Consider the following 70,179-nt stretch of genomic DNA (forward strand, 5'->3'; position numbering starts at 1 on the left):
GAAAAACAAATGCAAAAAAGCAAAATGGTTGTCTGAGGAGGGCTCACAAATAGCTGAGAAAAGAAGAGAAGCAAAAGGCAAAGGAGAAAAGGAAAGATATAAGCATCTGAATGTAGAGTTCCAAAGAATAGCACGGAGAGATACGAAAGCCTTCCTCAGTAATCAATGCAAACAAATAGAGGAAAACAATAGAATGGGAAAGACTAGAGATCTCTTCCAGAAAATTAGAGATATACCAAGGGAACATTTCATCCAAAGATGGGCTCAATAAAGGACAGAAATGGTATGAACCTAACAGAAGCAGAAGATATTAAGAAGAGGTGGCAAGAATACACAGAAGAACTGTACAAAAAAGATATTCATGACCCAGATAATCATGATGGTGTGATCACTCACCTAGAGCCAGACGTCCTGGAATGTGAAGTCAAGTGGGCCTTAGAAAGCATCACTACGAACAAAGCTAGTGGAGGTGATGGAATTCCAGTTGAGCTATTTCAAATCCTGAAAGATGATGCTGTGAAAGTGCTGCACTCAATATGCCAGCAAATTTGGAAAACTCAGCAGTGGCCACAGGACTGGAAAAGGTCAGTTTGCATTCCAATCCCAAAGAAAGGCAATGAAAAAGAATGTGCAAACTACTACACAAGTGCTCTCATCTCACACGCTAGCAAAGTAATGCTGAAAATTCTCCAAGTGAGGCTTCAACCGTATGTGAACTGAGAACTTCCAGATGTTCAAGCTGGATTTAGAAAAGGCAGAGGAACCAGAGATCATATTGCCAACATCCATTGAATCATTGAAAAAGGATGAGAATTCCAGAAAAACATCTACTTCTGCTTTATTGACTACACCAAAGCCCTTGACTGTGTGGATCACAAACAAACTATGGAAAATTCTTAAAGAGATGGGAATATCAGACCACCTGACCTGCCTCCTGAGAAAACTGTATGCAGGTCAAGAAGCAACAGTTAGAACTGGACATGGAACAACAGACTGGTTCCAAATTGGGAAAGAAGTACATCAAGGCTGTATATTGTCACCCTACTTGTTTAACTTATATGCAGAGTATATCATGTGAAATGCTGGGCTGGATGAAACACAAGCTGGAATCAAGATTGCTGGGAGAAATATCAATAACTTCAGATATGCAGATGACACCACCCTTATGGCAGAAACTGAAGAGGAACAAAAGAGCGTCTTGACGAAGGTGAAAATGGAGAGTGAAAAAGTTGGCTTAAAACTCAACATTCAGAAAACTAAGATCATGGCATCTGGTCCTATTACTTCATGGCAAATAGGGAAATAATGGAAACAGTGAGAGACTTTATTTTGGTGGGCTCCAAAATCATTGTAGATGGTGACTGCAGCCATGAAATTAAAAGACACTTGCTCCTTGGAAGGAAAGTTATGACCAACCTAGACAGCATATTAAAAATAGTTTTGCGACCTGGTTCGAAGAATTGACTCATTGGAAAAGACCCTGATGCTGGGAAAGATTGAAGGCTGGAGGAGAAGAGGACAACAGATGAGATGGCAGGAGAGCATCACCGACTCGACGGACGTGAGTTTGAGTGAACTCCGGGAGTTGGTGATGGACAGGGAAGCCTGGCGAGCTGCAATTCATGGGGTCACAAAGAGTCGGACACTACTGAGGGACTGAACTGAAGGGCACTGAGCCTTCCTGCCTGTTACCCTCTTATCAGGAACCCCAGCCACTGGATCACAGGAGGAACACAGCAGCCACAGGGCTAAGAAAGTTAAATTTTTCAGGGAACTCTCCAGTTCCTCCCCGCACCCAGCACATCGCCCCTCCGCGGACTCAGGTCAGCAGCAGCTCACCCTGGCTTGTCAGAAGTCTCTTGGGCCAATCTGCAGCGGTGGGGCTCCACCTCTACTTGCCGCACAGCCCTTCAGGGAGGAGCCAGAGAGCAGGGACGCCCAGCGCAGCGGAGGTTTAATATTTAAAAATTAAATATTTAATATGTAAATAATAATATTATTAATTCTTTAGTATTAAGGCACTGTATTATATAGGCAGTATATAAGGTATCTTATGTAGTATATAAGGTATCTTATGTAACTGTTAAAGAACAACTAGCCAATAATGTCGGAGAAGGCAATGGCACTCCACTCCAGTACTCTTGCCTGGAAAATCCCATGGATGGAGGAGCCTGGTGGGCTGCAGCCCATGAGGTTGCGAAGAGTCAGACACGACTGAGCGACTTCACTTTCACTTTTCACTTTCCTGCATTGGAGAAGGAAATGGCAACCCACTCCGGAGTTCTTGCCTGGAGAATCCCAGGGGCGGGGGAGCCTGATGGGCTGCTGTCTATGGGGTCGTACAGAGTCGGACATGACTGAAGCGACTTAGCAGCAGCAGCAGCTAATAATGTGATGAAAACTGACAATGATTAAAACATTAAAGAATGGGCCTCGGAGCTTCCTGGGCATCGATTTCGCTAGGATTAAATGGAAAGAAACAGTTAATCGGACTTGAGATGTACTAAAGGCAAAAAACTCCAAGTAAAAGGGCACTCCAAGTTCCCATACCGGGAGTCGAACCCGGGCCGCCTGGGTGAAAACCAGGAATCCTAACCGCTAGACCATATGGGAACCACTGAAAGAACACTTCCCTCATTTGTATCTATATCATCTGCGTCAGCCTGTCGTCAGCACACCCACAGACCTGCGCACTTCTCTTTGCGCGGGCTTGTAGCATTTCGGCCTGACTGCGGCTGCGCGAGCTCGGGTCTGCCTACGCAGTGTTTGTCAGCGTATCCGGGCGTCTCTTGAAAGTATGGACTCTTTCTCCGGAAAGCGCCCTCTAGAACCCGAGCGAGAGTGGGTGACGAGGCGCTTGCATCCCTCTTGGCCCTTGGGCGCCCCCGAAGCCTAGTTTCAAACAGTAAACGAAGGAGGGCTATTGCTTGACCTTCGTTGTCAACTGACGTCTAAAACAAAAGACTTCTCTCCCCGTGGCCACCCCCCTCCCTTGGCACCCGCCTCAGGGCAAGGTTCCCAGAGAAAATCTTTTCCTAGAATGGCGAAAACAGGGTGTTCACCTTCGCTCATTTTGGCTTGAGAATCTCTGAAATGCAACTTTTGTGTTGGGGGACGGATGCCCTTTTCCCCTTCAGTCACATTGTTTCGAGTGCTTTAATTAAGTTTTTCACAGACAAAGGTAGGGTGCGCCCTCTCCAAAATTCCTCCAATCCAACCAGAAAATTTGCCCTACTGCGATTCAAGTGTATTTTTATTAAAGGCTCAAGAATTAAAACAGTGTCTGTGTTAAGACACTGGTACCTGTGTCTTAACTTACATTAAGATAAATGAAAAAAATGGAAATGCCAAAATATGGTAGGGGTATACAACACTGGGATTAATCGAAAGAAAAGGGTGACATTTCAAATCAGCGCTAAGGATGGTCCACTGTATGAACTATGGTAGAAAAGAGGAAGTTGAGTGCAGGACACTCCCCGTACTTCACTTGAATACAAAAGTTCTTGAGGAAAACACTGGAGAATTCCCTTATTATCCCATCAACCGCAATCCCAAAGCCAGAAATCATAAAATAGCTACCTGATAATTTCAACTGTTCTAAGAAACGATTTAAACACACAAGAGCTGAGAGAGCTTTCCACCTTACTCATTATGCTATTCAACTGTTCTGTGCAGTTTAATGCAATGTGTTTTATAATAAAAAGTTAAACCCACCATAAGTAAAGTTAAAACACAAAAACTGGGAAAAAAGATACATCTCATAAACAAAAAACTAACATCCCCATAAGCTCCTAGAAACTGCTAAAAATATCAACAAGCCCATAGAAAAATGAAGCCAGGACACAGAGTTTCTGGCCCCACAACAAATTAAAAGACTCATTCTTGAAAGGCAAAAGCAGTCGTTTAAAAACCTGAATGGTCTCTTGAAAGAGTTCCTTGAAAATTTAGGTCAGATCCTTTTTACTTTCTGGCTTAAAACCTGCTAAGCATTCCCCATCTACTTAGGTATGTGTGTTTTTCTATCAGTGCAGAATCATTCTGTCCTGATCTGTGTAGCTATGTATGTTTTTTTTCCATCAAAGTCAGTTTTAAGGATCTAGAGAAACTGAAGCACCTACTTCTTGTCCTTCCCTGCCACTAGCTGTGTCGTATTTCATCCAGTAATGAAAAACCACAGCTAACTGATGCATGAAGTTGTTATTGTTCAATAATATGAGCTAACCTAACAGCTTTGTGACTGCTCTACATGGATGTGAGTTTACAAGTGGTTTCACAGTAGTAACTTTGAACATTATGCAGTTTGCCTCTTCAGCCTTCCCCACCTAACAAAGTTGGAAACATGCAGACCAGAGAAGTATTAAGGAGCAGGAGTTAGTTCGGGTGGTGGGCAATCTGTGAAGGAGGAAGGGCTGATAAGGGAGCCACATCAAAGAATAGCTGTTCCCACTGCCTTGCTTCTGTGGTGACAGGTCAGGGAGCCCTGGGTTCTAGCTGCTTGAGTTTCTCCTGGAGTTCCTGGAGCTGGCTTTGACCCCAGCTGATGCGGCTCTGAAGGCTGGCCATGTCTGCAGCCAGCTGCAGACCTAGAGAAGGAGAAGAGATTGTCACTGTGGTATCTATGGTGCCACATGTCTCAAGGGGCTCTGGACACCCTCAGGCCACTCTGGCCTTCAAACTATTCCTAAAACATTCCAGGTATAACTGGCATTGACTCCTTGAGAACCTCACTGGACTCATACTCTCAAGTCCTTCAGGTCATTGCTACAATGTTACTTCCCCCTCAAATTTCCTTGGCCCTCTTACAGCACCCACCAAGAACTAAAAATTCACAGATCATAACATAGTCTCTGTCCTTATATCATTCCTTCTTTTCTCCATTATCACAGGCCCTCACTACTCTTGCCCTCTCTCCTTCTACTTGTTTTCTCTGCCCCCAAGAGTGGTCCACATTCTGGACCCACACCTATGTTGCTTCCACTTGATATCTCTCCTGTAATAGCTGTTGGGAAGTCCTCTGGGCCCTCCACACCACCCAGTCCACTGACCAGTCCTGTCTTCTGCCATACTGCCTGGTCCCACTGATCACTCCCTCCAGGTAACACTTTACCCTCCCGATGTTGCTTCTGCCCCACTCCTTAGTCTTCTTGACTGGCCTCATCCCTTCTTTTCCCCTTACTTCCTGTTCACATTCCTGGGACCTCTGCTGACCTCATCCCATTTCAACTTTAATGCTGTGGCTGTGTCAGCAACTTGGGAATTTAAACCCAGTGTTATGCAGTGAGTTCTCAAATCTCTTTCTCCAGTCCAGGCCTCTTCCAAACTCCAGATACATGTACCCAACCATCCACTCAAAATCTCCACCACACCAGGAACATACACCACACCACTCCTGACTGTACCTCAGCTGCGGCTCTGTGGCCCTCCCGCCTCACCTTTTCAGGCATTCTGACTACAGACTGGGCGCCTCCTTCCCTTACTCCTGAATTGGTCTATCAGCAAATCCTGTGGTTTCCACTAGAAAAAACATGCAGTTTTCCCCCGACTTCCCCTGTCTTCCACTGTCCACACCACCTGCACTCTTGTCCACTGGCCTCCTCTCTGCCATACCAGATGCAACATCACCTCAGAGATCTGCCCTGGTTGGTCCCCGGCACCTAGAACACTGTTCCCCAGATCACCAACAAAGCTCTTTCCTTCATCTCTTCAGAGGCCTTTCCAGGCTACCAAATATACAACAGCTCCCCTAGGCTATGCCATCCACTGTGCTCTCTCTACCTTATTTTTTCATAGCAACTTTCATTGCCTGGTATTTTAGGGCCTACTTATTTGTTTTCACGCATGTTGTTTTTCTGCCCTCAATAAAGATCCAATGAGGGTGTTATACCTTTTGTTTCCTGCTGTATCCCCAGCACCTCCTATGAACCTGAACTCGGCTAACAGCCAATAAATGCTTTTTTAAAAAACCGTAGGTGTGCAACAAGTCTGAAATGGAGAAAACCTGCAAAGCCTTTTGAAGACTAATCCCAAGCCTGGCATTAGCACTCCCTGTAGATAGAAGCTCCCTTTCAGGGTCACTCACCCTCCCGGAAGCTGGCTTGAGCTTGTCGCAGACTGTGAGGAACCAGGATTCCAAACCATTTCAAAGGGTTCTGGGGAGCTGGGGAGGAGTCTGGCTCTGGAGTCCTTGGGAGACCCTTGCGCCTGCGCAGAGCTGAAGAAACAAAGGCTGGGGGTCTTGTTATTAATACCTGGCCGTCTTCTTGGCGACAATGTTAAACTTGATCTAAGCTCAAGATCCCAGAAAATACCAACTGTTGTAAAATCCGTTTTATGTTTTGGAAAACACCTTTTTACAAGCCCCTTGTGTCTGTACACTCTTTTTTACTGACATAAAATCAGCAAATGACCCCCCTTGTTTTCCTGTGAAAAAGGTACACAGACTTTTTGCCATTTTGCCTGAACCTGCTGAAAAGCCAGACACACCCTTCAACTCCCCACTGTCTCATGAATGATTAACTGGGATTAGAAATTTGTCCCCCTGAAACTAGCTAGACACAGAAATAAACATCTGTTCAGCTGAGACTTCCTCTGACTGCAAAACAGTTCTAACGGTAAAGGACTCACCCATAACTTTCTATTCCCCCTATAAATCTAAGGCAAAAAAACCGCTCTGCTGAGATTTTCATATCTTCAGAACTGGGGCGCGCTCTATCGCAACAGCCTAAATAAAATCATCTCCTCAGACGTCCCATGCATTTTATCTTTTATATGGGAAGGGGCCCGACGGGAAGAAGAGGGGGAGCTCACCTGCCTCGCGGGATCCCACTTCTTCTGGAGTCTGGGTGCCGGCTCTCACCATCCAGAACTTCTGGAGTCCGTCCTCAGCCTCGCTACAGAACGAGAAGGGAGATTGGACCTTTGGCGGCGCCGGCCCGGCCCTCTGCCCGCCCACCCGCTGCAGCATGCAAGGCTCCTCACCCGGTGCAGACGCGGACTTGGGGCTCCATGTGGGACGCATACTGCAGGGGCCCTACTGACTTGGCACCCATTGCATAGCGCGCTTTGGAGAGCGAGAGCCAGCCCTGGGAAGAGAGAAGAGAGAGGTGAAACAAGGTAACTTCCGTGCGCTGGCCAGTCCGCCCTCCCGCCCGAAGCTCCCACCTCCTCCACCCGGGCGTTTAGCGCTTGCCGCTTCGCCTCCAGTTGCTCCAGGTCTCCGAGGAGCTGCAGGAGAAGAAAGTCCAGCTCTGCCCGCAGATCCCGAGAAGCCATCTGCTACGCAGGGTCGAGAGCCGGCTCCTGACAGGTAGCCCAATCAGTGTCCGCCGGCCTAGCAGGACAGCCAATAGGCGTGCGAGGCCCGCCCTCTCTGGGGCTTCCAGTCATGGGTGGATTGTGGCTCCCAGTCGTGGGTGGATTGTGGTTGGCTGCTTTGCGCTTTTCAGGATCAGCGCGGCCTCGGAGCTGCGACCCTGGAAGTGATAACCTTCGTCAGGCAAGCATCCGAAGGGGACCAGCCACCCGGACAGTCGGCAAGAGCTGTGGGTATCTCCGAATTACTTCTGGAAGCGGCCGCGACTTAAACGTAGGGTTGTCGGAGTGGCGATGAAACGAGGCGTCCATTTGAAAGGAGGGGCGGCTTTAATTTCAGAATGGGCGGGTAGGCGATCATCTGGTCAATCGCTGAACAGCTTTTACAGCTGCTGGAGCCTACAGTTATGATTATTTTAGGGGTTCCTCACCTTCAAATCAAACATTCGCCTCCTCGCGGTAGGTAGTGAAGCCGCGCTGTCGCCTTTATTAACTGCCGGTCTAAGTCACGTGACAGCACCTTGCCGCCCTATCCTGCCTATTGGTTGCTTCAGTGAGCACGCGCTTCAGTCTGGCCAATCGCTTTGCGACTCCCACCTGTTAGCCATTTTAACTTCGGGCATTGTAGGAATCAGCGGAATCCGATGAGGTCTGTACCGACTTTTGATTAAGGGCGGAAGTGAGGACGGCGGAAGCGAGGACTGCGTTGCGCAAGCGGTATCCAAAGTCTCCTGGACCCACGTGGAAGTTGCGCTCAGGATGGTAGGAGGGATGTTTTAAACTCCTGTTTTGGAGGTCGGGGGCTCGTGGAGGCTGGGGTTGTGGCCGGTGAGGTCGGGGCGTATGTTTCTGGAGCCTGCTTTGCTTGGTGAAAACGGGTCGTCTGAATGGGCCCGCTCTTCCCCAGCTGCGCCGCGAGGCCCGCCTTCGCCGCGAGTACCTGTACCGCAAGGCACGAGAGGAGGCTGAGCGAACGGCCCAGGAGAGGAAGGACAAGGTTCGGCGCGCGCTTGAGGGTACGTGTGTCCCCCGCTCTCCGATCTTTTCTAGAGACTTGAGTTTTAAAACCCGACAGGAAACAGGCCCCAATGCTGTAAAACGCGTTTAATTAGCATTTACTGGTGTTAGGGTGGTGAGTATCCTTTCACGTATTTACTGGTCATTTCCCTAACTGTTCGATCTTCCTCATGGTTTGCAAATGTTCCTTTCGAGATGGTATGAATTACTTGTCATATGTGTTACAGTATCCAGATTTTACAGCTTGCTTATTAATTTTATTTACAGTGTCTTTATTGTTGTTTAGTCGCTAACTTGCAGTGTCTAGGCCTTTCCAGATTTAAACATTTCACGTGATCCTATACATATTTCCGCTGCATCGTTTCTGTTCTTGCTACCTGTTTTCACTACAAGGTAATATCTGATTGTCTTTTACTGCTGTTACAAGTCCCTTGTATTTGAAAACTGTTAATTCGTGTAGAACTTAATTTTATTTGCGTTGTAAATTAGGAATTTAACTGCAATATTTTGCCCACTTTCCATTTGCCCTGCTGTTAAAGCAGTCTGTCACACATGCCTGATTGGAAATGCTTTATTTATATGGATCTTGTTGGTTCTTGTGTTGGTGGAGCTCTGTTTCCTGATAGTACATCAACTCAATACCTCTGTTTTAAATTTACTTTGATTGTCTTAGGTTTTAGACATGTAAAGTATTGTAGTATGTATATGTATATTTATGTCAAGCATAATGTAAAACAGAGCTTCTCAGTGCTAGTGGTAAAAGAATCTACCCTGCTGATGAAGAGGTGTAGGTTCAAACCCGGAGTGGGAAACGGCAACTCACTCCAGTATCCTTGCCTGGAAAATTCCAGGGACAGAGGAACCTGGCAGACTGCTGCCCATGGATCCCGTTGGGATTGAGCTCCTGCTGTAATGACCTATCTACTCATGTTAAAAAATGAAACTGATAAATATATTGAAGTTCAGAAATATTTTCCCCGACCTAGAGAACCACAGTATTTAATATTGATTAAAAATAAGCCATTTCCTTCCTCTTCTTTTTTGCCTGTATCATGCTTGTTTGTAATACTAAATCATATTGGTTGATTTTAGGTAGTATTAGGTTTTGTGTATTCTTTTGCCACGTTATGTTTTTGTTTGGCATTGTTACTAAGATACATTGAGTGTAGGTGAGGCTCCTGCAGGTGAATATTCCACAGGGTCTTCATCCAATTCACTGTTGGGGGTGGACAGCTTATTTTTAGTTTGGGTCAGCCCTGCTGCTGTGAACACTGTCTTCAGTGTGCAAGAGTTTGTCCAGGGTATGTTAGAAGTGCTGGGTTCAAAGGACATGCTCCAAAGTGGGCATGGCCACACAGCCCAGCTGTTCTGCCAAATCCAGCCTTAGTTCACAGAGGGAACCTCTGACCCAGAGCATCACAATTAATGATTTTAATGTCAGAGGATGTGAGGGTTTCTGATCCACCTTAATATAGAATGAGTAGTTTCCATTTATTTTTTTAACGTTGTTAATTTTTTTCTGACTACAAAGGGAATGCATACTTGTGGGTACATAGTTTAGAAACCTCTCAAGTCTTGACACTCAGGACCCATAGTAAATGAAATCACCTATAAACACTCTTAACAAGGTGGCATATAGCCAAAAATAATTGTTTCATTACCACCTCCACCTCTAATTACATATCAGCTCTCTGCTCAGAAACAAGTAAAGGGGTGTTTTTCCATCAAGTCTGTACAGTGTTGTAAAAACTGAAGGTTCTATGCATGTTTCTCTCAACCTCTCTGTTTTCCCCCTGCAGAGAACCGCCTGATTCCCACCGAGTTACGCAAGGAAGCTCTGGCCTTACAGGGGTCTCTGGAGTTTGAGGATGCCGGCGGTGAAGGTGACCTTCCCTGACTCTATGGGCCAGCTTCTCTTCCTGCACTTTCTGTGTCATTCCTGAGACACCTTGAAGAAAGGCTGTGAAGCTCCTGATCCTGAAACGGTCTTCCAGGCACCCTCATGGCTGTGCACAGATGACACCTCAGGGGATCTCTCACTGAGTGCTCCCAGTTCTCTTTACATGGCACAGTATTACCCCACTTTGTACTTTGTTTTGTCTGTTAATTGGCCCTCTCACTAGGAATGTAGGTTCTGCTGGGACAGAACAGTGCCATTTTTTTCATTTGTGTCCCCAGCTACCAGTACTTCACAGGTATCCAGATGTTTGATTCATTGCATTATTCAACAAATATGAAAGGAATCACAGCATAAATATTTGTTGTGAGGTAAAGGAGTCTGTTACTCTGGGCCTTAACAGAATCTGGACTTGTGCTAACATGGTAGCTACTTGTTCCATGTGATTACTGGAGCTTAAATGAACTAGAATCAAATATAAAGATTCAGTTCCTCGATCACACTTGTGCTTGTAGCCAGTTTGGCCAGGGGTCACCCTGTTGCCCAGAGCAGGTACAGAGCGTTTCCATTCTTGCTGGTATTGTCAGACAGTGTTGTTCTAGGTGGATTTGGCCACTGGGCATTAGCATTTCACTGCCTTCGGCAATATCGTGTTCTTGTGCCTCACGCTTCTCACAGGTGTGACCAACCACGTAGATGATGAGTATCGCTGGGCAGGAGTTGAAGATCCCAAGGTCATGATTACTACCTCCCGAGATCCCAGTTCCCGCCTTAAGATGTTTGCAAAGGTATGACGACAAGCGTGAGTGGGAGGTGTTCAGAGACTCGGAGCCCCATCCTAACCAGAGGGAGTTCACCTGCAGGAGCTGAAGTTGGTGTTCCCTGGTGCCCAGCGCATGAACCGTGGCCGGCATGAGGTAGGAGCTCTGGTGCGAGCCTGCAAAGCCAATGGGGTCACTGACCTGCTGGTTGTCCACGAGCATCGAGGCACACCCGGTAAGGCTGGTGGGAGGGAGCTCGGTGCTGCGAGGGTGGCTGGCTAGGAGCAGAAGGTCTCTGACGGCTTGTGTGGTCCTGCCAGTGGGGCTCATTGTCAGCCACCTGCCCTTTGGCCCAACTGCGTACTTCACACTGTGCAACGTAGTCATGAGGCATGACATCCCTGACCTGGGCACTGCATCAGAGGCCAAACCTCACCTCATCATACACGGCTTCTCCTCCCGCCTGGGTAAGCGGGTGAGTCTGTGGCCATGAGCTGGGGGCTGGGGGCTGGGAGCTGGGGGTGCGAGGCCAGGCATTTGAGGCTTTTCTTCCTGCTGCCCTAGGTCTCTGACATACTCCGCTACCTGTTCCCTGTGCCCAAAGATGACAGCCACCGGGTCATCACCTTCGCCAACCAGGACGACTACATCTCCTTCCGGTGGGTCTGTTGGCTGGGCTCAAGTGATGTCCCAACCTTTATGCCCCTGTACTGTTTGTTGTTTATCCTGTAGCTGCTCCCTGCCTCCCCTCAACCCTGCCCTGCCCTCTTTGCCCCAGGCACCATGTATACAAGAAGACCAACCACCGCAACGTGGAGCTGACCGAGGTTGGGCCGCGCTTTGAGCTGAAGTGTGAGTTTGGGGCTTTCTCCTGCAACTGGTGGGGGCAGTGCTGGATATGTAGGTGACCATATCTCACCTCCTTCCCCCAGTGTACATGATCCGCCTGGGCACGCTGGAACAAGAGGCCACTGCAGACGTAGAATGGCGCTGGCACCCTTACACCAACACCGCACACAAGAGAGTCTTCCTGAGTGCTGAGTAGCCTACTCGCTAATGAGGATGTGGACCTGGACCTGGGAGGTGGGGAGAGGTCAGATAAAATCTAATTGCTGTAGCACCCTGTTTACCTCTTAAGTGGTCAGGGCAGGTCTGTTGGGTTGAGCGTGAAAGGTGTGGGGGTCTCCTCAGGTGCGGACCTGGCAGCTCTGGGACGTCCTCAGGCCCGGTAGTGACACTGTGTGTAGGACAAGGCAGACCTGAGGCAGTGACTAGCTCCTGGGCTGTTGGGAGGGTTTGCTGCTACCCTGGGAGATCTGGTGCTGCTGTTAGTGGCCGTGAACATTCATCATCTGGGAATGGGAATAAAAATGTGAGCCCAGAAGTCTCACAGTGGAGGTTGGCCCTGGGGACCAGCTTTCAGCCAGGGCAGGCAGAAAATAAACAAGATGCAAGCCATTTATTCATTTCATTGTGGCCTCCTTTGAGTGTAATTCAAGCTCCTCAGAGAACCCAGTGCACTTGGGTTCACCAGCAGTGGGAAGCTTTATATGGTCATCTTTCTCTTTAAGAATCTCTTTAGGATCTCCCTAGATTACCGAGGATCTCTCTTAAGTTATCAAGGATGTCTGGTATATGAATTCCCCACTTTTTGATGGGCACAAACTCAACTTGTTTCCTGTTTTAACAACCACAAATTTTGCTTCAGGAACACTGAACATAACGTCTGTGCATATTTATACAAGTATATCTGATGAGTAAACTGCTGCAAGTGGAATTGTGTCTTGAAAATGATTATAGATGCTGCTGAATTGTCCTCCAAGAGGCTGTCTCTTCCAGCCACTGTCAGTAGATCTGAGTGTTTCCTGTGTTCTTGCCATAACTGGGGACTGTCAGACTTGGTCAAGCTCTGGTTGCAAAATTGTTCCTCAATTGAATGTATTTTGAAAATTATAACAGATGCTAGTGTTAGTTGCTCAGTCATGTCTGACTCTTTGTAACCCCATGGACCGTAGCCCACCTGGCTCCTCTGTCCATGGGATTCTTCAGGCAAGAATACTGGAGAGGATAGCCATGCCCTCCTCCAGGGGATCTTCCTGAGCCAAGGAGTTGAACCCGGGTGTGCTGCATTGCAGGCGGCTTCTTTACCATCTAATCCACCAGGGGAGCTCATAACAGATGTCATACGTATTCAAATATTCATTGGCTATATGTGTGTTCTCTGTGACCTGTTAGCTCTTTATAGAAACTTGTTTACCTTTTCATTGATAGATTGTTTAAAGTCTTTTAATTGTGGAGAATTCGAAAATAAGAGCAGAGAGGACTGTACAGTGAGTCCACAAAGTCCATCTCATTGACCGGTATCCTGGTGGCTCAGCAATAAAGAATCCGCCTGCCAGTGCAGGACACAGGGGAGACGCAGGAGCCACAGGTTTGATCCCTGAGTCAGGAACATCCCCTACAGAAGAAAACAGCAACCCACTCTAATACTCTTGCCTGGGAAATGTCTTGGACCAAGGAGCCTGGCCAGCTACAGTCCATGGGGTCGCAAAGGATTTAGCAACTAAACAACAACCCACTTTGTAGCTGCACCCTCTCCCGATACCTGCTCCACTTGTTTATTTTGAAGCAAATCCCAGATACATATCATTTCATCCAAAACTATTTCCATATAGCTCTAAAAAATAAGACTCAACAAAAATAATATAGCACTGTCACACTTTAAAAAATCAGTAGTTATTCCAGATTCTACTTTACATATCCAGTTAATGTTCAGTTTTCCCTGATATGGTATGTTCATTTGAACCAGGATACAACTTAGGTGCATTTCATTGCAAATGATTGACAATTCTCTTGTCCTTTTAAAAACAGCTTTATTGAGATATAATGCATGTCAACACCATTGATCTGTTTAAAGTATACAGTTAAATATTTTTTTTATTATATTCACAGGGTTGCACAGTCATCACCACAATCTAATTTTAGGCCACTTTTGTCCCTTCTGAAAGAAACTCCATACCCTTTAGCTGTCACTTCCCATTCCTTTCCAACCTTCTCCCAACTCTCAGCACCTTGTAACCACTAATCTACTTTTGGTCTCTATAGACTTGGCTACTCTGGACATTGCATAGGAACTGTGATAGAAAAGAATCTCGTATTCCATTACAAGTTATTCACTAAAGGGATGTTGCCTCCAAGCTTAAACTATACATAATGGCCCACTTCTGGGAACCTTGCTTCCAGGTAATGAGTGTTAGGCTGCAATACCTTTGTTTAGCTCCAGGAAACATCGTGACCAGGCCCAGCTGTGAGTGACTGCAGGGAGGAAGAAATTAACATATCCCCTCTGGAGGCTAACGGGAACCAGGAAGTGTTTGACTTTTCTCCCTCCCTTTTTGGTATAAAGGAGCCTGAATTCAGACTCAGGCAAGATGGTTCAAACCCATTATCTTCGTTTCCTGGCTTTGTGAATAAAGTCTCCATTCCTTGTCTCAGTGACTCATCTCTTGAGTCTGCCTGTTGTGCAGCGAGCTTAGTATGAGCTTACACTCAGTAATGGAATGGAATCATACAATTTGTAGTGTTTTGTGACTGGCTTCTGTCGACTAAAGAATAGTCACAACCTGAGAATAAAAAGTTATTTGGTGGGAATGTTTGGGACTTCAAGCCTGGGAAACAGCATCTCAGGTAGCCCTGAGAAGCTGCTCTGAAGAAGCTGGAGAGGGAGGCAGGCTATATATAGAAGTTTGCAACAAAGAGGGCAGGCAGTCTGAACATCAAAGATTATTGTAATTAAGGGAAACCAGATGTCTCAAGGAATTTAGTGCTCTTCTTTATATGGGAAGATGCAAGTTTCTGAGCTCACTGAATTCTTTCCTTTCATATGCACTTCTGCTATCTGGGACCAAATCCTGCAATCTTGCTTCTTGAGTGTTCACATCTTTAATTCCTCTTTCACTGTAAGGGGTGGCAGAAGACTGCTGCTTTTGCTCACGTCCAGCAACGCTCTCCGTCCCCCTTCACCCCACTCCAAGCTCCTTAGCAATCGCTGTGGGGGGCGAGTTAACAGTATCTACTGGATCACAGGCATCGTTTTCCCTTTTAGGAGTTCTCATTTATGTTTAGAGGCCTGAAATCACTGATGGCGGTGACATTCTTGCCCACTGATACAGCAGGAAATATTTCACATTTCTCAGTGTTGTTTTCAGAATTGATGTTGTAGTATGTATCACTAGTTCATTCCTCTTTGTCCCTAAATAGTATTCTATTATATGTGTATGTAAGGTGACCGTGGCAGAGAAAGATACATCATAGGACAAGAGAAAGGGATCTGCCTTTACCAGTGCTCTCCTTTTATAGCCAACCCTTCTTATACCCTATCAATGGGAAATTGTGCCTCGAAGGGAGGGGTCCTTAGTTCAGCTCACAGCTGGGGTCTCCTGATCATGTATTCGGAGCATTCTCATGGTCGGTAGTCATGTTTCAGTTTTCAGTTAAGTCGTTCAGTCGTGTCCGACTCTGCGACCCCACGGACTGCAGCATGCCAGGCCTCCCTGTCCATCACCATCTCCTGGAGTTTACTCACACTCATGTCCGTTGTCCTTGATGCCATCCAGTCATCTCATCCTCTGTTGTCCCCTTCTCCTCAATCTTTTCAATCTTTTCCAGCATCAGGGACTTTTCCAATGAGTCACTTCTTTGCATCAGGTGGGCAAAGTATTGGAGTTTCAGCTTCAGCATCAGTCCTTCCAATGAATATTCAGGGTTGATTTCCTTTTAGGATGGACCAGTTGGATCTCCTTGCAGTCCATGGGACTCTCAAGAGTCATCTCCGACACCACAATTCAAAAGCATCAATTCTTATGCGCTCAGCTTTCTTTATAGTCCAACTCTCACATCCATACTTGACTACTGGAAACACCATAGCTTTGACTAGACGGACCTTTGTTGGCAAAGTAATGTCTCTGCTTTTTAATATGCTGTCTAGGTTGGTCATAACTTTTCTTCTAAGGAGCAAGTGTCTTTTAGTTTCATGGCTGCAGTCACCATCTGCAGTGATTTTGGAGCCCCCGAAAATAAAGTCTGTCATTGTTTCCACTGTTTCCCTATCTGTTTGGCATGAAGTGATGGGACCAGATGCCATGATCTTAGTTTCCTGAATGTTGAGTTTAAAGCCAACTTTTTCACTCCTCTTTCACTTTAGAGGCGCTTTAGTTCTTTTTCACTTTTTGCCATAAGGGTGGTGTCATCTGCATATCTGAGGTTATTGATATTTATTCCAGCAATCTTGATTCCAGCTTGTACTTCATCCAGCCCAGGATTTCTCATGATGTACTCTGCATATAAGTTAGGTAGGGTGACAATATACAGCCTCGACATATTCCTTTTCCTATTTGGAACCAGTCTGTTGTTCCATGTCCATTTCTAACTGTTGCTTCCTGACCTGCATACAGATTTCTCAAGAGGCAGGTCAGGTGGTCTGGTATTCCCATCTCTTTAAGGATTTTACAGTTTCTTGTGATCCACACAGTCAAAGGCTTTGGCATAGCCAATAAAGCAGAAATAGATGTTTTTCTGGAACTCTCTTGCTATTTCCGTGATCCAGTGGATGTTGGCAGTTTGATCTCTGGTTCCTCTGCCTTTTCTAAAACCAGCTTGAACATCTGGAAGTTCATGGTTCACATACTGGCTTGGAGAATTTTGAGCATTACTTTCCTCGCATGTGAAATGAGTGCAGTTATGCAGTCATTTAAGGATTCTTTGGCATTGTCTTTCTTTGGGATTGGAATGAAAACTGACCTTTTCCAGTCCTGTGGCCACTGCTGAGTATTCCAAATTTGCAGGCATATTGAGTGCAGCACTTTCACAGCATCATCTTTTCAGATTTGAAATAGCTCAACTGGAATTCCATCACCTCCACTAGCTTTGTTCGTAGTGATGCTTCCTAAGGCCCGCTTGACTTTGCATTTCAGGATGTCTGGCTCTAGGTGAGTTATCATACCATCATGATTATCTGGGTTGTGACGATCTTTTCTTGCCATCTCTTAATATCTTTTGCTTCTGTTAAGTCCATACCATTTCTGTCCTTTATTGAGCCCATCTTTGCATGAAATGTTCCTTTGGTATCTCTGATTTTCTTCGAGAGATCTCTAGTCTTTCCCATTCTGTTCTTTTCCTCTATTTCTTTGCATTGATCACTGAGGAACGCTTTTTTATCTCTCCTTGTTCTTTGCAACTCTGCATTCAGATGGGTGTATCTCGCCTTTTCTCCTTTGCCTTTTGCTTCTCTTCTTTTCATAACTGTTTGTAAGGCCTCCTCAAGACAGCCATTTTTCTTTTTTGCATTTCTTTTTTGGGGGGATGGTCTTGATCCATGACTCCCGTACGATGTCCCAAACTATGTCCTCCATAGTTCTTCAGGCACTCCATCAGATCTAATCCCTTGAATCTATTTGTCACTTCCACTGTATAATTGCAAGGGATTTGATTTAGGTCATACCTGAATGATCTAGTGGTTTTCCCTACTTTCTTCAATTTAAGTCTGAATTTGGCAATAAGGAGTTCATGATCTGAGGTACAGTCAGCTCCCAGTCTTCTTTTTGCTGACTGTTTAGAGCTTCTCCATCTTTGGCTGCAAAGAATATAATCAGTCTGATTTCAGTATTGACCATCTGTTGATGTCCATGGGTAGAGTCTTGTGTTGTTGGAAGAGGGTGTTTGATGTGACCAGTGCGTTCAGTTGGCAAAACTCTATAGCCTTTGCCCTGGTTCTTTCTGTACTCCAAGGCCAAGCTTGTCTGTTAATTCTGAGTATCTCTTGACTTCCTACTTTTGCATTCCAGTCCCCTATAATGAAAAGGCAATCTTTTGGGGGTGTTAGTTCTAGAAGGTCTTGTAGGTCTTCATAGAACCATTCAGCATCAGCTTCTTCAGCATTCTGGTTGGGGCATAAATTTGGATTACTGTGATACTGAATGGTTTGTCTTGGAAATGAACAGAGATCATTCTGTCATTTTTGAGATTGCATTCAAGTACTGCATTTAGGACTCTTGTTGATTGTGAGGGCTACTCCATTTCTTCTAAGGGATTCTTGCCCACAGTAGTAGATATAGTGGTCATCTGAGTTCAGTTTACCCATTCCAGTCCATTTTATTTTGCTGATTCCTAAAATGTCGACATTAACTTGCCATCTCCTGTTTGACCACTTCCAATTTGCCTTGATTCATGGACCTAACGTTCCAGGTCCCTATGCAATATTGTTCTTTACAGCATCAGACCTTGCTTCTATCACCAATCACATCCACAACTGGGTGTTGTTTTTGCTTTGGCTCCATCCCTTCATTCTTTCTGGAGTTACTTCTACACTGATCTCCAGTAGCATATTGGGCACCTACCGACCTGGGGAGTTCATCTGTCCGGGTCCTATCTTTTTGCCTTTTCATACTGTTCATGGGTTCTCAAGGCAAGAATACTGAACTGGTTTGCCATTCCCTTCTCCAGTGGACCACATTTTGTCAGAACTCTCCACCATGATCCATCCGTCTTGCGTGGCCCTACACAGCATGGCCCGTAGTTTCTTTGAGTTAGACAAGGCTGTGGTCCTTATGATGAGATTGGTTAGTTTTTTGTGATTGTGGTTTTCAGTCTGTCTGCTCTCAAATGGAAAAGGAAAAGAGGCTTATGCAAGCTTTCTGATGGGAGAGACTGATGAGGGGGAAACTGGGTCTTGTTCTGATGGGTGGAGCCATGCTCAGTAAATCTTTAATCCAATTTTCTGTTGATGGGTGGAGCTGTGTTCCTTCCCTGTTATTTACCTGGGGCCAAACTATGGTGGAGTTCGGACTTCCTGGTGGCTCAGGTAAAGTGTCTGTCTACAATGCGGGAGACCTGGGTTCCATCCCTGAGTCAGGAAGATCCGCTGGAGAAGGAAATGGCAATCCACTCCAGTACTATTGCCTGGAAAATCCCATGGACAGAGGAGCCTGGTAGGCTGCAGTCCATGGGGTCACAAAGAGTTGGACACAACTGAGCTACTTCACTTCCAAACTATGGTGGAGGCCAGCCAGGCCCCTCCATCCATGGAATTTTCTAGGCAAGAGTACTGGAGTGGGTTGCCATTTCCTTCTCCAGAGATATTCCCGACTCAGGGATCGAACCCGGGTCTCCCGCCTTGCAGGCAGACGCTTTACCATCTGAGCCAACAGGGAATCCAATGAAGATAATGGTGACCTCCTTCAAAAGGCCCCAGGCGTGTACTGCTACAATCAGTGCCCCCAACCCTGTAGCAGGCCACCACTGACTCATACCTCCACTGGAGACTCCTGGACACTCACAGACAAGTCTGGGTCAGTCTCTTGTGGGGTCATTGCTCCTTTTTCTTGGGTCCTGGTATGCACAAGGTTCTGTTTGTGCCCTCCAAGAGTCTATTTCCAAGGCCTGTGTAAGTCCTGGCAGCTCTGTGGTGGGGTTAATGGTGACCTCCTCCAAGCGGGCTTATGCCATACCCAGGTTTGCTGTACCCAGAGCCCCTGCCCCTGCGGCAGTCCACTGCTGACCCGTACCTCCACTGGAGACACTCAAACCCTTGAACTCATGTTCAAGGTCGGAGAAGCCCCAGCAAGACAGTAGACTCTGGAGCAGCCGCTGCGTGGCGCTGGAGCGGCTGTGAGGAGATACCCACGTCCAAGGGCTGAGAAGCCCCAGCAAGATGGTAGGAGGGGCGAATTCATGCTTAGAATCAAACCCCCAAATGGCAGACTTGTAGGTGGGCCAGTAGGTAAGCCCACCCAACCAAAGGTTCTTAACAGAGTAGAGCAGTGGGAGAATTTTTTCAAATTTCTTCTTCCCTCTTGTGGCCTAGTTAAACAAGGAAGTCGGAGAGGAACTTTTCAGTAGGGATTTCAGTAGTCTCAGACTGTCTCCTCACAAGCTTTCTAGGTGAAGGTGGTGTCTCCTGTTTATGATTTCCACTTTGTAACAGCCTAGGCTGGGCTCTGCACAGTATTGTGAAAGCTTCCCTGAGCACCTTCCAGCACCCTGTCCACTTGGCTCTGTTGCTGGCCTCTGAGCTGGCAAGCAGGTGGCAGATTGGCATGTGGGTATTGGAGTGCCCAGGACCTGCAGGACAGTGCCAGTTGCTCCCACTGCTTGCCTCCAGAAGTGTGTGCAAGAGGGCAAGCCGCAGCAGTGAGTCCCATTGCAAGAACACAGCTTGCAGTTCTCTGGGAGAATGGAGAGGGGTGAGCCACGGCTGCTGGAGGAGGTCTTGGTGGTTTTCCCACCCCCCACACCCAGTGCCTGAGCTGAGTGGAGGGCAAGCCAGGAGAGTCTGGATGCTGAAGAGACATGGAGGGGTGGCCAGTGTCAGGATGGCAGTCCGCTTAACAAGAGCAGGACATAGAGTGGGACGGGGAGGAAGGTTTAGAGTTGTGGGTGAATGTGCACCCAGAAACAGTGAACCATGGTGGAAGCAGGGCAGGTGGACTGAAGTCTCAGCCACTCTGTTCACAGGCCAGATAGGCAGATAGATCCCCAGACAGGCAGACAGACACACAAACCTCTGGTAAGACAGACTTCTAGATAAAGTCCCAGGCAAAGACTACATAGCAAGACAGCCAAACAAATGGACAGATTCTTAGACAGGTGGGAAGATGACCAGCCAGACATCCAGAGACCTGTGTCCAGACAGGACACCCCTCCCACCCTGCTTCCAGCCAACAGAAAGACAGAATCCTTCAGGAATAGACAAAGTACCACAACTGGACAGAGAGACAGTGGAAAGACATCCTACTACCCAGCCACCTATCCAGCCAGATCTTTAGCTTGACAGACTTAACTCTGCCAGTAAGAAAGACCCCAGGCTATCAGAAAGGTGCTCAGGATAGACAGATGTCCCCTAAACCAGGGGGACAGATAGATATAGACACCCCATCCTGTTGGACAAACACACCTCCAGCCCCTAGTGGAACAGAGATCCCCCAACTAGCCAGAACCCATTTGCTGCATTAGCTGCCCTGCTTCCCAGTCACCACCACAGATACGCAGGGCTCACTGAGCCTCAGTGTTGCCTCTGCTCTCCAGGTTGACAGTTTCCAGTGACTACTGACATCCAATGACATTCACTACTAGCAGGTTTCAGAAAGCCCTTTTGTGATCTGCAGTGGATATTCCTCCTTCACCCTGGTGTCCACTATCCCCAAATGATTGCTACTCGTGTCCATGATTACTCAGGGGCTCAAGTGTCTCTGTGACTCCTCCAATGGACCTCCATATTTTCTCAAAGTTCAGTGATGCTTCTTTATCCCACCACCCTGAGTGCAACAACTGAGTCCTGAGACCATCCAAGAAATCTCAGTGATTACACTGACATTCACTATCGAGCCCTGGTTAGGGGTCCTCAATGAACTTGCCTGACCCTTTTGACCCCTCAATTACTTGGTAAACTAACACTCCAAGTCCCAATGGCTCCCTGGTTACTTTCAGTCTATCACTGACCTCCCAGTAACTGCCACTGACATCTACTGACAGTCTCATGAACATCGAAGGACCTCTCACTGGCCTGCAATGAACTCACTGATAACGTCAATCCTTGGTGGTCACTACTGACCTCTGAACTTTCAAAGATGACAGTGAGTCAGCAGTGACTCGATCCCTCAATAAGTGAAACATCCCTACTGACCTGCTTTTTGCCTTCTCAGTCACTTAAACCGGGATTGGCAACCTACAGCCTGCAGCCCACCAAAGAAAAAAGACTGACACATGAAATTAAAATTTAAAGTCCACAAATAGTTTGGAATACAGCCATGCTTATCCCTTTACATATGACCTATGGTTGCTTTCATCCTGCCTGTCGAAGTTGAGTGGCTGGGACAAGAACCAGAGACCTCAGTCCTTCAAGAAACAGTTTGCCTGTCTGTGACAACATTCTGATAACTCCCTAATGAATTAGGTTCACACTCCTTACCTCCAAAGTGAAGGATGGGGTAGCTCACCTACACTGAACGGCCCTTGGCAGGGGCCCCTGGCTCCTACCTACTCTCTCCAGCCTTCCCCTTTGTGGCCCTAGGGCAGCAGCTGTCCTCTGGCCTTCTCCCCATTTTCTGAAGACGACAGTATGAGAATGAAAAAAAAAAATCCTTAAAAGCGTTGAGAACATCTAGATCCCTGGAACCCACTCCCAAAACCTCAATTCTCAGTTTCCTGGAAGTTTTATACAGCTTGAGATTCTCAAATTAGGATGATCCTGGCTCCCTCGGCTCCTCCTGGCCCGACCCAGAAAAAGAAGGAACCTCAAGAAATTTTGTCTTTCTCACAGCTCAGGTGCCCGGCTGTCATTTCCCCCCGCGGCAACCTCTCCCAACCTCCCTTGGACTCCGCCGGAGCGCAGAGCGGGGTAAGGTCTCCACATAGGGTTTCCCAGTCAGGAATTTCAGCTTCATCTAGGCAGCCGTCTTTACTCACAGCTGACACGCCACCCTAGTTGGGATCCGGATACGTCCAGCTCCCTGGAGGCCGGGCGAGGGCATGTAGCCATCCGCCATGCCAGGGCGTGGACCCCGGGCCCAAGCTAGAGGCGGTGTCCATAGGACCATAGGGACTCATCCAGCCCGCGCGGAGACAACAAAATTGAAGCGCCGGCGCAGTTTTCTAGCCCAACGCGCAGCCAGGGGAACCTAGCGCCCTCAGTCCGGTAGCCTGTGGGCGGGGCTGGGGCGGGCTCTGAGTGTCATTGGCTGAGGGGCGCGCCCTGTCTGCCGCTGAGCACTCCCATTGGTCGGCGAGATCTGAGGTGGGGCCTCGGCTGCCTTCAGCGGAGTCTACCCCAGCGGAGAGAGCCGAGGTGCAGGTGGACTGCACCTCACTCCCAGGCGGCACCATGAGTCGCAGTTTGGATGCGGCGCGGAGCTTCTTGGAGCAGCTGGAAGCACTAGGCGGCAGGGATGGGGTGGTCTTCGCCGGCGAGTTCAGCGTGAGTGGGCGAGTGTGGACTGCCGAGCTCCTGCTCCTCGCCCTGGACAGTTCGGACCTCCGTCTGTTCTGTGCACCCTGCTGCACTTTGCTTCTCTCTCGGCGTCCAGGGTCGTCTTCTCACTTCGAGATCTCTCTGTTTTTCTCTCCCCAGCACCTCTCTCTGTCGCACTCTCTCTCTCCCTGCCGGTCTTCACCCTCTGCCTGCAGAGCCCCAGAGGGCGAAGTCCACTGCCGGCCCGGGCGGGACCGCACACGCCCTCGGGTCCCTGCGCCCTAGCTGCGCTCCCGGTATCGTCGGGTTGCTGAGCGGAGAAGGCGAGCGCTCACGCGATGCTCGGCCGCTCCAGGCGACCCGGTGGTCACTGTCCCCACTGTGGTCCTGGGGAGGAAGGGGCTGGGAAAAGAGGAACCAAGAGGCCCCGCTGCAGTGAGGATATGGAGGCCAGTTCTTACAGGCGATATGGCCTGAGGCTCTTTGTCCGGTCTCTGTGGCCTCTGTTTCTCCTAGGGTGAAATGTGACGAAACTGACCTGAGGATTAAAATAGCCAGTGTGGGTAAACCGCGCTTAGCACATCTTGAGCGCTTACTTTATAGGCGGCTTTGTCACTAGTTATAAATAATCCTAAACTTTACAGTGGGGTAGTGCAAGCTATACGTAAGGAGTGATAATGCAGCAGCGTCGTAGGCATCGCACTGTACAAGTACTGAGATATTTTAAATATAATAACATAGAAACGTGTTAGAATCATATATGGTGACATCTTAAATTTAGAAATGTCTGATAAATATATGTAAGTAATAAATGACTATATATTCATTAAGAACAATAGAAAGAGAACAGATTTATGAAATAATTGTATAATATAAAATATACAGTGTATATGTATAAATGTCATAAACTATAACATACATTAATTTCATAGAACAGAATAAACATGAAAATTCATTTATAAAATGAGCAGTTATTCAAGTTTCTAAGAAACAATAATAAAAGTATAAATCTTTATACAAATATAAAATAAATATTATATATAAGAACTGTGTAATAAATGCAGAATATATAATTTATGCAGTATGAAAATGTGCATAATAAATGTAAACATATAATACCCAGGTAGTACATGACATCATATTCATCCAGGTCTGGGTCCAATTTGGGACAGTGAGCAGTGTTGACGATCCCTATGCAGAAGCTGGGTGGTGAGCAGTGCCAGTTGCTGGAGACCAGCCTCCTGCAATCTCCTGCACTCACAAGAATCTTCCAAGGCCTCTCTGGGCCTTGGTTTCCTTATCTACATAGTAGAAATATCCATAGTGGTATCTACTGCAGAAATGTGTCCATGAAGACTTAAATGACCTACCTGATGGGTGTAAGAACACTTAGAATGGTGGCTTGCAGTCACGGTGGCTTGGTAGGTGCTATTTATTATTGTCATGATTATGAATGCCTGATGATGATGGCAATACTATTCACTGATCATAATAATCTAACAGTATTAAAGCACCTAATAGTATCTACATAAGTAATGTTATACATTTAATTCATATACATTGTATATTATCCTTTGTGTATCATGTTTGTTATGTTAAGTACATAATATATTACAATTATTGTTCATGATAAGATGTAAATACACACTGAGGGTATGGGGACAGATGCTCAGAGGTCTGAGTTCAACACTCACCCACTTCCTGGGTGGCACTTTCAGAAAGTCACTGACACATGTGGTGCCTCAGCTTTCTTACTGCACAACGGGGAGTCAATAATACCAACTTCGGAGGCACCTTGCAGATAGTTCAATGCCCTTACACAGGGCTTAGCATAGAGAGGGCACTCTGAATGGCTACTGTTATTGAATTAATATTGGAGAAGGGAATGGCAACCCACTCCAGTACTCTTGCCTGGAAAATCCCATGGACGGAGGGGCCTGGTAGGCTGCAGTCCATGGGGTCGCTAAGAGTCGGACACGACTGAGGGCTTTCACTTTCGCTTTTCACTTTCATGCGTTGGAGAAGAAATGACAACCCACTCCAGTGTTCTTGCCTGGAGAATCCCAGGGGCGGGGGAACCTGGCGGGCTGCCGTCTATGGGGTCGCACAGAGTCGGACACGACTCAAGCGACTTAGCAGCAGCAACACTATCTGGACGCAGCACCTTGCATAGGGCACGTGCCGCATATCCCTTTGAGAGCCTCAGTGTCCCAGGCCTCTGATCTGGCTCCTCTCTTACTCTCTCTTCCCACCCCCGGGTCTTCTTGCGGTCCTCCCACCAGGACATCCGGGCCCACTCAGCCGCCTGGAAGACGGAAAGCGTGTGCTCAACGGAGGCCGGCAGTCGCCCCGAGAACCTGAGGAAGAACCGTTACAAAGATGTGCTGCCTTGTAAGTCGGGGGTGGGGGTGGGGCCTCCGGAGGAGTCGGTGCCCCCACGCTGTGGGATCCAGGTGCTAGCCAGGGTCCCTGTGTCCTACTGGGTTCCCAGAACTCTCCCTCCGGGAGCCTTGCTCTGGCTGCATTTATCCCCAGCATCCCACCAGTGCACCCCGATGGGATCCCCCCAGGTGTGCTGTCCCCTGCTGGCTTTCATCTGGGAGGCCATCAGGGCTGTCAACCACAAAGTCCATGTTTCTCACTTCTGCTGGCAGACGATCAGACACGAGTGATCCTTTCCCTGCTCCAGGAAGAGGGATATGGCGACTACATCAATGGCAACTTCGTCAGGGTCAGGCTGGGAGTCAGGAAAGGGGCAGAGGTGGTGGAGGTGACAGCAGAACCTCGATAGTGACCTTAGCCTTTACCAGGGTGCAGACGGAAGCCAGGCCTACATCGCCACACAAGGACCCCTGCCTCACACCTTGCTAGACTTCTGGCGCCTCATCTGGGAATTTGGGGTCAAGGTCAGCTTTGGGGGAGGGGGAGGTGTGGCCAGTATTCTGGGTCCTCCCTTGGCCCTGATAACTGCACCCCCTAAACTGATTCTCCTCCCTTACCCCTATGTCTAGGTCATCCTGATGGCCTGTCAGGAGATGGAGAATGGACGGGTAGGTGTGCTCAGCCTCTGGAGTGCATGTCCTTATGCAGGAGACAGGAGAAATCTCACTAGCTCTCCCCTGATCCCATGACTCAAGGGACCGGTTCTTGGAGTGACTCCACTGTAGCTCTGCCAAGCCCACTATTACTGGCTTTAATTTTTTAAATGATCTTTTTCCTTTTATTTGTGTGGTTCATCCTTCCAATGTTGGCAGCCCTCTCCTGCTGGTCTTCCTGCCCCATAGACCATAAGACCCTATAACTGTGGCTTCCCCAGTACAAGTCTGATGTCTTTCCCCATGTTTCTCCCACTTATTCACTATGCTCTGACCACTGGGGCCTTTGTTCTGCCTCGAGTCCTATGCTTTGTCTGTTCCCTCTGCCTGGGACATTTTTCCCCTTGGGCTGCTGCATCACCACCCTCAGGTCTTGGCTCAAATGCTCCTTCCTCAATGAGATCTTCCTGGACCTCACCCCCTTTGAAACTCCCACTCTCCTTCCCTGGTCCTACTTTCATTTTCCTTCACAGTTCTTACCAACTTCTGAATGAAATATAAGATAATCTACAAATGCATTATGTATATTGTTTATTCTGTCTCCCTGAGTAGAAGCAAAGTTCCAGGAAAGCAGGGATCTTTGCTTTGCCCATAAGTATAAATTAGTTACTCAATAAATGTGTGTCATCACTGAAGGCACATGGTTTCTGCATCCTGGCTGGCTGGGATAGCTGGCTGATCATGGAGTCTACGCAATCTATAGTGATGTACATTTTTCATCTCTAATTTTGGTAGTTGTGATATCTTCTGGCTATTTGGTCTGGCTAGAATAAAGAATCAAACTTTTAACTGTTGTACTAAATCTGTCCTGCTGCCTGTTTTTGTAAATAAAAATGTATTAGAACATAGTCATGCTCATTGGTTTACATACTGTATACATGCCACAATTGTCAAGTTCAGTAGTTGCAAGTTAAGTAGACTGTATGGCTCCCAAAGTCTAAAAGATTTATTATCTGGCCATTTATAGAAAGTTACCCAATCTCTGGGCTAGAGGATTATTAGTTTTATTTTTTCAAAGAAGCTGCTTTGAATTTTATTCATTTTCTCTATTTTTAAATTTTTATTTTATTAATTTCTTTTATCTTTATCATTTCCTTTCTTCTGGTTTAGGTTTAATTTGCTTTTTTCTAGTTCTTTAAGCTTAGATAATAGATTTGTGATTTTTATCACATGTAAGTAACGCCATTCATTTTTCTCCATACACTGCTCTAGCTACATTTCATAAACTATGTTGTCTTTTTTTTCCAGTTAATTCAACATGTGTTCTAGTTGCCCTTGTGATTTCTTCTTTGACATGGTATTTGACTATAGCTGCGCTTAATTTCCAAATATTGGGGACTTTTCCATATATCTTCCTGTTATTAAATTTCAGTTCCATTGTGGTCAAAGAACAATTTTATATTATTCCAGATGTATTGAAACTTGTTTTGTGGCCATGAATATGATTTATCTTGGTAAATGTTTTGTGTGCACTTGAAAAGAATGTGTATTCTGCTTGGTTGAGTATTCTATAAATATCAGGTCAAATTGATTGTGTCTTTTTGAAAGACACTTTAATCTTTTATATCTTTATTGTATCTTCATTGGAAAAGACTCTGATGCTGGGAGGGACTAGGGGCAGGAGGAGAAGGGGACGACTGAGGATGAGATGGCTGGATGGCATCACGGACTCGATGAACGTGAGTCTGAGTGAACTCTAGGACATGGTGATGGACAGGGAGGCCTGGCGTGCTGCAATTCATGGGGTCGCAAAGAGTCAGACACGACTGAGCTACTGAGCTGAACTGAACCGAACTGAACTGATATATCTTTACTGATTTCTTTTCTCTAAATGTTCTGTCAGTTCCCAACAGGAGTGTTGAAACCTTCAACTGTTTTATAACTGTCAATTAGTACAAGCTTGTCAATAGTATTACTCAAATTGTATTATTCATATTTTTTTTGTCTCAGTTCAGTTCAGTCGCTCAGTCATGTCCGACTCTTTGTAACCCCATGAATCACAGCACACCAGGCCTTCCTGTCCATCACCAACTCCTGGAGTTTACCCAAACTCATGTCCATTGAGTCAGTGATGCCATCTAACCATCTCATCCTCTGTCGTCCCCTTCTCCTCCTGCCTTCAATCTTTCCCAGTATCAGGGTCTTTTCAAATGAGTCAGCTTCGTATCAGGTGGCCAAAATATTGGAGTTTTAGCTTCAACATCAGTCCTTCCAATGGACATTCAGGACTGATTTCCTTTAGGATGGAGTGGTTGGATCTCCTTGCAGTTCAAGGGACTCTCAAGAGTCTTCTCCAACACCACAGTTCAAAAGCATCAATTCTTCAGTGCTCAGCCTTCTTCACAGTCCATACCTGACTACTGGAAAAACCATAGCCTTGACTAGACGGACCTTTGTTGACAAAGCAATGTCTCTGTTTTTTAATATGCTGTCTAAGTTGGTCATAACTTTTCTTCCAAGAAGTAAGCATCTTTTAATTTCATGGATGCAATCACCATCTGCAGAGATTTTGGAGCCCCCCAAAATAAAGTCTGACACTGTTTCCACTGTTTCCCCATCTATTTGCCATGAAGTGATGGGACTGGATGCCATGATCTTTGTTTTCTGAATGTTGAGCTTTAAGCCAACTTTTTCTCTTTCCTCTTTCACTTTCATCAAGAGGCTCTTTAGTTCTTTTTCACTTTCTGCCATAAGGGTGGTGTCATCTGCATATCTGAGGTTATTGATATTTCTCCCAGAAATCTTGATTCCAGCTTGGGCTTCATCCAGCCCAGCATTTCTCATGATGTACTCTGCATATAAGTTAAATAAGCAGGGTGACAATATACAGCCTTGACGTACTCCTTTTCCTATTTGGAACCAGTCTGTTGTTCCATGTCCAGTTCTAACTGTTGCTTCCTGACCTGCATACAAATTTCTCAAGAGGCAGGTCAGGTGGTCTGGTATTCTCATCTCTTTCAGAATTTTCCACAGTTTATTGTGATCCACACAGTCAAAGGCTTTGGCATAGTCCATAAAGCAGAAATAGATGTTTTTCTGGAACTCTCTTGCTTTTTCCATGATCCAGCGGATGTTGGCAATTTGATCTCTGGATCCTCTGCCTTTTCTAAAACCAGCTTGAACATCAGGGATTTCACGGTTCATGTATTGCTGAAGCCTGGCTTGGAGAGTTTTGAGCATTACTTGACTAGCATGTGAGATGAGTGCAATTGTGCAGTCGTTTGAGCATTCTTGGCATTGCCTTTCTTTGGAATTGGAATGCAAACTGACCTTTTCCAGTCCTGTGGCCACTGCTGAGTTTTCCAAATTTGCTGGCATATTGAGTGCAGCACTTTCACAGCATCATCTTTCAGGATTTGAAATAGCTCAACTGGAATTCCATCACCTCCACTAGCTTTGTTCATAGTGATGCTTTCTAAGGCCCACTTGACTTCACATTCCAAGATGTCTGGCTCTAGGTGAGTGATCACACCATCATGATTATCTGGGTCATGAATATCTTTTTTGTACAGTTCTTCTGTGTATTCTTGCCACCTCTTCTTAATATCTTCTGCTTCTGTTAGTTCCATACCATTTCTGTCCTTTATCGAGCCCATCTTTGCATGAAATGTTCCCCTGGTATCTCTAATTTTCTTGAAGAGATCTCTAGTCTTTCCCATTCTGTTCTTTTCCTCTATTTCTTTGCACTGATCGCTGAAGAAAGCTTTCTTATCTCTTCTTGCTATTCTTTGGAACTCTGCATTCAGATGCTTATATCTTTCCTTTTCTCCTTTGCTTTTTGCCTCTCTTCTTTTCACAGCTATTTGTAAGGCCTCCCCAGACAGCCATTTTGCTTTTTTGCATTTCTTTTCCATGGGGATGGTCTTGATCCTTGTCTCCTGTACAATGTCACGAACCTCATTCCATAGTTCATCAGGCACTCTATCTATCAGATCTAGGCCCTTAAATCTATTTCTCACTTCCACTGTATAATCATAAGGGATTTGATTTAGGTCATACCTGAATGGTCTAGCGGTTTTCCCTACTTTCTTCAATTTCAGTCTGAATTTGGTAATAATGAGTCCATGATCTGAGCCACAGTCAGCTCCTGGTCTTGTTTTTGTTGACTCTATAGAGCTTCTCCATCTTTGGCTGCATATGATATAATCAATCTGATTTCGGTGTTGACCATCTGGTGATGTCCATGTGTAGAGTCTTCTCTTGTGTTGTTGGAAGAGGGTGTTTGCTATGTATGACCAGTGCATTTTCTTGGCAAAACTGTATTAGTCTTTGCCCTGCTTCATTCCCCATTCCAAGGCCAAATTTGCCTGTTATTCCAGGTGTTTCTTGACTTCCTACTTTTGCATTCCAGTCCCGTGTAATGAAAATAATAGTCATCATTACCTTATTAGTTTTACCTCTGTATTATGTGCTTATTGTTTAGTGAAATATGTACTTATCACAGTGTATGGTCAAATACTATTATTATACCATTTCAGGTAAAATGTGAGAACTTTACAACAGCATATTTCAATTTTCTCTTTCTATGCATCAGGCTATTGTTGCCACAGGTTTAGTTCTAAACTTAAAATATACTACACAACATACTGCTATTATTTTCATATAGATTAAAAAAAACTTTATTGAGATATAATTCATCCATCTAAAGTGTGCAGTTCAGTTGTTTTTAGTATATTCCTGAATCATACAACCATCACCACAATAAATTTTAGAATATTTTCATCACCCCATGAAGAAACCCTATATCCATTAGCAGGCATACTCCATTTCCTACCAAACTCCATCCTAAGCAACTACTAATCTATCTACTCTGTTAGATTTGCCCACTCTGGACTTTTCATATAGCTGCAATCATATGACATGTTGCCTTTGGTGAGTGGCTTCAAACACTAAGGTAGTGTTTTTCAAATTCATGCACAGTGTAGCATGTATTGGCTGAGCCACCAGGGAAGCCCATGTCAATACTTCAGTCCTTCTTGTTGCTAGATAACATTCTGTTTTATATTTCCATGGCTCGGTCAGTAAAGGATTCGCCTGCAAAGTGGGAGACCTGACTTTGATCTCTGGGTTGGGAAGATTCCCTAGAGGAGGGCATGGCAACCCACTCCAGTATTCTTGCCTGGAGAATCTGCATGGGCAGAAGAATCTGCCAGGCTGCAGTCCACGAGGCTGCAAAGAGTTGGACATAACTGCATGACTAAGCACACACAGCACAATCACTTTATAAACTTTGAGCTATTTCCACTTTTTGGTGATTATGAATATTGCTGCTATAAACATTCATGTGCAAGTTTCTGTATAGAAGTATGTTTTCATTTCTCTTCAGTATATACCTAGAAGTGGAATTTTTGGGTCATATGGTAAGCTTTATTTCTAACATTTTGAGCACCTGCCAAACTGTTTTCCAGTTTACATTCAACCAGCAATGTATGAGTCTTCCAATTTCTCTACATTCTTGTCCAAATTTGTTATTTTTGTCTTTTTCATTATAGCCATCCTGTTGGATGTGAAGTGGTATTCATCATGTCTTTCTTTTTTCAGTTGTGGTAAAATATACATAAATGTTGCCATTTTAATGATTCCAGATGTACAATTTAGAAACATTAAGTACATTCACAATGTTTCAAACCATTATCAATATCCAATTCCAGAACTTGTTCATCAGCCGAAACAGAAATTCTATCCATTTAATAATTACTTCCCCTTTACTCTTCCTGTAGGTCTTGGTAGCCTTTATTTTACTTTCTGGCTTTATTAATTTGCCTATTCTAGGTACCTCATCTCAGTGGAATCATATAATACCTGTCCTTTTGTGTCTGACTTATTTCATTTATCATGTTTGCAAGGTTCATCCATGTTGCAGAGCATATCAAAATTTCATTCTCTTTAAGGTTGAATAACATTTTGTTTTATTTTTGTATCACATTTTGTTTATCCATTCATTTGTTGATGGACATTTGGGTTGTTTCTACCTTTTGGTTATTGTGATAATGCTGCTATAAATATTAATATATAAGTATCTGTTTTGAGTCCTTGTTTTCAATTTTTTGGGGTAGTAGAATTAATTACTGGATCATGTGGCAATGTTGTATTGATTTGTTTTGTTTTCCACAGTGGCTGCACTACTTTATATTCTCACCAACAATGCACAAGGGTTCTATTTTTTCAATACACTCAACAAGATATATGTTATTTTTTGTTTTTGTTTTTTAGCCATCCTAATGGGTGGGAAGTGGTGTCTCATGGTTTTGGTTTGCATTTGCCTAATGATGTGGATTTACCAAATATCTTTTCATGTGCTCATTTTTCCATTTGTATGTCTTCTTTGGACAAGTATTTGTTTAGTTCCTTTACCATTTTTTAATTGGATTATTTGTCTTTTTATTATTGGAGAATTCTTCTGAATACAAGTCCCTTATCAGTATATGATCTACAAATATTTGTCTCATTGTGTGGGTGTCTTTTTATTTTCTTTACAGTGTCCTTTGAAGCACAAACCTTCTGTAAGTTTGAATCCTTCCAATCTATTGTTTTGATATACTTTTGGTGCTGTTTCTAACACGTCATTGTCTAACCAGAGGTCAAAAAGATTTACTCCTATGTTTTCTTCTAAGTGTTTATGCTTAGGTCTCTGATTCATTTTCATTTTGACTTAATTTTTGTATATGGTGTAAGATAGGGGATCCAAATTCATATAGATATCCAGTTGTTCCAGTACTACTTGTTAAAAGACTGCTCTCTCCACTGGATGGTCTTGGTCTTTTGTTGAAAATCAATTGACCAGCCGTACATGTAAAGGTTTATTTCTGGACTGTCAATTCTCTTCCATTGATTGTAGTACTATACCAGTACTACAATATATTGTAGGTCTGTAGTTAAGTGTTGAAATCAATAAGGGTGAGTCTTCCAAATTTGTTCTATTTTCAAGATTGTTTTGTCTATTCTTGGTCACTTGCTGTACAGAAGAGTTAACATAGCAAGCCTAAGTGCTTATGCTTAGAAAGTCCTTCCTGCAATGTTGGCTCTTAACTGGAAATCCGATTTCCAATAAGAGTGGTCGACTTTGCTAAAGTATTTATATAAGCAATGTGTCTAAGTGACAGCAGGTTTATATGATACCTGCTTTCCTTCTGAAGTTTTGGCCCATGCTAGTCAGAGGTGCCTACATACCACAGAGTCCCCCAGTAAAAATCTTGGGCACTGAATTCCTAAGGAGCTTCCCTGTGGACATTTCACATGTGTGGTCACAACTCATAGCTGGAGGAGTTAAGCACATCCTAAGTGACTCTACTGGGTGAAGACCCTTGGAAGCTGGCACCTTGTTTTCTGCAGACTTCACCCTGTGTGCCTTTTCCCTTTGCCAATTTATTCTGTATCCTTTCATTGTGATAAATTGTAGCCATGAGTACAACTCTGTACAGAGTCCTGTGAGTCCTCCTATTGAATCAACAAACCTGAGGGCAGTCTTGGGTATCCACAACACATTTATTAATGTTAACATATTAACATTAACATTTAAGATCAGCTTGCCAATATCATCAAAACGCCTAGGATTTTGATAAGGATTGCACTGAATCTATCAATTCAGGGTAGATATTGCAAATGACAGTTTTCTTTACATGAAAATATAATTGATTTTTCTGTATTGATTTTGTATTCTGAACCTTGCTGAACTCACTTTTTACCTCTAATATAGTGTATGTGTGTGTGTATTCTTCAGGGTTTTTTTATATATGATTTCTATAGAGCTTTCCCAGTGGCTAGAATCTGCGTGCAATGTAGGAGACCCAGGTTTGATTCCTGGCTCAGAAAGATGCCCTGGAGAAGGGAATGGCTACCTGCTCCAGTATTCTTGTCTGGAAAAATCTGTGGACAGAGGAGTCTGACGGGCTACGTTCCATGGGGTCACAAAGAGTCGGACACAACTGAGCGATTAACACTTTATCTAATATCACTTTTATATATAACATCATGCTGCCTGCAAGTTGAGATAGTTTTGTCTTTTCCAATCTGGGTAACTTCCCTTTGTTTCTTCTTCCTTCCCATCTTTTTTCTTTCCTGTCCTTTTCTTTCTTCCTCCCTCCCACCTCCTCTCCTTTCTTTGCTTCTTTGCTTCATTTCTTTTTTCCTAATTGCACTGGTTACAACTTCCAATACAAAATTGTTCAGAAGCAGAAAGTGCAAACATCTTTGTCTTGTTCCTGATCTTAAGCACAAACCATTCAGTCTTTCAACATTAAGTGTTAAGTTACCTGTAGGCCCTTTTTAGATACTTGTTGGTTTTGCTTTTTAATTTAAAATGAGGAATTTCTTTTCTATGTCTAGTGCTTTTCATGTTTTTATTATGTATGAAGAGGTACTGGATTTTGTTCATTTTTCGGCATCTATTGAGATGATCATGTGTTTCTGTTTTATTTTCTGTTATTATGGTATATAACATTGATTGGCTTTCATATCTTGAACCAATCTTGTGTACTGTGTATAATCTTTTGTTAATAATTCTTCTGTCTATATTCTTGAGATGTTGAATAGTTTTCTTGTGATATCTGTCTGGTTTTGATACCAGAATAATACTGGTCTTATAAAATATTCCTTTTTCAAATTTTTGGAAAAATTTGTGAAGGATTGCTATTCCTTCTTTTTTTGGTAAAATTCACTAGATTATCTTTTAAAGATGTTAAAAATGAGAAATACCTTTTGTGCTTAGCTACCTATTTACTTTTTTTCTTTATTCTTCATCCCTTTGTGTAGGTCATAATCCCACCTGATATCATGTTTCTTTTGTATAGAAAGCTTACTTTTTTTTTGTTAAAGAAGAAATCAGAATTTTATTGATTTATTTTGGCCTCACCATGCAGCATGTGGGATATTAGTTCCCATCCAGGGATCAAACCCATACCCCCTTCAGTGGAAGTGCAGAGTCTTAACCACTGGACCATTAGGGAAGTTCCTGAAAAGCTTACTTTAATATTTCTCATAGTGAAGTTTTGCTTATGATAAAGTCTTTCAGCTTTTGTCTGAATTTTTAATTTTAGCATTTTTAGGGCATAACACCATTGACCTCTGGCTTCCAAGCTTCTGACAAAATTCTTCTGTCATTCTTATTTCTCAAATTTAATGTCTTTTTGTGTATAATGGTTTTAAGATTTTTTTTCTTTATTGTGATTTTTCAGCAGTTTGATCATGATCTAACTTGGTGTTAATAATCCTTGGGTTATTCTCCTTATGGTTCATTGACCTTTCTGGCTCTGTGGGTTCATAGTTTCATGAAATTTGGAAAAATTTCCAGCTATTATTTCTTCAAAAATAGTTTCCATTCTCCCCTCTCCTCTCCTTCTGAACTCCAGGTATACATACATTGGGCCACTTGATATATTTCCACAGATATATGATTCTGTTAGTTTTTTTCCTCCACTTTTTCTCTCTCTTTTTCACTTAATAGTTTCTATTGCTATGTCTTTGCGTTCACTGATCTGGTATCTAATCTGCTATTTAAAAAAGTTATTTATTTATTTGGCTATGCCAGATCTTACCTGTGGTACTCAGGATCTTCAGCTGGGTCTAGTTCCCTGACCCAGGCCCCCTGTGTTGGGAGATAGAGTTTTAGTCACTGGACCACCAGGGACGCCCCTAATCTGTGATTAGACAGTGAGTTTTTTTCATATTCTTTTCCATTATGGTTTATCACAGGATACTGAATATAGTTCCCTGCTTATATAGTAGGACCTTGTTTATCCATTCTATATATAATAGTTTGCATTTGCTAATCCCACACTCCCGATTGTTCCCTCCACATCCCTGTTTCCCCCAGTAACTACAAGTCTGTTCTTTGTGTTTGTGAGTCTGTTTCTCTTTTGTAGATAAGTTAATTTGTGTCAGATTTTAGATTTCACATATAAGTGGTATCATATGGTATTTGTCTTCTCTTTCTGACTTAGTATAATAATCTCTATCATACTGAAAATGGCATTATTTCATTCTTTTTTTATGGATGAGTATATTGTGTGTGTGTATATATACATACATCTCCTTTACCCATTCATCTGTCAATTGACATTTAGGTTGTTTCCATGTCTTGGCTATTGTGAGTACTACTACTATGAACACAGTGTGCATGTATCTTTTCAGATAATAGTTTAGTCCAAATATATGCCCAGGAGTAGGATTTCTGGATCATATAGCCACTCTTCTTAGTTTTTAAAGAACCTCCATACTGTTTTCCATAGTGGCTGCACCAATTTACATTCCCACCAGCAATATATGGGGGTTCTCTTTTCTCCACACCCTCATCAGCATTTGTTATTTGTAGACTTTTTACTGATGGCCATTCTGACTAGTGTGAGGTGGTACCTCATTGTGATTTTAATTTGCATTTCTCTAATAATTACCAATGTTGAACATCTTTTCATTTACCTTAGATAGTGAATTTTTTATTTCATATATTTTATTTTTCCTCTCTAGAAGTTCCATTTAGGTCTTTTTTATATCTTTTTTTTTTTTCTATCACATTCATGTTTTTCCTTCTCATCTTTGAACATATTTATAAAAGCCGTCTTAAAGTCTTTGTCTGCCTTTTTCCTCATCTGTATTAGGTCTTTTTCTATTGACTGACTTATCTCCTGGGTGTAGGTCATATTTTTTGCTTCTTTGTATGTCTAGTAAATTTTTATTGGATGCTTAATATTTTAAATTTTACACTTGCTAAGTTGCTTGGGTCATGTCTTGACTCTTTATGATTCTATGGACTGTAGCCTGCCAAGCTCCTCTGTCCATGGGGATTCTCCAGGCAATACTGGAGTGGGTTGCCATTTCGTCCTCCAGGGGATCTTCCCAGGGATTAAACCCACATCGCTTATGTATCCTGCATTGCCAGGTGGGTTATTTACCATTAGTGCCACATGGGAAGCCCAAATTTTACACAAGTATTGATACATTTTAGATCTTGTTATTTTCCTTTAAAAAGGAATTTTTTAAAAAGAGTGTTGGAACTTTTTTTGGAAGGCAGTTATTTTTGGATATTTGATCATTTTAAGGTTTATTTTTAAGCTTTTTAAGGGTATGTCTAAAGAAGCCTTTATTCTAGAACTGAGTTCATTCTACTTACTAATGTGTGGTGTCTTGTTCCTTACTGAATGCCCTTTTTAATCAATCAGGTCTCCACTCTGGCTGGAGGAAGTGTAAATTATTTGTTCCATTGTGAGCTCTAGGAAATGTTCATCTTATAGTTCCATAGCTATTATGCTTTCATGGAAAGTTATTCTTTCCTAGCTTCATGGGGTTTCATATCATATGTGCCCAGATTATTATCAGCGGAAGACTCAAGGGGACCTCATGCAGACTTCTGGTGTTCTTTGCTTCTGTTTGCATAGTACTGTTCTTTCAAGAACTCTGTCTTGGCCTCCCTGAGCCAAGATTTCTGGTTTCTCAACTAGCGGGATCATCAGACCCTTCATGGTCTGCAGCCTGGTTACTGCCTCGAGGCAGTAACCTTGGGAATTCATAGGGTTTCACTCCTGTGTTTCCCTTTGTTCAGGGATCACAGTCCTGCAAATGCATGTGGACCAGTGTTTGAAAATAGTGGCTCATACATTTCTTTCCAGGGTTTTAGGTGCTTACAGTAAAATATTCTGGACTGTCTTGCTCCTGCACAGTCAGAAGCTCACATCTCCACTGAGTCTGTGTTTAATCTGATGAGATGCTGCTGCTCTCTGTGCTTCCACCAGCAAGCTGGGCTGTTCCAAGGGGTTGTACACATGTTAATATGAACTCTTGAGGCAGACTCCCCCTCTTCAGTCCCTCCCCTTTTCCCCTTGTTTTTTGCAGAAAAAGTGTGAGCGTTATTGGGCCCTACAGCAGGAACCACTGCAGATTGGGCCCTTCTGCATCACTCTGGTGAGTTGGGGCAGAGGTGGGAACAGCACTTTACGGAAATCTTGGATTTTGTCTTTCACAGAAGATTCTGAGTGGAAAGCTTTTGGGCTGGGCTTGAAAGAATGAGCAATTTCCCCACAGTCCCCATCACACTGCAGGGACCTCTCTGGTATTAGCATGCAAATAGTCAGAACTCATTATACACTGATTTTGCATTTTAACTACTATCACGGTTATCGCTGTAAATATAAATGTTCCTGGTTAGGTTCTTAAAATTCTTATTTCCCTTACCATTTCAAAAGAACTCAGAAAAATCTCTCATAGGTTATAAAAACAATTGGTACTGATAAATACAAGCAAACTTTTGTTTTAAAACAAAAGACATTTCTTTCTTTCATTGTAAATGAGCTTGTTGGAACTAGCTCATAGTTTCTCTTTATCCCTTATGTAAAATGTTTCCTTCACAGAAGTCATGGGGGATATTTAGACTAAATGAATTTTTAGAAATAGGTGTTTTTTTTTTGGCGGGGGGGGGGGGGGGCGGTGTTGGGGAGGACTGTGTTGCACGACTTGCAGGATCTCAGTTCCATGACCAGGCACTGAACCAGGCCATGGCAGTAAAAGCCCAGAATCCTAACCGCTAGGCCACCAGGGAACGACTTTTTTAAAATTTTAAATCAGAAATGCAGTTTCCTGAAAATGTGTCTTTTGGTCACAAAGAGTCAGACACGACTGAGCAACTGAACTGAACTGAACTGAACTGGCACCTGTGATCATTTTTCTCTGCCCTCTTCCCACATGCCCCATATCCACAGAAAAGGGAGATGTGGCTGAATCCAGACATCACACTGAGGATCCTGCAGGTCACCTTCCAGAAGGTACTGCAAGGGGAGGAGGAGACTTCCACATAGTGAGAGCTTCCTGTCTCTGCTTTCTTATCTGTAAAATGGGCATTAACAATAGTACCCTTCTCTTTAGTTATTATCTGTTTCATTTAAATAGAAGATGTGGAGAATAGGGCTGACATGAAGTAGTTGCTCAATATATGCTTTTCTTTCTTTTTTTATTCTTTGCCTCTCATTTTCCGTGTTTCAGGAATCCCGCTCAGTGTCCCAGCTGCAGTATATGTCCTGGCCAGACAGAGGGGTCCCCAGCAATCCTGACCATGTGCTTGCCATGGTTGAGGAAGCTCGGCACCTCCAGGGATCTGGTTCCAACCCCCTCTGTGTCCACTGCAGGTTTAATAAATGGGCTTTATGGGGATCTGGTGAGACAGAGGGGATGGTAGTTGGGGAGGGAGGCAGGGAAGAATAGTGCAGGACTTGGAGCCAGTCTTGCAGTTTCTCGAATGCCTATTTTAAGAAAACTGAGGCCACACTCGTTAAAGTTGCAACTGAAATTTTCAGTATTTATTGAACATAGACTGTCTGCTGGGGAATAAATACACAGCTGATGCTAAACAAATATCAGCAATTAAAAAGTTTTTCCTTTCAAATTATAACCTGGGATACTGGGAACCAAAAAGTGCTGCAGGGGCCCCTCCATTAATTAAGTCCTTCCCCTCCCACCCCAAATGTCCCCTTTAAAATGGGTTGCAGGAAGGCCCTGGTCGAGCTCATTCTGATTCTTACTTGTCAGTGCTGGCTGCGGGCGAACAGGTGTCCTGTGCACTGTGGATTATGTGAGACAGTTGCTTCTGACCCAGGTATGAAGAGGGCATGCGCGTGAAGTGTGCATCCCCTGCCCACAGCTCCTTCTCATGTGCCCATCTCTCTGCCCTAGATGATCCCACCTAACTTCAGCCTCTTCAGTGTGGTCCTCGAGATTCGGAAGCAGCGGCCTATGGCCATACAGACAGAGGTGTGAGCAGGGTCTCCCCATTCCAGGGACACATCCCTCTTACTCTTCCCTTCTCAATGACCTATCTTCCCCTCTACCCACTACCCCAGGAGCAGTACAGGTTCCTGTACCACACAGTGGCTCAGATGTTTCTCTCAGCGATACAGAATGCCAGCCCTCATTACCAGAACCTCAAGGAGGTACCAAGGCCCCCTTCTAACCCTCAGAGACCAGGACCCAGAGCAGAGGTCTGTGGCCACCACTATGGCAGCATCTAGCCCTTGGACTCCTTCCAGTAGCAGGGACTGACTCTGATATCTACCTTTGTCATCCTCCTTGCTTCCTTATCAGAGTGTCTCCTCTTAAGCTGCCCCCACAGAGACCACAGGGATCTCCACTAGGAGCCTGGACAGTGTCCTCTGAAGCCTCATGCCCTTCCCCTCCTGTCTTTCCTCCAGAATTGTGTCCCACTCTACGATGACGCCCTCTCCCTCTGGACTTCCCAGACCCTGAATGCCATTGCCCGCCCATCCAGCGGAGTCCTTAGGTACCTAGCCCCATCCCCGGAGTCTTCCCTTTCCAGTTTCTTCTTCTTGGTGGCTAGCCCTTTCCTCACCCTTGAAACACTGGCGCCATCCTTGTCGTTCAGTTCACCAAATGTTCACCAGCCCTTTCTTTGAACTGAGCTCTGGGAACCTTTCTGAAGATGATTCTTTAATACCAGAGATGACACTGTCTCTGCCCCTACCCCTACATTCCGGTGTCAGTACTTTCTTCATTCCCCCCAAGTCATTAATTCAGCAGATATTTCTTGATGCTGCCCAACTGTCAGGCCTCATATCTGGTGCAGCAGACTTCAGCCCTTGGTCTGAGACCAGCTCTCCATTTTGACACCTTCCCTTCCTTCCCTTTGGAGAAGGCAATGGCACCCCACTCCAGTACTCTTGCCTGTAAAATCCCATGGACGGAGGAGCCTAGTAGGCTGCAGTCCATGGGTCTCGAAAAGTCGGACACGACTGAGCCACTTCACTTTCACTTTTCACTTTCATGCATTGGAGAGGGAAATGGCAACCCACTCCAGTGTTCTTGCCTGGAGAATCCCAGGGACGGCGGAGCCTAGTGGGCTGCCGTCTACGGGGTTGCACACAGTCGGACATGACTGAAGTGACTTAGCAGCTTCCTTCCCTTTAGATGTCACTTCCTCATTCATTTATTCAATAAACAACTACACAGAAATGACCACTCCTCAATAACACCTCGTCCCATTCACCTGCCAGCTGGGCCCTTCCTTCCTTCATCCATCCAACCTGCTGGGCCCTAGGGACACAGAAACGAGACCCCCTTCTCCAGAGACCAACCGCCTCCATCTCAGTGCTCCTTCACTGCGAGCCGCCTCAGGCGGGAAGGAAGCCGGTGGTTTGCTCGCCCAGCGAGCTCCCTCCCTCCCCCGCCTAGGCGCTGCAGTTTCACTTCCTCCCCGCCCTCCCCACCCGCAGGAGCATCTCGGTGCCCGGGCCTCCGGCCCTCTCCATGGCCGACACTTACGCGGTGGTACAGAGGCGTGCGGCCCCCGTGGGCACCGGGGCAGGCGCGGGCGCGCGAGCGCGCAGCACGGAGGACACACCACTCTACAGCCAGGTGACGCCGCGCGCCTGGCGGCACCAGGGGCAATCTGAGGACGCGCGCGGCGCGCAGCCGGGCCGCGGTAAGTCTAGGAGGCCGGGGGCCGGGGCTGGGTTGGATCGTCCCCCACCTATTCCTGCAGATCCTCTCTGGCCAGGTTCTGGAGAGCCTGGAGGCCACGATGACCTCCCCTCCCCCCAGCTCGAGTCTGGCCGGGGCACGCCCTGGAGGGCTGAGGTTCGGGCTTCCCCGGCCATGCCTCTAAGACTGTTGCCTGTCCTCAGGTCACGCCCGGAAGCGTCTCGGGCCACGCTGTGGTCTCTGGCCCCGCCGCAGTCTCTGACCCGGTCACCTGGTCTGGGCAGAGGGCTCCGTCTTGGTTACGCCCCTGGCCACGCCCCTGGCCCCTGGGCCCGGACCTGCAGCCCCCAGCCAGCCTTCTTGGGCAGGGATGCCGGAATTTGAAGGGCCGTCTGAGTTGACCTGTTCGGGTGGTTTTCTGCCCACAGTTCCTGTTGACGAAAGCGTGGCTGGGCCTGGCGCCTATGAGGACGTGGCGGATGCAGCTCAGACTGGTGGGCTAGGTAAGTCAGATAAACTCGGTTGCTGGGGCCGTTTGCAATTGCGACGGGGATGGGGCGGGTATGGTGGCAGGGGACTCACATCCTCAGAGCCCTGTGGACGTGGCTGCAGCAAACCAGGAGGGCCTGGAGGCCTGAGAATGGTTTTCCACCGGTTGCCTTCCTATCCACACCTCAGCTTCTCTTATAAGCCGTATGGTGCCCTTCCTCTTCCAGGCTTTAACCTGCGCATTGGGAGGCCTAAAGGACCCCGAGATCCGCCTGCTGAATGGACCCGGGTGTGAGCGCTGCACCCCTGCCTGTCTGTTGCTCCACATGGGTGCCTGGACTGCTGAGGGTCATGCTCTGCTTTATGAAGTGTTGGGAATGGGGGTGCTGGGCTGAATAAAAATAAACGTTTCTTAGCGTGGAAGATGTGGAGCTCTGCCTTAGTGATTATAGCATTCAAGGCACTGAAACCATGTTCAAGTCCCTGTGTCCTTATCTTTTGAAGTAAAATGCTGACTCAAGAGTTAATGATTTGGAAATGTGAAGATGCAGAAACAAAGAATAGTTGTTGAGCTAGGGAACTGGTAACAATTTAGACTATAATTCTACCACATAGTAGAATCACTGAACTCCCAGTTTCCTGAAAGGGGTAAAGACCTGATACACACACACTCCTAAGTTGTTTTTATAGGAAGCAGACCCCCACAGGATAAAAACTTCTGACGACAAGAACATCGACCCTAGACTGGTTGCAAGCAGAGGCTGAAGATGCTGAAACTTCACCTTGATGCCAACCAAGGATTGTCCATGAGCTTGGTCCATGATCACCCCCTGCTCCTTGAACACTATAAAACCCCTCACTATCCCCTCTAGGGTCGGTCACATGGTATTCATGGCATTAGCCCACTGTGGCCCCCTTTTCCTGGCAACACAATAAAAGCTACTCTTTTCTACTTCACCCAAAACTGTCTCTGCATTTCTGTTTGGCACCAGTAAACAGAGGCCAAGTTAGCAACACCATGAGACTTGGGGAGGTAGTTGGGTGATGATGGCTAGTGAGGTCACACTGAGCATACTCAAGAATAAACTCAACCCTAAGGGTCTGGTAGGGGCCCCCATTGTGAAGGGGATGATGGATAGATAGGCTTCTGGAGACCACCTGAAAGACTGGTTCATTTCAGTATCTGAGACTCCCTCAGACATTCAGCTTACAACACAAAGAGATGGATGAACCCTCATCCCCCACTACCATTCAGACAGATGGAAGCCATGCGTAACAACAGCCAAGCAGACTGATTTCAGACAGACAAGTAAGGAGATCCCCAGATGGGTAAGCAGATAGAATTCCAACCTGGAGAGGCAGGCCATTCCCCTTGACAGCCAGAGCTTCAGAGGGATAGTCCATTCCCTGGGTAGACCTCCAGTCAGGGAGAGTGACACACCAACAGTCTTAACAGACCACCCCATGCAAAAGACATCACCAGACAGACAGACCCTCTCCTCCGGCGAGGTTGCTAGACAGACACCAGACAGACAGACCCTTGGCTGGACAGACTCCCAGACAGTCATAAACAGATCCCCAGCTGAACAGACACAGATGTCCTCTGAGTTAGACAGCCCTTCAGCTACACAGACCTACCATGTGGGCAGACAGACTGATAGGCCTAATCACATGGACTCCCAGATAGCCAAATGTACTTCAGTCAGACAGATACCAGCCACACAGACCTTTGACTGCACAGACACTTCACCTAGCCAGGCAGACTTCCAACTAGGCAGACAAGTGGACAGACTTTACCAGCTCACCAACTATACAGAATCCGTATTTTGGCAGACAAATCGATATATCTCCTGCTGGGAAGACAGCCAGGTGGACTCCCAGGTGATCAGCTGGTCAGATAAGCAGATAGAAAAAGCAACAGGAGTCAGATGGACCCCTCCCCACTACACAGACCATCTGCCAGTGGGACATACACTGCAAATCCTTCAGGTAGATGGACTCCCTGCTAGCCAGATGGGCTCCTAGCCCTCAGATACATAGGATCCCTTTGGTTGGATGGACCCCTAGTTGGACAGATAAGATTCTCAGCCACAGTGAGACACCATCCTCAACCAGAGAAATAGATGGATCCCAAAGCACCTGGCCAGCTATATCCCAAGTTAGATGAAGAGACCCCAGAACCAGATGAACAGGTAAACTCCCATCTGGACAGATGAAAGGATGCCAACAAGTCAGACCTCTAGCTGTTCGCACAGGCTGCTAGCCACACAAGCCCCAGCCCTTGAGCTGGACAGCAGATGCACACAGATCACCAGCTTGGCAAACAAATCTGCAGTCAGCAAGACAGTGCACTAGCCTCATAGTCAGATGTACTCACCTCAGACTGATAGACTGGTGAACCTCCAAGTAGACTCAGCTGGAAAAACAAACCCCAGACAGACCGACTGCCAGCTTGAAAAGATCCTTGGACAAACCCATAGCACAGACATGCAGACCTCCAGCCAGAAAGACAGCAGACACTGGGTGAGCCACACAAAGCTCTAGCTGGACAGACAGATGGGTTATCCAGCCAGATATCTAAAACCGTCAAACCAGACAGAACACATGGTAGAAAAAAAGATGAGTAAATTTACACCTGATGCTCCAAAACCCTGATCCTGCTCTGTGAGCCTCTTTCCTGACATGATCTTCCTTCTGGCAGTGTCTGTCCAACAATGTTAGGTTTATCTAGGTGGATGGCCAGCTATTCCTCCCTAATGCAGTATGTCCCCCAAGCTGTTGGAAGGCTACCCTGTGTCTGTGATGAGCACAGACCACCACCTTCCACCTGCCTAACCATGCCACATCCCTCACACGGTAACTATGAGAATTCAGTGAAAGATAATGTAAAGAGCCTAGCCTCTGCTCAAGAAATGTTCAACCATAATTAACTCCAGGCCCCTGCATTCACTATAGGCACTGAGACAAGTCATTTGCCCTTTGAGTGTCGGAAGGAGCATGAAATTTGCCTTCCTTCACCGCAGCAGTGCTTGTTGAGAGAGACTCAGCTTTTCAAGTGTGTATAGGCTATGCACAAGAAGCCGTTCGACCAGCAGAAACTATGAACTGCGGAGAAACGAGGGAGTCCCTAGCTTAATGGGCAACAGGAGAAAATTGGAGCTAATCTTGATTTAGATAGGCAGAAAGGAGGCCCTGAACTGCTAAAATAAAGAAGGCTAAAGGTGGTGTTTAGAGTGTAAACCAACCTCAAAGCCAGAAACATTGTCATTGTGCTCTGGAGACCAGAAGGGGATAAAAGTAGTGTCTCAGGGGAGAGGGGGCCTATGGCAGAAGGAAGAGGTGTCTTTCCACCATTTGATTGTTTCTTTAAGCTGGGCTATATCATAGTGATGAATAGCTTGGAGTCAGTCACTTACTAGTGTGATCTTGAGCAAGCTTCTTAATTCCTCAATGCTTCAGTTTTCCAGTCTATAAAATGAGGACTGTAAAATTATATTTATCATATTGCTGCTACATATATAACTGTGTGTCTCACCCTTCCTCCCTGTGTGCACTGTTTATTGAACCCATGGTAGGTAAGGCACGGACTAAGAGGCTGAAAGAAAACTCAAGGAGTTCTAGGAACTGCAAATACGTTTATTCTTCCTGACTGGCACAGCAACTGTAGCAGCAGACATGCTATATTCTCTCCTCTTGTGGTTGACCCAGTGGACACAGCCATAATGCATCTTCACCACCATAATGCAGCCAGAAGGGCTTTTTCAGGTGGATCTTACATATGCTTACAGAACAAAGTAGCCCGTGGCCAAGAGAGTACCCCACATGTTCCTCACAGTGATGCGCACACACAGTGCTGTTAGTGATCTCAGCTGTTCTGTAATCATTATTTACAAAATAATGGGGTGAGAGAGCCTGGCCATGCCATCTTGGCTACTTTGCTCCTACACTGTGAATCTAGATTTTTACAATAGACACAGAAAATTTTTTAAGAAAAAAAATTTCTTAAAAATTTTTTTGATTATCCCTAGAATCAAACAGAATTCCATATAGTTGAGATGATAATATCAAAAGCTCTACTTGAGTCATGGGAATTCCCTGGTGGTCCAGTGGTTAGAATTCCACTGCAGGGGGGCACTGATTTGATCACTAGTCAGGAAACTATAATCCTCAAAAACAAAAACAAAACCAAAAACATGTACCTAAAACAAAAATAAATGAAAGTAAATTTAATTATATATTCTCCTGCTTAACATCTAGTGGCTCTAGTCTTCAATAACTGTTGCATTCTAAATCAGTGGGCAGAAAAATCATTTATTCAATATAGGTTATTGATATAGTTAAGTAGCTGTGGGGATAGAGCAAATTAGCCAAGATGGCACGTCAGGCTCTCTCACCCCACACCCTCCCTCTCCTGTTAATAATGATTATGTAACAGCTGAGACCACTTAGAGCACTGTGCATGTGCTTGAGGAGGTACTTGGCCAAGGGCTACTTTTGTTCTGTAAGTATATTTAAGTTCTACCTGGAAAGCCCTGGAGATTGTGAGTTGTGTTGTGTCTGCTGCTACTGAAATGGGGATCTGAGCTCTTGTTCATGAAGCCAAAGTATGGACTGGAGGAACACATAAACACTCATGGTAGCAAGTGAATACGATTTATTAGAGAGGAGGAAAGTACAAAGCTCTGAGCTTTATACTCTGAGGGGGGTAAAGAGTTCCCCAAAAGGTGGGGATTACAGCAGTTTTGTATCTTTACCAGTATTAATCTCTTCCTTTTTTGGTTGGCTCCTGTTCTTAAATCATGTTATTTCTAACCAATCAGTTTAAAGGTCAAGATGCTTAACGTGTTTATTGCTTCTCTCCTCACCCTTTTTCTTGCCTCCTGGCCATTTTGCTGGATCAGATGTATGGGTTTAAGATTAATGATCATCAGTTGTTTTCCCCTCAAGCATATGGAATAGAAGCTAATTACTGCCTTTCCCTGGATCTGAGTGCTGATAATTTATCAGCCCAAAGACACATTCCAGGAATTCTAGACAAAGGATATAGTTTTATGCTAATAGAGTGAGATGTTTACTGAAAATAAGACGGAGGTCTCAGTGTTCTATACTGACTGCCTAGCAATGTCTACTTCACTGGGGCTGTTGTCCAGCCCAGAGTGAATAAACTTGTCTGCAGTTCTACAACTCTTTGAGTTTTCTTCCAGCTTCCCCACTTGTGCTTGCCTATTTTGAACTGTGGTGTTGGAGAAGACTCTTGAGAGTCCCTTGGACTGCAAGGAGATCCAGCCAGTCCATTCTGAAGGAGATCAGCCCTGGGATTTCTTTGGAAGGAATGATGCTAAAGCTGAAACTCCAGTACTTTGGCCACCTCGTGCGAAGAGTTGACTCATTGGAAAAGACTCTGATGCTGGGAGGGATTGGGGGCAGGAGGAGAAGGGGACGACCAAGGATGAGATGGCTGGATGGCATCACGGACTCGATGGACGTGAGTCTGAGTGAACTCTGGGGGTTGGTGATGGACAGGGAGGCCTGGTGTGCTGCGATTCATGGGGTCACAAAGAGTTGGACATGAGTGAGTGACTGAACTGAACTGAACTGAACCCTGGGTTCAGCGAACAGTTAGATACAGCAAGACAATTGGAGCAGAGTGAGCAGGGTGCAGTGAGCCATTTAGGAAAAACAAGATTGAGCCATATGCTTCACGGCAAGATAAATTCCAAATGCATCAAAGGTTTAAGTGTAAAATATTAACCCATAAAAATCTTAGAATAAATTATGGGAAGATTTCTTTTAAATTTTGGACTGCAGCACTCCTTGCTAGCTATGGAAATGTAAATCAGAAGCCCAGAAATACTGATAAATTTTAATGCAGATTTCAACCTCACAAAAATTACCATAAGCATAGTCAGAAATTAATGACAAACTTGAAAAAAGTTACATATGAGATCAAACGGCTGAATTTCTGAGATGTAAAACGTTTCTATGAATCAGTAAATAAAGCCCCCAGACTCAAAAATGTGCAGAGATTCCCTATTTCATGTGTAATAAAAACCATGAAAATTAGAATTATACTGAGATCACTGTCTTCACTTATGTTAGCAAAGATCAAAAAGTTTAATGAAGTATGTAGACTAAGATGTGAGAAAACAGATGTTCTCATACAAGGCCAGAAAGTGTATAAATTCATACAGCCTCTATGGAGAGCACTGTAACATTAGCTATTAAAATTTAAAATGCACATGCAATTTGAACCAGAAATTTCATTTCTAGGCGTTTATCTTACGTAGGTAGTCACAGAATTCCACAATGACTGTTACACCATGTTATTCACTGTAGTAGTAGACTAGAAGACTAGAAACATTTGTTCTCCGTGGGATCGTGGTTAAATAAACGCTGTGATGGAATTTTATGCAGCTATTTAAAAAAGGGAGTGAAAGCACCTCTATGCCCTGGTGTGTTGGAATTTCCAAATCACATTGTAAAATGGAAAAAAAAAAAAGAGCATGTGATTTAATTTATATTAAAAAGAGGAAAAATATTTTTATATGAACATGAACATGTATAGATATGTTTTTATGGCTACAGTTACTATCTGCCCAAGAAAATAAAGTCTGTCACTGTTTCCATTTTTTCCCCCCTATCTATTGGCCTTGAAGTGATGCGACCAGATGCCATGATGTTAGTGTTTTGTACGTTCCATTTCAAAGCAGCTCTTTCACTCTCCTCTTTCACCTTCATCAAGATGCTCTTTAGTTCCTCTTTGCTTTCTGCCATTAAGGTGATATTATCTGCATATCTGAGGTTGTTGGTATTTCCCCTGGGAGTCTCATTCCAGCGCGATCCAGCACAGCATTTTGCATGATGTATTCTGCATTTAAGTTCAATAAGCAGGGTGACAATATACAGCCTTGACATACTCATTTCCCAATTTTGAACCATTGTCTATTCCTATTAAGGTTGGTGCAAACATAATTGTGGTTTCCGACTGTGAATTTTAAATCATTATAACTAGGCTCAAACACATCTTTATTAGTCAAAAGAGGAACCATTACAATCAACATATTTCTGCCAATGAGAAATAAGTTTATTCCTGTAGTGTAAAAATCCATGTTTCAAGATTCAGTGAACTCTTGGAAAGCATTTTCTGCTTCCTGCTGGTTGTTGAAATGTTTTCCCTGCAAAAAGTTGTTGAGATGCTTGAAGAAGTGGTAGTCAGTTGATGAGAGGTCAGGTGAATATGGTGGATAAGGCAAAACTTTGTGGTCTAATTCATTCAACTTTTGAAGCGTTGGTTGTGTGATGTGCTATTGGACATTGTCATGGAGAAGAACTGGACCCACTCTGTTGACCAATGGTGGATGCAGGTGTTGCAGCTTTCGGTGCATCTCATTGATTTGCTGAGCTTACCTCACAGATGTAATGGTTTCATCAGGCAGGATTAAGAAAGCTGTAGTGGATCAGACCAGTAGCAGACCACCAAACAGTGACCAGGACCTTTTTTTGGTGCAAGTTTGGCTTTGGGAAGTGCTATGGAGCTTCTTCTCAGTCTAACCACTCACTGAGCTGGTGGTCACCGGTTGGTGTATACAATCCACTTTTCGTAGAATGTCACAATCCAATCGAGACATGGTTCATTGTTCAAAACGATAATTTTTTTCACCCACTTATTGAGCTTTTTCACCTTTCCAATTTGCTTCAAATGCTGAACAACCATAGAATGGTGGACATTGAGTTCTTTGGCAACTTCTTGTGTAATTGTAAGGTGATCAACTTTGATGATTTCTCTCAACCGGTCATTGTCAACTTCTAATAGCTGGCCACTATGCTCCTCACCTTCAAAAGTCTCACTTCCTTTGCAAAACTTCTCGAACCACCACTGCACTATACGTTCGTTAGCAGTTCCTAGGCTAGGTGTGTTGTTGATGTTGAGAGATATCTCTGCTGCTTTGTGACCCATGTTGAACTTCAATAAGAAAATCACTTGAATTTGCTTTTTGTCTAATATCATTTCCATAGTCCAAAATGTGTATAAAAGAAACAGCAAGAAAATACAGTGAGAAATGTGCATTAAAATGATGTATAACATAGATACATTTATATAAGAATTATAAGGATGTATTCCAATGTCAAATTGCAAATTTCAACAACTGAAAAACCAAAATTACTTTTGCACCAAACTAATAGCTTCCCAATTTTTAGTAAAATATGATGCTTTGTCTCAAATGTGCCTTAAGTCTTTCCATGTTAGTGATTGCCTCAGGTTGACACACAGCCCTCCTTTTATTGAGAAGGTTCTCAGCATTGAGAGAGCTATCCTCTGTGGGCCTCTTCCTTTCCTGAATATCTTTGCTGAGTCTGAGTGGAATATTGCTCCTCCTTCCCAAAATGTCTAATTCCTAGCTCTGGGAACCTGTGAAGTTGACATTTTTGGGAAAAGGATCTTTGCTAGTATAATTAAGTTAAGCACCCTGAGATCATCCTGGATTTAGGATTGGCTGATGTTCTTATAAAAGAAAGGAGACTTGTGACAGAGAGACAGAGAGAAGGTCATTGAAGATGGAGGCAGAGATTGAACTGATGCATCTACAAGCTGAGCGACACCAAAGAAAACCACTAGGAGCTGGCGGAGAGACCTGGAGTGGATTTTCCCATGGAGCCTCCAGAAGAAACCAGCCTTGCGAACCCCTCTGTTTAAAACCTTTGGATCCCAGACCTGTTGATTTAAACCACCAGTTTATGCTCATTTGTTATGGCAGCCACCAGAAACTCAAATACTGGGTGTACCAAGAATGTGGGACTGGACCGTTCTTTCCCCAGGCCATCCTCAGAGTTGTGTTTGCAGCAGGAAATTTTCAGAGGGGCGACGGCTCCCTCCGGAATGTTCCCTGCACTCAGTGTTCCTCAGCTGTGATTCAGCCCTTTGTGTGAGTGGCACCCGTCTCTCACACATCCCTCTCCAGTGGGATGTCATGGCAGGACATGCAAGAATGATGGGTGCCCCGTGGTCGCTGACTCAGCAATCTCGTGCCTTCTGCCAGCACCAGTGAAACAGGGACAAGCTGTGGTCCGTGTTTAAGCAGGGTGGTATCAGGTGACACCTCCTCTGCTCTCCTCTCGGTGAAGCCTCTCTCCTTTCTGAGTTCAACATCTTCTGACTTTATGTATAGTATTTGTCATTGGTTTAGATTGTGATGTCTCTGGGAAAATATAAGGCCCTATCTGTGGCCATATGTTTTATTTAAAATTTTTTTTAAGTTAATTAATTTATTTTAATTGGAGGCTAATTACTTTACAATCTTGTGGTGGTTTTTGCCATGCATTGACATGAAACAGCCATGGGTGTACATGCGTCTCCCCATCCTGAACCCCCCTCCCACCTCCCTCCCCATCCCATCCCTCAGGGTCATCCCAGTGCACCAGCCCTGAGCACCCTGTCTCATGCATGGAACCTGGACTGGTGATCTAGTTCACATATGGTAACATACATGTTTCAATGCTATTCTCTCAGGTCATCCCACCCTCACCTTCTCCCAGAGTCCAAAAGACTGTTCTTTACATCTGTGTCTCTTTTGCTGTCTTACATATAGGGTCATCATTATCATCTTTCTAAATCCCATATATATGCATTAATATACTGTATTGGTGTTTTTCTTTCTGACTTACTTCACTCTGTATAATAGGCTCCATCCTATTACTATCCTACATACTATACTATACTACATCCTGTTCTACTCTGTATAATAGTTTCATCCACCTCTTTAGAACTGATTCAAATGCATTATTTTCAATAGCTGAGTAATATTTCATTGTGTATATGTACCACAGCGTTCATCCATTTGTTGCATGTGTTACTTTTAACCCCAGTGGTGCAGAGGTGTTTTACACAGTGATGGAAACTTTGTTTTCATTTCCTAACTCTATCTTTTGGCCACATCACACAGCATGTGGGATTTCAGTTCCCTGACCGCGAATTGAACCCATGTCCCCTGCCTTGCCAGCACAGTCTTAACCACTGGACTGCCTGTGAAGTCCCAGTTTCTTAACTCTTAATTCAATGCTCTTATTGCTCACCTCCCTCTGCACTGCCCGCCACCAAAATGTGGTACTGAAAGATGCTGCTGGACATCGGGCAATGGGTAGCTGATCTCATGCAGCCAGAAGAGGTGAAGAATTTCCCTTTAGGTCTCAGGTCCTCAGTGAACTTCTCAAATCTTACACAGAAGGGAGTCTCTGAGGTCTAGGGCTGCTAAGAATCTAATGGCTTTTGGCAACTGGGCTGCCGGGCCCCATCCCACTTATTTTTCCCACCTTCTACTTTCTCTCACACACAAAGCCAGTGGTCCCAGCAAAATGCACTGCCTTCCCCAAAGCTCCCTACTCTCCTTCAGTTATAGCTTCCCTCATCCCACAGGACCCAGCTCCTATCTCATCTGCTCAGGGAAAGGATGGAACATTCTCTCACCTGCCCTACCCTTTGGCCTCTATTTCCCAGAAAACCTGGTGTTAGCTCTTGTAATATCCCTCCCTGGCTGGCATGATTCTGGGACTGCAGGGTAATTCTGTGGGTCAGGGATGCGTATTGCTCTTCTTTGCTGCCTATATGCTTGGAGCATACCCTGTACACAGCAGTGCTCAGTACATGTGGATTTCAATTCAGCAAGTGGAATTGCTCAGTCATGTCCTGCAAATTGGTCTTTTCTTAAAATTTTAATTTAATTTTTTAACACCAGAAACATTTTGCATTGGTGTATAGGCAATTAACAATGTTGTGAGTTTCAGGTGAACAGTGAATGGACTTAGCCATGTATATACATGTATCCATTCTCCCCTGAAAGCCCCTTCCATCCAGTCTGCCACATGACATTGAACAGAGTTCCATGTGCTATACAATAGATTTTTGTTGGTTATCCATTTTGAATATAGCAGTGTATATACGACCTTCCAGTCCATTCTGAAAGAGATCAGCCCTGGGATTTCTTTGGAAGGAATGATGCTAAAGCTGAAACTTCAGTACTTTGGCCACCTCATGCAAAGAGTTGACTCATTGGAAAAGACTCTAATGCTGGGAGGGATTGAGGACAGGAGGAGAAGGGGACGACAGAGGATAAGATGGCTGGATGACATCACTGACTCGATGGACGTGAGTCTGAGTGAACTCTGGGAGTTAGTGATGGACAGGGAGGCCTGGCATGCTGCGATTCATGGGGTTGCAAAGAGTCGGACATGACTGAGCGACTGAACTGAACTGAACTGATACGACCTTCCCAAAGTCTTAACTATCCCTTCCCCCACCAACAACCATGAGTTCGTTTTCTAAGTCTGTGAGTCTCCTTCTGTTTTGTAAGTTCATTTGTATAATTTCTTTTTAGATTCCACATAAAGGCATGTCATATGCTATTTCTCTTTCCCTGACTTACTTCACTAAGTATTACACTCTCCAGGTCCATCCATGTTGCTGCAAATGGCCTTATTTCACTCTTTTTTAATGACAGAGTAATATTCCACTGTATATATATACCACATCTTTCTCAGCTGGTAAAGAATCTGCCTGCGATGCAGGAGACCTGGGTTTAATCCCTGGGTTGGGAAGACCCCCTGGAGAAGGAAAAGGCTACCCACTCCAGTATTATGGCCTGTGCCGGGAGCCAGTGTGAGGAATCCCGCCCGTGACAAGGTCATGAGGAAGGAAGCTGACATACGCAAGGCGTGCTCAGACTTCAGGGACCCCTCTGGAAATTCCTAAGCATGTACCCCAACAAAAATCTGCCGGCTTTTGTGCTCTGCTTTTCCACTTTTCTGATATTCTCTGGAAAAAAGTCAATTCAGGGTTTTAGTCTTCTGCATTTGAAAGGGATGTTTCAGTTAAACCCCTCTGATAGCTCTCTAGCCTGCCTAACAGGTTCCCCAGACCTCTTACAGCTTGTGAATTGCTTACAGCCCTCCAACCGCAGGAGGCACAAAGCTTAAAAGCATCTTAAAGATACAGAGCCTTTTCTAAAGAGTTAAAAATTATATTGGTAGAGGGTTTTCACTGTTGACTCAAGGATTGCTGCCAGACCTCCTTATTCTTTATCTTTTAGGCACCTGGAAGGATGTTAATGTAAGCAGGATGTAGAAAAAGATACATAGTAGTTTTGATGTTAGCAACACTAGACTTTTGAGTTAATTGCTTCTCTTTTGCTGTAAATCACTGCACTCCCTCTACTTGTTATAAGTTGCTGTATCCTTGCTGTCTAAGAATGTAACTTTATTTAGTGCTTTCCGAGAGTGGCACCAGACCTTGGGAAGATCAACACAAATAAGTCTTGTGGTTGACAAACCCTTATCAGAAAAAAGGCTGTAAAATGTTAATTGGCCCTTTTGGTTGGAAGATGATGTAAATTACCTAAGACTTGTGTATACAATTAGGTATGCAGAGAGAAAAGCCTGGTTTTGATAAGAGTCTGGACTGCTAACGCTGCATAACTTTGTGTTACCCATTGATCTCCATGTTTTATCAAAAGTATAAAAGGCCTTCTGAACAATAAAGGACGGGACCAGATTCTCGGACCAGATTCTCAGACCAGTTTCTCGGACTGGTCTCGGCCTGGTTTCTTGAGAATCTGGCTCCCCCCGTGTCTCTCTCTCTCTCTCTTTTTCTCTCCCTTTTCTTCCCTCTGCTCTTTACTTTAATTTCAGGCTGAATTTCCATCTGGGGCGCGGAGGCTCTCCAGGTCTACTTATTTGCCCTGGTTATTAAGATCCGCGCGAAAGGGAGCTTAAGGCGAGGCACCCTTAGATATTCAAGCGGGCACCGGTGGCCCAACGTAGATGGTGCAAATTCCTTGTCTGGAATTTTATTGGTCTTCCGCGTAAACCAAGCTATTCAGCCCTCTTCCTCCACTTAATCTTCCTACTACACTATAGTTTCTTAATCTAATCTTATATTAATAAATAAACAAGTTTTTCCACGCCAACGCCGTCCACCCTTCGAATTCCCTGGATCCACCGGGGCTGGACCCCGGCAGGCCTGGAGATTCCATGGACTGTATAGTCCATGAGGTCACAGAGAGTCGGACATGACTGAGTGATTTTCACTTTCACTCACTGTTGATGGATATTTAGGTTGTTTCCATGTCTTGGCTATTGTAAACAGTGCTGCGATGAAGATGGGGGGGGGCGGTGCATGCATCTTTTTCAGCCATGTTTTTCTCTGCCCAGGAGTGGGATTGTAGGGTCATTTGGTAGTTCTATTTTTAGTTTTTTAAGGAACCTCTGTACTGTTCTCCATAGTGGCTGTACCAATTTACATTCCCACCAAGTGTGCAGGAGGGTTCCCTTCACTTCATGCCCTCTCCAGCATTTGTTGTTTGCGGATTTTTTGATAATAGCCATTCTGATTGGTGTGAGGTGATATCTCATTGTAGTTTTGATTTGCAGTTCCAGCGATGTTGAGCATTTTTTCATGTGCCTATTGGCCATCTGTATGTCCTCTTTAGAGAAATGTCTATTCAGGTCTTCTTCCCAGTTTTTAAGTGGGTTGTCTCTGTTTGTAAATTTTGGAGACTCCTGCAAAATGGTCTTGTTGGAAAGCCTGCAGATGCCAATTGCAGCCTCAGTGAAAGTCATGAAAGAAATCACTAAGCAGCTATTGTTCATTGGTCAAAGTTTGATAACAGCTAAATTTAGTCCAAATATAAGGTCAACATATGAATAAATTATCTAGTAAGTGGGAATTATTTTATTTACTTATTTTATGGCGTATTTCTTGTAGAATATATAAATTGCTCCAGAGGATATGAATCCTTAAGAAAATATGAGAAAGACAGGGTTTGTAAAAGCCACATCAGCATTCTAATCAGTTTCAGAGGCTTTGACAGCTAAGATGGTCCAAACATAAACACAAAGTTCGCTTGAGAAGTGATTTCAATGGATTCCACAGGTCTCAAGTAAACATATGGCCTGCAGCCTTCTCTTTGAGGATGACTTCCCTAAGAAGTCTATGTATCTGATTGGCTATTTGGGGATTGATGACTGATAAAGTCAACAGGGTGACTACCATGACTTTTTTTCAAGTGCCAAGAGTAGGAAATTTTTAAAAATATTTATTTGGCTGCAATGAGTCTTGCCATAGTTGTGGCCTGTGGACTCTTAGTTGCAGCATGAAACCTCTTAGCTGTGGCGTGTGGGATCTAGTTCCCTGATCTGGGGTTGAATCCAGGGCCTCTGCATTGGCCACATGGAGTCTTAGCCACTGGACCACCAGGGAAATCCCAAGGAGTAGGAATTTTTGCCTTTTCTTGTTAAACTTATCGTGGTAAGCAAGACGCCAGTTTCAAAAATTTTTGTTTTCTTCCACGGGTTCAGCAGAGTTTGGGGTTAGTAAATAAATATTTATTGAATTTAATAAGAATGGAAACTGTTGGTGAGAAAGAGCACTACAGTGTGATCATGCCTAAAAGCCTAAAGTTGAACTTTTTCCACCCTGACCTCTAAATAGGTCAAAGCCCCCATGAGAGTGTGGGATCAGCAGCTCTACAGCTACCAGGATCTGGTTCAAATTTGCATTATGTATACAGTAGATGCTTTAAAATCAAGCAACATCAAAAATATCAACAATGGGATATTGTGATTTGTAACAAATAGTTTTGACTTCATGTATTGTTCCTGGCTCCCAGCTCCCCAAACCCTTGGAATTTCCTAAGTAGTAAGAGCAAGGGGAGCACTTTTGTTATAAGATATGATCTTTTGTCCTCAGTTCTTGAAAGTGCTTCAGAGCCATAAAGGTGAAATAAGTGTCATGTTATTTGTAACAAACCCATTTCTACCATACCTGAATTTACATTAATAAGGTGACTTTTGGAAAACCCCTGAGGTCTTTCCAGGTGGCATTAGTGGTAAAGAAACTGCCTACCAGTGTAGGAGACACAAGAGATGTGGGTTCAATCTCTGGATCAGAAAGATTCCCCTGGAGTAGCAAGTGGCAACCACTCCAGTATTCTTGTCTGGAGAATACCTTGGACAGAGGAGCCTGGTGGGCTATAGTCCATGGGATTGCAAAGAGGCGGACATGACTGAAGCAACTTTGCATGTACCGAGGTTGGACGCTGGTTGTCTGGGAAACCACTAAGATGATTAGAGGGTTGAACACTAAGCACCAACCTCCCACCTGGGAATGTGGGGTCATGGGCGATGGCTAGAAATTGAGTTCAGTCATCAATGGCCAAAGATTCAATTGGTCATGCCCATGTAGTGAAGCCTCCATAAATATCCCTGAAGTTCTGACTTTGTAGAGCTTCCAGATTGGTTAACCAGAATGCACCATCATGCTGAGAGCGTGACACACCTTAAACTCCTCAGGCACAGAAGCTCCTGTGCTCAGGACCTTTTCAGATCTCACCCCGTGTATCTCTTTGTTTGACTGTTCATTCCTGTCCTTTGTAATAAATCAGTAACCTAATTAAGTAAACTGTTTTCCTGAGTTCTGTAAGGCACTGCAGCAAATTAATCATAGGTGTTTGGGGAACCTTCAACTGATAGCTAGTTGGTCAGAAGCACAGGTAACAATCCAGCCTTGCCCTGACATTTAAAGTGGGGTAGTCTTGGTAGGACTGAGCCAAGTTATGACCCCAGGAGAATACAAAGTAGGACTGATTAAGTAGGGCTTAACCTGTGGGATGGAGAAGGCAGTGGCACCCCACTCCAGTACTCTTACCTGGAAAATCCCATGGACAGAGGAACCTGATGGGCTGCAGTCCATAGGGTCACTATGAGTCAGACACGACTGAGCAACTTCACTTTCACTTTTCACTTTCATGCATTGGAGAAGGAAATGGCAACCCACTCCAGTGTTCTTGCCTGGAGATTCCCAGGGATGTTGGGAGCCTAGTGGGCTGCCGTCATGAGGTCGCACAGAGTTGGACGCGACTGAAACGACTTAGCAGCAACCTGTGGGATCTGATGCCTTCTGCGGTAGATGTCAAAATTGAGCTCAATTTGTGAAACACCTATTCAGTGTCTGAGATTTCCCAGGTGGTGCTAGTGGTAAAGAACCCACCTGCCAATGCAGGAGACAGACTCAGGTTCTATTCCTGGGGTCGGGAAGATCCTCTGGAGAAGGGCATGGCAACCCCACTCCAGTATACTTGCTGGGAGTATCCCATAGACAGAGGAGCCTGGCAGGCTGCAGTCCATGGGGTTGTAAAGAGTCTGATATGACTGAAGTGACTTAGCATGCACGCAATCACTGTCTACTGAGAACTGCAGAATCATTTGGTGGGGTTGGAAAAAACACATTGGAAACAGTTGCTTTGAATACTCTAGTCGGCTTCGTGTTCCTTAATTTGGGTTTGTTTTGATGGTGGGAGAAATGTTCATCATCAAGACATCTGAGCTTAGGAGAGAAGACTCAGCCATATTTCTGTTTCTCTCAAATTTGGCAGGTGTGTTTAGATATGAGGAAAAGGACACCAACATGGGTGGTATACTGGGGAAACCTCTATAGTATGCACAGCACAGAGGAAGGAGGGGAGCAGAAAGAGAAGGAAGCACTTTCCTATCTAGGTGAAAAGTACAATAAACCATGCAGGGGGGAGCAAGGGTGGGTGTGTCTTGGTCCAGTAACAAATGAGGAAGGAGGGGTCAGGAGGGGCCTCTCGAGGAAATCACACCTTGACAGAGCTGTACTCACTGAGTTCAGTTTCTTGTGGCTGTTAATTACCAGTGAGAGTTGACATTTATGTTCTCCTGGGGTCATTGAAACAGAGCCAGAGAGACCCCATAATGTGCAAATTGGTCCTTTCATGTATTGCCAATGGGAAAATATATTGAAGTAACAGTTTTCATCATTATTTGATAATGGCTGCCCTTTAGCAAACCAGTTCATTAGGAGTCTACTCTCCAGATATATTCTCAAAAGTTCACTAAACATGGTTTTCTCTGGACTTGAGGGGGGTGGTCTGTCTGTGAAGATGGCTATCACCCTCTCGGATAGTGCTGTGTGATTATTAAAATCAATCAAATAAAGCTCTCCTGGGAGGATCATGAAAGGCATGCTTGTCTGTCTGAGCTGGCGGCCCACTGGGGAGACTCAGTGTGCATTGAATCAGCCATCACTTGTTTCCCACTTTTCTCTCCTATTTCAGATGAGGAGCTAAAACCTAAGGGGCTCCTACACAGGTGTCCTTCTGTGGCTATGCTCTACTTTTATGGGCAAAGTTGTGAGCATGGAAAGGACACCACAGGGACTGGTAAGAATGAATGGCCAGGAAGTGGCATTTGAAACACGGTTATGTTCCCTCGTTTATTTACACTGAGTGCTTTTCCATCCAGAAACTTCAAGGCTTCTTCCTGGGATACCTGACTTCCCCCCAGATGTGCCCACTGCACATGCACCATACCCAGCATGTATATTTGGAAAATGGGGGCATCTCATGCTCTCCTCCTTGAACTTGGGACACTGAGACTGGGCAGAACCCACCCCAACCTTGCTGTACAGGAGCACAGTCCATGGTGCTGGGTCAGCAGCAGGAGAAGTTGGGTAGGAAGAGTAGGCCTCTGGCAACTATTTCTTCTAGTCTTTTATTTATTTGTTTGTTTCACATAGATGATCTTAACCACATAAGCACACTTATTTGATCAAACTATGTGCCTTTCACACAGTACACATGTCAGCCATAGAATAAAATATCTAAGAAACGTTCTTTAAGTGGCTCTGAACTTCCCTGCTTTTCAGAGAGTTTAATGATTGGTGGGCACCTGAACAACAGATGTTTGAGTTGAGGAAAATTTTGATTGCACTAATATAACCAGACCTTATGAAATTTAAAATTAACACCCAGCTCTCATCGTTAGCACTCGTTTTTCTATATAAGATTAGCATTCAATTATATAATTGTTCCTTTTTTTGGAAAAGATAAGTTTAGATGTCTAGACAATTTCACGTATACAAAATGCTTCATTTGAGGGTGCATTAAAAGAAGTCTAGATTCCCCAGAACTGAGTGTCCTCTTGGAGAACAATGAGTACATTCTTTAGAATGCCTTTACTATTTGCTGGAAGAAGATAAAATATGTCTCATGGCTTTTCCCTGCCAATTTTTGGTTCTTTCCCATACTCCCCCCACCTACACACACACACATACACACACTTTTCCCAATATCAGCTATTTCTGCATTTTCCCCATATTCTGAATTTCTTCATATGTTCAGTTTTTTCAAAGAGACCCATGTTATGCTTTCTTTTAAGCAAGTGAGTTTTGTGATTCTAAGACAAAGAGATAATTTTTAGCTCTAATGTGGAATTGAAAGCATGGTGTTTGGGGAAGGGAAAGATAAAAAATCATGGTATGTTAGAACTATCAATAGCAAGCACCATATTTTCTAGAAGAAAGAAAAGAAGAGGAGGCAGGTAGAGGTGACAAACATGTCATTTGGGAGACAGGCATCAATCAATGCGAACAAAAATGAAGGTACAGCCGCAGGAGTGCGGATGCAGTCTGGAAAGGAACCTGGTTCCTGGTTGCTTTACCAGGTCATTTGTAGGCAAACAGGTTCCAGTCGAGTTCCTGTCAACTGACATTGATAGAGGCAGGATGTGTTTATCAAGAGACCATCTTTGTCCCTCTGGCGGAAAGAGCAGGCAGTATGGTCCTGTGGGTCTAGGACTAGCAGGTCTGACTGATTAATGCAGTCTTATTTATAGAGCTGCCATTCGTGTGTGTTTTGAGGATAACCAGGGAAGATGTTCCCAGCACATGACAGGCGAGAAGCCCACATCCTTGGTGGCCTCTTGTAGTATGCCCAGTAAGGCTGCGCCTGAGTCCCAGCAGAGGGACGGCAGAGCAGTCACAGGGGGCTTGCAGTGTCAGAGTCGCCAGCCTTGTATCTGGTTCCATGGGGTGTACTCTAGGTTAAGGAATAGAATTGGCTTCAGGGGCTTTGACCACGCTGAGTCTTGTCCCCATATTCACACGCACAGCGCCAGTGCCTCAGTCATCTGAAAGGAAGAGTGCCAGGCACTAGGAGGTGGCACCCAGAGGGCTGGAGGTGGGGTTCTCACGTGTGTAGTGAAACTGTGGGGCAGGGCACTGTACTCAGCCCCTGCACCAATCTGGCCTCTGATCTGTAAGATGGGGGTGGGGGCTTGGGGAGGTGGGGGTGGGGTGGGGCGGGGGGTGGGTATGTTGGCTTTAAAAGAAAGAAGGCCTCAAGCAAGAGGCACACTCCAAGAGCAAGTTCTACTGTCTCAGAGAAGCTTGGGAGGAAGATAGTGCTGTGCAGAGGGCTGGGGAAGCCCACTTCAGCACACCCACACAGACCCCACTGGACAGACTGTGGCCCCACTGCTCACCTGCCTCCTGTGTGGCCTAATCTCATCAAATCCAGTGGTCAGGTCAGGAGTTATTTGAATACTCAGACTTTAAAAGCTAGCATTGAAAGTTCCTGTGCTTAGATGTCTAGTCATAGAAAGGCTTTGCTGGAAATAAGTATGCAAAGTATAAAATACACATTGTAGGGGATGTATGCACACAGACCCATGTATGGTCTGAGCCACTGGAGCCACTCTGTCCTGGCCCAGCGACAGCCAGTTTCCTGACTCGGGGAAACTGAGATAAGAAGTTATTGTTTAAGCTTTTAAGTTTGGGTATGCTTTATACAGTAGAGATAAAACACAAAATTTTAGCTGAGAGGATATGGCCTGTTTGGAAACCCCTCAAAGTGGACCCTTTAGCCTTGCCATGGCTCTCTCACTGGGATCTGGCTGGCTTTTCTCCAAGACACACATCTGGCTCCAATTCTGGGTCAGCCAGTGCTTTTTCAAGGCTGAGTTAGGTTCTTCTGGGATCAGAAAGCTCCTGAGGGATCACTGAATTCTCCACTTATTGGAGAATTCTATCCTTATTGGCACTGAAGAAAGTGGTACACAGGCATCTTGGCAATTGACTCATAAATTATCATCATTATTTGATCCTCATAAGCCTCATCAATTTTGGGTACCTGGGGGAAAAATCCAGTCTCTGGACCTGAACATGTGTGGTAACACCTTTCGAAGCCTTGTCCAGGGGCTTAGCTAGCCTCTCCTTAAGGATATTCTGTGCCATCCCCCTTTAACATCACCATAAGTCATGGAGATATAAGTCATGGAGAAAAAGATGGAGTAAGAGTGGATATCTCCCCTAGAGGGTCAATGCTCAAGAGATATTCATTGAATGAATATATAAGTTCCTTTTACATTGCTGTTAAGATTACATATATTTATACCTATAGCTATATGCTTCACTTTTCTATTTAACATTTTTCTTGAAGTGTCTCTGGGTCACCTGAAGTCTTTGTAGATATCGCTATGAGGGTAGCACCAAGCTGACAGTGGCCACTTATGGCTGAGCACTCTACCAGCTAGTCCAAACTTGGTCTGCTTAGCATGGCTAGTGGCATGTATTTGCTTCACAGATCTTTTCTATGCCTATATTTAGGGATATTTTCTCTATAAATAATAATGCTGAGGTATACATACATTTTCACTTGAATGCATATCTATTTGCTTTGGACTGATCCTCCAAAGTGGACTCCTTGGGTTAAAAGGCAACAAGGAAGACCACAGCAGCCATAACATGTAGGGATTGGCCTGGCATCATGGCAGAACACAGGATGAGTGGAAATAGGATATGTTTGTGTGAGGAGTGCTGTTTTCTGCCAGCAATGTGTGGTATGGAAATGTGGTTGGTAAGGGCAGGGAGAAGGCAAGATTCATAATGGGTAACATTTAACTTCCCATCATATTGTTTAGGCTTGGGCTTCCCTGGTAGCTGAGCTGGAAAAGAATCTGCCTGCAATGTGGGAAACTCTGGTTAGATTCCTGGGTTGAGAAAATCCCCTGGAGAATGGTTAGGCTACCCACTCCAGTATTCATGGGCTTCTCTGGTGGCTCAGTTGGTAAAGAATCTGCCTGCAATGTGGGACCTGGGTTTGATCCCTGGGTTAGGAAGATCCCCTGGAGGAGGATCTTTAGTAATCCACTCCAGTATTCTTGCCATGGACAGAGGAGCCTGGTGGGCTACAATCCATGCAGTCGCAAAGAGTCAGACATGACTGAGTGACAGGCTTAGAAAATAAGCAATCAAATTACCTAAAGGATTTTAGAATTAAACTTGACAAACTGATACTAATATTCATCTAGAAGAGAAAATGTACAGCAACAGCTAAGAAGAATTTTAGGAATTTTGAAAACTGTATTAATTAAATTGATAGAGATAGATGGAACAAGAAACAGAAATCTCAGATCTAGAAAAAGCTGATGTACATCTAGGAATATGGTAAATATTGAAGAAAGTGTTTTACATGGGTGGAAAAAAATATATTAATATTTAAAGAACTGATAAAAAATTTGGCAGCTCTTTTTCTCATTATTAGCAAATTTAAATTTCACAAATATTAAAAAATTAAACATTCAAAAAATTATAAATGTACATTAGAAAATATAGGGGAATATTATATACCTTTGGGGTAGAAAATGGCTATCTATAATACCTATCATCTATTTTATGACTATATTTGTAAGTTTCATATGTGACTAAAACAAATGAAAAAGAATGGATGTGTTTTTTAAAGGTGAAAAAAATATGTAAACTGAAATTGACTTACAATTGTATGCTCTAAGAAATTAGAGAAATCTAATCCCAAATGGGGTCCCCCACATGAATTTGTAGGTGTTTTGAAAATGGTCTGTTTTGTTGCTCATTTTGGGATATATTGATGCATACCACAGATGGTAGAGGAACCCAAGGGAGACATGAGAGTTGACCGGCAGAGCGGGTCAGCCTATTGTTATTGCAAACCTCAACCCCACTCTACGCGAGATCATGGAGAAACTAAGCTATGCTTCTTTTTGTGCCAATCCATTCTGTGTACATCAAGATTTGTAAGCCATCATATCCAATAACATTTTGGGTGTACATGTAGGTACAGGGAGTGTTGGTTAGGCTGGGCCCATAGCAAAGCACGGGAATGAGCTTCCACTTGTGGCAGGTTGTACTGAGAAGCTGGAAGCAGCAAAGCCCCCTCTTAGTGGCTGCAAAGGCAGACTTCACACATGCCCGGGGCACTGACCACGGCCATTCAGATGCAACCACAGACCCTGGCGGCCCTATCATTTTGCCACACTTCAAAAACAGGCACTCATTCCTCTCTTCTGTTTCTCCTGCTTTCTTTGTTTTCTATTCTTCCTTCTTGTATTGCACATAAAATTCCCCATAAGTAGTTTTACATGGTCCAGCTACCACAATCCAACATGCTGTAGTCAGATTTGTCAGAGTTCTTAAAGCAAAGGCTGTATCTTTAGAGTGTCATTTACCCAACACAGTAGCAAGTAACCATGCGTGACTATTTAAATGTATGTTTATTAAAAGAAATACAAGAAAAACCTAGTCTGTCAGTTGTAGTAGTCACATTTCAAGTGCTCAGCATCTGTGGTTTGTGGTGGCATGTTGAGTGCATGTCCAGAACATTTCATCATGGCCAGAAGCCCTGCTCTGGAAGCTGGCCTTCGGCAGGTATGGATCTGGGTAGAGTCAGAGGTGTAGCAGTAGGTCTCAGGAAAAAGGCATGGCAATGTTTGCATGTGGGCTTGCATCTAACCTCTGTGGACAGCGGTCAGAGTGTGGAGGCTGTCATGCATGGGAAGTTGGGCTTGTGGCACAAGTTCTGTTTCCATAAGCAGAGAGCAAGGCTAGAGAAGTCCTAGACCCAGTGCTGGCCAGTTTTCTCAGACTGCATTCTCAACACCCTCTGGCAGTCATCTGTACTCTTTGTGATGCAATTTTTCTCATCCATAAATGACAAGATTTTATTTCCTGGCCAGCTTCTGGCACAGTGTGTAATCCAGTGACTCATTCAGTGAAAGTATTAGAATGCTAGTTTTCTGATACCTAGACTAGTATTTTGGTCCCTGGAAGACTCACTAAGGGAAAAAGAATGAACTCATTGGCTCATAGTTCTATTGAGAAAGGAAATACTGTGAGGACTTCTCTGGTTGTCCAGTGGCTAAGACTCCACACTCCCAATGCAGGGGACCTAGGTTCAATCCGTGGCTAGGGAATTAGATCCTACATGATGCAACTAAGAGTTCGCACCAACTGTGTCTCTTGGGACTGACCCTGGCAGATGTCTGTACTATATTTCAGACCTCTCCTCTGTCAGTGGCAGTGCTTTGAGGTACATGTATCATGATTTATTGAACCAGGTCTTCTGTGGGTGGAGGTTTAAAATCCTTCCAGTTTTCACTATTAAACATTATATTGACATAAATGCAGTTGTTTATTTACCCTTGTGAACTTTTGTGAGTCTCCAAGATCTAGTCTTAGAATTATTGGATCAGAAAGCATTTACATTTTAAGTTTTGGCGGTGATTATCAAATTATCCTCCCCCCAAATCTTGTCAGTTGACATATCTGCAGAAATTTAATGAAAGTGGCCGTTTCCCCAACCTTATATTCAGGATGTGTCCTCAAACTTTTCAGACCTTGATAGGTATCTTTTTTTTGCTTGAATTTGCAAATTTTTAATGATCGATTAGGTTGAGAATTTATCATATGCTTATAGCCAAGTGTATTCATTCTTCTCTGAGAAAACATTCATATCCTTTGTCATTTTTCCACTGAACATTTTACCCCTTTCTTTGAAAATGTTCTTTGTTTATAAGAATAGAAGCAATCATTATTTTTAGGGTCTAAGAAGACTCAAGCTTAATGGTGTGGACAATTCAGAACTGATGATGAGATGGCCCCAGGAGCTTCCACCTGAGTGAATGGTGAGAACCCTGGACCATACAATGGAGGGGTCTAGTGAGCCACAGATGGATGCTAAGTCCAAAGGTCACCAACCAACTCGTAGATTTTCAGTGGAAGCTGGGTATGGCTGTGAGCTTGGACAGCTGCAGATCACTTAAGTATCCTTATGTTACAGTGATGCTCAAGGTGGCAGATCATTTAGGCCAAGCAAAGAACAAGTCCTTTGAAATGACAGTTCCACAGTGTCAGGATTTCTACAGACAGTTCAAGGAAATTGCTGCAATTTTTGAAACTGTGTGAAAACTGATTACTTGGTTGATGAATTGCTACCATCATTCTAAAATCACGGACTTCACTTTCTGCAACAAAACTGCCTAAGGATCAAATGATATTTATTGAATGAAAATTGCACCTTTGATTTTCCATTTTTCTTAAATAATAAAAGAAATCAGATAAATAGGAAAAAAAAGGACCAATGAAAACTTATATGCTCTGACTCATTCATGCCACTTACATGAATTTATTCTCTAAAAAAGCCTAAAAGTTCAGTAGAAGGCAAGAGCTATGTGTCCAATGGTACTCATTTCTAAGAAATGGAAACAACTAACCCTTAAAAATGAAAACTATTTGCAAATGGAAAATGATTCTGATATATTACTGAATGAAATAAAGCCAAAATGTAAACTATCTGCATGATAAAATCAACCATGGAAAAATATGCATGCAAATAGCTTCATGCAAGTGGCCTCTTCCTGGAAGAGAATATGGAAAAGTGAAAACAATGGTGTGTAAGAGAGGTAAAATTGCCGGAGACTCTTCCAATGAAAAACAGTGAACAAATCAACAGATAAAGTCTAGGGAGCTAGAGAGGATGGAAGCAGGCAGGGTCTTTAGAGTGAAGGAGCTTGCTATGTGCAGTCTGATGTACTGGCTTGTGCAAGACCCGCAAAGGACCACCCTCACACACACCTTGCACTTCCCAGCATCAGTCACTGGCCTATGACTCATGGTATTTTTCATGGCTATGTTTTAAATTTATTTTTCTTAATATTTTTTCTAATTTGACTTTGAATATAATCATTCCTTCTACTTGGTTGCTTAATAGCAATATTTTGCTAGTAATAGTTTCTTAAATGCATATAAAAGTTAATAGCAAACTATTAATATAAAAAATTTTTCGTCAGAGTCTCTGTAATCAACTCATCACCTCCAGGAACACATCACAGGCCAGGGAACACAGGAGACCAGAGGAACTGCATTTTTGCTTGAAACATTGATTCTGTTAATAAACTAAGTTTAGACAAGATTCTAATCAGCAGAGATATTTCTGGGACACAACCTCTTTGTGGCTTTGCTTCTGAGCCCTGTGCCTGGTTAGCAAGTCTGCAAAAGGCTAGAAGCTGCTCTGGACAAGTGCTGGCCCTCTAGCTCTAGCACGGTTCTCAGCAACAGACATCAGGCAGAAAAGCCAGGGGTTATGTTGCAGGAAGGGGGACCCTTTCCAGGGACCAAAAATTGGCTCTTGTCTAACACTCAGAAATGAGTTGTCCAAGGAGACACATGTGCTGACAAAGCAAAAGACTTTATTGGGAAGGGGCACCCAGGTGGAGAACAGCAGGGTAAGGGAACCCAGGAGGACTGCTCTGTCATGTGGCTCACAGTCTTGGCTTTTATGGTGATGGGATTAGTTTCTGTGTTGTCTTTGGCCAATCATTCTGACTCAGGGTCTTTCCTGGTGGCACACACATGGCTCAGCCAAGATGGAGGCCAGCAAGAAAGGTTCTGGGAGGTGGTAGGACACTTGGCATCTCCTTTTGACCTCTCTGGAATTCTTCCAGTTGGTGGTGGCTTGTTAGTTCCGTGTTCCTTACTAGAACCTCCTGTCATAAAATACCTCATGCAAATAGTTACTGTGGTTTCCAGCCAGAATGGGTGGTTTCAGTCAGTGTGCTTCTCCTAAAAGTTAGAGATGATGGTTAGGCTAGCAAGAATTTATTCACAAGGATGGGAGAAGTTGTTTCTTTCCTTATAAAGACTGTTAGCCCAAATTAAGTACTGGGTAAGATTTTTTGGGTAACAATTTTTTGGGTAAGAGTTTTTAGGTAATAATTCTTTGGAATTCTGGACCAAAACATCAACCTTGGAAGAACACTTAGAAACAAAGAGCACTTAGATGCAGGATCCAAATTTAGCTGTAGCTGCCGCAGTATCCAGAGCACTTGCAACCCTATTGACTGCAGCATGCCAGGCTTCCCTGTCCATCGCCAACTCCTGGAGCTTGCTCAAACTCATGTCCATCAAGTTGGTGATGCCATCCAACCATCTCATAATTACTATTTAATACTAAAGGTGAGGATACTTGTCCTGCCTTCTATTTCTACATTATCTGGCTCCACTCTTTTCCTCTAGAAAATTAGTGGATATACAGAGAGCCAAGGATATGTTAGCCTGGAGAATAAATCATTATAAAAGGGCTCTTCTCCAATCAAATGTCATTCAGTAGATTTTACTTATTACTTTTACCTTTTTCCCCCATTTGTTTGCATTAGCACACAGTTTCATCGACAACTTTTTTCCCCCAGTGATCTTAAAATTGGGATGAAGAAGTGAATGTGATGAAGCTAGTTCACATTGTGGAAATGGCAAGCACAAGCTCATGACTGTCTGTCCACAACAGCTGTTGCAGATGTTTACACTACACAGTAGAGGGTGTCTGTGGGGATGACCCACCTCACACATTGGTCTGAGAGTCCCAGCAGGCAAAGCTCTACCTTATTGCTACTGAGTCCCTTGGAAATGAATTTTTACCACTTCCTTTTGTGATTTTGGTCAATGCTGAAAAATGCTCATTACCAGAAACTTTTCACATTGGTCTTTTTATCTGGTCATATTTGCTATTTTAACCTGATGTTGAATATCCAGCATTTCTCAAGTTGAGGTAAGAAGCTGGAGGCCTGGACAACACACTGTCTGTAAAGGAGCATCCATGGGAGAGTATGACATCTGGATTCTCATACCTGCTCTCTTTCACAGGGGGGCTGCCAAGCAGAGCAGTTTCATCAATTACCACTATGCTTATGTGAGTCCCAGTGCCTTTGCAGAACCCTGAATATCCTGTCTTCCAACAAAGGACAACATGGCTTAGTAAGGGAAACTGCCAGTGGCAATATAACAGATAGATTGCCACACTGGTCCACGTAGCACCCACAGGTGAATGAGGACTCACTCGCCCAAGCTTTTTCTTGTATGCTGCTCCTGATCCACATGCCTCCACCTGTGTTCTGCCTGTTTTCTCTTTCCTTAGTTGTTTGTGTTTGTAGGGAAAGAGCACGTGATCATGTAAAGAAGTGGTACCAGATAAAACTATAGAAATACTGAAAAACACACATGCACAAAAATGTGTACAGTACGAAGAATCTCCCTCCTAGTTCAGACCCCAAACCAAGGCCCTCTCTTTAGCAAGCTTCTCATTCATCCTTTCAGAAATATTCAAGTGTGTACAAGTTGTATGTATAACCCTCTTGTTTAAACAACTGGGTCATTCTATGCTCATCATTTTTTATGTACAGTGTGACCTTGGCACTAACCAAGATGAGTCAGGCTTTCTTTGTGCACCCAAGGGACATGAAGGCAGGATCCTGGACATGAGTTATGAATGGTGGCTTGTGAATGCGCAGAGAGCAATGATGGCTACCAGGACCCAGGGTCACACAGGCCTGGTATCTGTTTTCCTTTTTGATTGGGCGATTAGGTAGATCTGGAGTATGCTGTAGTTCAGTGTTTCCTCAAGTAGGATGTTGCTTCAGTTTCTTGTTGCTGCTGTGACATATTACCACAAACTTAGTAGCTAAAAACAGCACAACTTATCTTGCAGTTCTGTACTTCAGGAGTCTGAATTTAGCTGATTAGCTAAATTAGTCTGATTTAGCTCTCACAGGCTAAATCAAAGTGCTAACAGGGCTGTGTTATATTCTGGAGGATCTAGAGGGCCATTTCCTTGCCTTTTCCAGCTTTGAGGCTTCCCGAATTCCTTGAATCTTGACCCCTTTTTCCATCTCTCCAATCTTCAAAGCCAGAAGCATTGCATCTTTAGATCTCTCTTTCCGACCTTGCTTCCATCCTCATAGCTTCTTCTCTGCCTCTTTCTTCCACATTTGAGGAGCCTTGTGATTCCATATCTTAGATAATCCAGGATAATTTCCCCTTTGCTGTATAACCTAACATATTCACAACTTCTAGGGTTTAGATAGGGACATGTTAGGAGGGCTGTTAATGTGCCTACTACAGATGGCAATTCCTATTACATGAAAAAGAGGAATGAAGTTTTCTGTTGAAAAGTTTATTTTCAAATAAACACAAGAGGCTTTGATACCCTAAGGGACACTGAATCTTTTCGAAAGCGTTCTCCAAAGTGATGGGGTCTTGTGTTAGATCAACACCTACCTCCACACCTGCCTGAAACCCAGGAA

At 44.3% G+C, this 70,179-nt stretch overlaps 3 protein-coding genes, 1 non-coding gene and 1 pseudogene across 8 annotated transcripts; 3 read left to right on the forward strand and 2 right to left on the reverse strand.

Moving 5' to 3' along the window:
* Positions 1-2,541: 2,541 nt before the first annotated feature.
* TRNAE-UUC (transfer RNA glutamic acid (anticodon UUC)) lies at positions 2,542-2,613 on the reverse strand. Its single transcript has one exon. It is a non-coding gene; the product is annotated as a tRNA-Glu (tRNA).
* A 661-nt stretch (positions 2,614-3,274) lies between these two features.
* CCDC115 (coiled-coil domain containing 115) lies at positions 3,275-7,783 on the reverse strand. Of its 3 annotated transcripts, XM_068969464.1 has the most exons (6): positions 7,743-7,762; positions 7,162-7,472; positions 6,979-7,082; positions 6,808-6,890; positions 6,080-6,226; positions 3,275-4,583 (listed from the first exon to the last, which is right to left on the reverse strand). In XM_068969464.1, exons 2-6 carry the CDS (start codon positions 7,270-7,272, stop codon positions 4,471-4,473), a joined length of 558 nt encoding a protein of 185 aa, XP_068825565.1. In that variant the 5' UTR covers positions 7,273-7,472; positions 7,743-7,762; the 3' UTR covers positions 3,275-4,470. The 3 variants fall into 3 exon arrangements, with proteins under 3 accessions (XP_068825565.1, XP_068825567.1, XP_068825566.1); XM_068969466.1 differs by having other exon boundaries at positions 6,080-6,211; positions 7,186-7,783; XM_068969465.1 differs by having other exon boundaries at positions 6,080-6,211; positions 7,162-7,783.
* IMP4 (IMP U3 small nucleolar ribonucleoprotein 4) lies at positions 7,419-12,703 on the forward strand. Of its 2 annotated transcripts, none has more exons than XM_068969462.1 (10): positions 7,419-7,541; positions 7,940-8,073; positions 8,219-8,327; positions 10,128-10,211; positions 10,904-11,013; positions 11,089-11,221; positions 11,307-11,461; positions 11,551-11,645; positions 11,765-11,838; positions 11,919-12,703. In XM_068969462.1, exons 2-10 carry the CDS (start codon positions 8,071-8,073, stop codon positions 12,029-12,031), a joined length of 876 nt encoding a protein of 291 aa, XP_068825563.1. In that variant the 5' UTR covers positions 7,419-7,541; positions 7,940-8,070; the 3' UTR covers positions 12,032-12,703. The 2 variants fall into 2 exon arrangements, with proteins under 2 accessions (XP_068825563.1, XP_068825564.1); XM_068969463.1 differs by having other exon boundaries at positions 11,092-11,221.
* Positions 12,704-22,861: 10,158 nt separating this feature from the next.
* PTPN18 (protein tyrosine phosphatase non-receptor type 18) lies at positions 22,862-42,834 on the forward strand. 2 transcript variants are annotated; one of them, XM_068968208.1, is made up of 15 exons: positions 22,862-22,954; positions 25,231-25,339; positions 25,603-25,679; positions 25,759-25,854; positions 25,960-25,998; positions 37,867-37,935; positions 38,730-38,792; positions 39,010-39,152; positions 39,553-39,619; positions 39,697-39,774; positions 39,864-39,953; positions 40,212-40,300; positions 41,250-41,458; positions 41,886-41,960; positions 42,174-42,834. In XM_068968208.1, the coding sequence occupies exons 1-15, from the start codon at positions 22,862-22,864 to the stop codon at positions 42,239-42,241; spliced, it is 1,365 nt and encodes a 454-aa protein (XP_068824309.1). In that variant the 3' UTR covers positions 42,242-42,834. The 2 variants fall into 2 exon arrangements, with proteins under 2 accessions (XP_068824309.1, XP_068824310.1); XM_068968209.1 differs by lacking the exons at positions 25,231-25,339; positions 25,603-25,679; positions 25,759-25,854; positions 25,960-25,998.
* Positions 42,835-65,751: 22,917 nt separating this feature from the next.
* On the forward strand, positions 65,752-66,010 carry LOC138077088 (COMM domain-containing protein 6 pseudogene; annotated as a pseudogene).
* Positions 66,011-70,179: the final 4,169 nt, after the last annotated feature.

This window comes from Capricornis sumatraensis, chromosome 3, assembly GCF_032405125.1.
Source record: "Capricornis sumatraensis isolate serow.1 chromosome 3, serow.2, whole genome shotgun sequence".
In the NCBI taxonomy this organism is placed as follows: Eukaryota; Metazoa; Chordata; class Mammalia; order Artiodactyla; family Bovidae; genus Capricornis; species Capricornis sumatraensis.

Bases quoted from the DNA above. Each gene is read 5' to 3' on its own strand.
- IMP4 (XM_068969462.1), top strand. The intron at 8,328-10,127 runs GTACGTGTGTCC...TTCCCCCTGCAG, and splicing joins GGTTCGGCGCGCGCTTGAGG to AGAACCGCCTGATTCCCACC. The intron at 11,014-11,088 runs GTATGACGACAA...GTTCACCTGCAG, and splicing joins GCCTTAAGATGTTTGCAAAG to GAGCTGAAGTTGGTGTTCCC.
- CCDC115 (XM_068969464.1), bottom strand. From the start codon at position 7,272: ATGGCTTCTCGGGATCTGCGGGCAGAGCTGGACTTTCTTCTCCTGCAG. The intron at 6,891-6,978 runs GTGAGGAGCCTT...CTCGTTCTGTAG, and splicing joins CAAGTCCGCGTCTGCACCGG to CGAGGCTGAGGACGGACTCC. The intron at 4,584-6,079 runs GTGAGTGACCCT...CTCCTTCTCTAG, and splicing joins TCAAGCCAGCTTCCGGGAGG to GTCTGCAGCTGGCTGCAGAC.
- PTPN18 (XM_068968208.1), top strand. From the start codon at position 22,862: ATGAGTCGCAGTTTGGATGCGGCGCGGAGCTTCTTGGAGCAGCTGGAA. The intron at 38,793-39,009 runs GTACTGCAAGGG...TCCGTGTTTCAG, and splicing joins TGCAGGTCACCTTCCAGAAG to GAATCCCGCTCAGTGTCCCA. The intron at 39,620-39,696 runs GTATGAAGAGGG...TCTCTGCCCTAG, and splicing joins GACAGTTGCTTCTGACCCAG to ATGATCCCACCTAACTTCAG.